The sequence below is a fragment of the Rana temporaria genome, chromosome 3 (genome assembly GCF_905171775.1).
Source record: "Rana temporaria chromosome 3, aRanTem1.1, whole genome shotgun sequence".
In the NCBI taxonomy this organism is placed as follows: domain Eukaryota; kingdom Metazoa; phylum Chordata; class Amphibia; order Anura; family Ranidae; genus Rana; species Rana temporaria.
Window position 1 is genome coordinate 397,128,405 of NC_053491.1, and position 72,089 is coordinate 397,200,493.

General features: G+C 44.5%; 3 protein-coding genes across 3 annotated transcripts in view; 2 read left to right on the forward strand and 1 right to left on the reverse strand.

Moving 5' to 3' along the window:
* The first annotated feature begins 2,005 nt into the window (after positions 1-2,005).
* On the forward strand, positions 2,006-17,837 carry PCYOX1 (prenylcysteine oxidase 1). The gene is made up of 6 exons (XM_040345872.1): positions 2,006-2,277; positions 5,084-5,290; positions 7,702-7,876; positions 12,070-12,281; positions 13,295-13,447; positions 16,847-17,837. Exons 1-6 carry the CDS (start codon positions 2,175-2,177, stop codon positions 17,506-17,508), a joined length of 1,512 nt encoding a protein of 503 aa, XP_040201806.1. The 5' UTR covers positions 2,006-2,174; the 3' UTR covers positions 17,509-17,837.
* A 9,097-nt stretch (positions 17,838-26,934) lies between these two features.
* LOC120932969 (prenylcysteine oxidase-like) lies at positions 26,935-53,279 on the forward strand. Its single transcript, XM_040345871.1, has 6 exons — positions 26,935-27,268; positions 34,874-35,080; positions 37,179-37,353; positions 48,603-48,814; positions 50,441-50,593; positions 52,309-53,279. The coding sequence occupies exons 1-6, from the start codon at positions 27,136-27,138 to the stop codon at positions 52,968-52,970; spliced, it is 1,542 nt and encodes a 513-aa protein (XP_040201805.1). The 5' UTR covers positions 26,935-27,135; the 3' UTR covers positions 52,971-53,279.
* A 14,109-nt stretch (positions 53,280-67,388) lies between these two features.
* Positions 67,389-72,089, reverse strand: part of SNRPG (small nuclear ribonucleoprotein polypeptide G) — a 7,358-nt gene continuing 2,657 nt past the window's right edge. The window contains exons 2-4 of the mRNA XM_040345874.1: positions 71,244-71,266; positions 69,125-69,246; positions 67,389-67,567 (exon numbers count right to left, since the gene is read on the reverse strand). Coding sequence (XP_040201808.1) covers positions 67,517-67,567; positions 69,125-69,246; positions 71,244-71,266 — 196 coding nt within the window. The 3' untranslated portion in view covers positions 67,389-67,516. The remainder of the gene's footprint in view (positions 67,568-69,124; positions 69,247-71,243; positions 71,267-72,089) is intronic.

The window sequence follows — 72,089 nt, forward strand, 5'->3', positions numbered from 1 at the left end:
GTGGATGTAGGAATCCATCCTGTTGAGAAATTGTGTTCTAACAGAATATACTGATCAGCAGCTGCAGAGGATTAATTGCAGTCTCTGATCGACAAAAGTTTTCCAGCATGTCACTTCAATGCAAGTCAATTAAACAATCGATTCTGCTGACCGGGGACAGCCACACACTGGTCCCTGCTGAACTTGCTGAGTTTCGATCAGCATATGGCCAGCTTATAGTTGGGCAAATAGTATTTTTTTTTGTTCATATCTATACAGCACAGATGGACGAATCTCATGCACAGATGGAGGAATCTCACACCGAGCTCAATGTATTTTGACTCCCCCCCCCCCACAACTGTGCAAATACAAAAACAGTGCCTGCATATGATTGGATGCAGCTGTTTTTTGGCCGATGGTATTCGGCTTTTTCTATTTCTCAGTCGAGGAATGTCATTTTGGTTGGTTCCCGAGAAAGGGGCTGAAATTCATAGTGTACGGCCAGCTTACAGTCCCTGCCACAGTTACAGTATCTCACAAAAGTGTGTACACCCCTCACATTTTAGTAAATATTTTATTGAATGTTTTCATGTGACAACACTGAAGAAATTACACTTTGCTACAATGTAAAGTAGTGAGTGTACAGCTTGTATAACAGTGTAAATTTGCTGTCCCCTCAAAATAACTCAACACACAGCCATTAATGTCTAAACCGCTGGCAACAAAAGTGAGTACACCCCTAAGTGAAAATGTCCAAATTGGGCCCAATTAGCCATTTTACCTCCCCAATGTCATATGGGTGCACAAAGTAGTTGTGATGACATGTACGGTTTTACTAACACATGGAAAAGTAGTGCGTAGGTATTAGTTGTGAAGGGGTTAACTACTTGCCGACCAGCTGCCGTTATACGGCGGCAGGTCGGCTCCCCTGCGCGAGAGCCCGTAGCTCTACCTCGGCTCTCGAAGCAGCTACTAGGGGCGCTTGCGCGCCGCTCGTCCCTGACTCCCGTGCGCGTGCCCGGCGGGCGCGATCGCCGCCGGGCACCCGCGATCGCTCGTTACAGAGCGGGGACCTGGAGCTGTGTGTGTAAACACACAGCTCACGGTCCTGTCAGGGGAGAAATGCCTGACCGTCTGTTCATACAATGTATGAACAGCGATCGGTCATTTCCCCTAGTGAGGCCACCCCCCTACAGTTAGAACACACCCAGGGAACATACTTAACCCCTTCCCCGCCCCCTAGTGTTAACCCCTTCCCTGCCAGTGGCATTTTTATAGTAATCCAATGCATTTTTATAGCACTGATCGCTATAAAAATGCCAATGGTCCCAAAAATGTGCCAAAAGTGTCCGCCATAATGTCGCAGTACCAAAAAAAAAAAAAACGCTGATCGCCGCCATTACTAGTAAAAAAAAATATTAATAAAAATGCCATAAAACTACCCCCTATTTTGTAAATGCTATAACTTATGCGCAAACCAATCAATAAACGTTTATTGCGATTTTTTTTTAAGAAAAATATGTAGAAGAATACGTATCGGCCTAAACTGAGGAAAAAAATCGTTTTTTTATATATTTTTGGGGGATATTTATTATAGCAAAAAGTAAAAAATATTCATTTTTTTCAAAATTGTCTCTCTATTTTTGTTTATAGCGCAAAAACTAAAAACCGCAGAGGTGATCAAATACCACCAAAAGAAAGCTCTATTTGTGGGGGGAAAAGGACGCCAAGTTTGTTTGGGAGCCACGTCGCACGACCGCGCAATTGTCAGTTAAAACGACGCAGTGCCGAATCGCAAAAAGTGCTCTGGTCTTTGACCAGCAATATGGTCCAGGGTTTAAGTGGTTAAAATGAAAAGAAAAAAAAAAAAACATGTTTACCCTCAGCTCCCCCTTTGTAGAAGAACCCTCCAGGACAGGAGTTCAGTGTGACCCGTCACCTTGGCCCACAGCCCTATCTCATGCAGTAAGTGATTAGATAACCTGTACAAAGGTCTCTAATAGGACTCCTCCCCATAGATCTCTCCTGCATTTGTTTGCGTTCAGCTCTTATTACAAATCCCAGGACAGTGTCCGGTCATCGTATATGATAACTACTATATACTCCCTCCATATACACACAGCATCAGCCTCTATGCACACGTAGGAGGATTCGGTGCATGCGCAGAGCAACTAGGAAGTGACCCGAGAAGCAGCATGTATCTCTCCGCCGCCGTCCGCTCCATGCTGACCGGACTCATACTGTGTAGCCTGAGGGTTGCAGCGACTCAGCAGCTCCGCCACCCTCCGACCAGGATAGGTGAGAACTGGAACTATGTGTGGGCAGGAGGGGGCGGGGCTGTGGGGACATCTAGATAGACAGAGGTGGGGAGACTGGTGTGTACAATAGGCGTGGGACCCGGGGTAGAGGAGGTAGTAAGAAAACCTGGGCTGGAGGAGGGCAGAGACCTGGGCTGGAGGGGGGGCAGAGTCCTTGGCTTTTAGGAGGAGGGGGCAGAGTCCTTGGCTTTTAGGAGGAGGGGGCAGAGTCCTGGGCTTTTAGGAGGAGGGGGCAGAGTCCTGGGCTTTTAGGAGGAGGGGGGCAGAGTCCTGGGCTTTTAGGAGGAGGGGGGCAGAGTCCTGGGCTTTTAGGAGGAGGGGGGCAGAGTCCTGGGCTTTTAGGAGGAGGGGGGGCAGAGTCCTGGGCTTTTAGGAGGAGGGGGGCAGAGTCCTGGGCTTTTAGGAGGAGGGGGGCAGAGTCCTGGGCTTTTAGGAGGGCAGAGCCCTGGGCTGGAGGGGGGCAGAGTCCTTGGCTTGATTCCTGGAGGGGGGCAGAGCCCTGGGCTTTTAGGAGGGCAGAGTCCTTGGCTTGATTCCTGGAGGGGGGCAAAGCCCTGGGCTTTTAGGAGGGCAGAGCCCTGGGCTGGAGGGGGACAGAGTCCTTGGCTTGATTCCAGGAGGAGGCAGAGTCCTGGGCTTCTAGGGGACAGAGTCCTGGGCTGGGGAAGGAGGCAATAATGGTAGAAAAATACATTGTTGTACCTTGGGAGGGGCCATTTGTGGCTTGCATGAGGTACCATCAATCAAGGGGCACTCGTGTGGCCCAAATGTATTTTTCTGTGACTGTAAACAAAGTGTCCCTTGATCACCGGGAACACCAGGCCAGTCCCCAGTACTGGGGGTGAGGGGGTGGAGACCAGACATTGAGCCTGCCTTCATGGGGATTCATGGAACCCCTGTGTATCTCCATGCAGGTACATACGCCCCCATATGGGGTACACTATAGTACACCCCGTGTGAATGCGGCCAAAGGGTAAAATTGATGGAAATGGCCTGCCAGAGTGAATGTCAGTGACGAAAGGTTGGGGTATAATGACTAGTCTGCCCAGTCCCTGTCCCCAGAACCCGCACATCTACAGCGATTTCACAATGCAGCCTTAAAGCTCACCAGTCATAAACCAAGTAAGCTGTCAGTGCTGGCCTCCTTCACAAAATACAAGTTCTGACACGGATCACATCCCCCTTATGGCGCAATTGGCAAGAATGTGGCAGATGAAAGAAATCTGAATGCCTCATCTCTATTCTTGTGTAATGTGTTGGCTAATGTATCATCAGGGCGCTTCATCTTGTGTGTGGTGCCAGGCAATGTCACTAGACGGGTATAGCAGGAGCAGACTTTATATTGCTCCATCAAAGGTTTCTTTCCAGGTAAAGCTTCTAAAAAAGTGGTTGTAGGTCTAGATTCACACTGAATGCGGCTTTGAAATTGCATAACTTCAAAGCTGCATGTCGGTGCTACTTTGGGTGCGACTTGGCTGACATCTGTGCGATTTCATGCACAGATGTCTATGCAGGTCGCACCTGAAAATCGCCAAAAGTAGCATGAATCTCTGCAGAACGGCTATCAGGAATTGCGCATGCATTAGAGCTGCACAATTAATCGTTAAAAAATTGTGATTTTGATTCAACCACCCTCATGATCTCTATTGCAGAGTTTGACCATTCTTTCATGTAACAAGTGGAGAGACCTCTCTGCTCACTCAGCTGTCAAAAGAAAATATCAGTCTGCCAAGTCAACATGAAACATTGTAACGCTTCCTTCTTAGATCAAAGGGATAAACCTCTGTGTGTAAATGCTGGAAGTTTAACTACCTAAAGCAGGGATATGCAATTAGCGGACCTCCAGCTGTTGCTGAACTACAATTCCCATGAGGCATAGCAAGACTCTGACAGCCACAAGCATGACACCCAGAGGCAGAGGCATGATGGGACTTGTAGTTTTGCAACAGCTGGAGGTCCGCTAATTGCATATCCCTGACCTAAAGCGTTTTTTTTTTTTTTTTTTGTTCACCTGAAAAGTAAAAGCCATAATTAGCTAGTATGCACCGCATATTAGCTCATTATGAAATACTTACCTCAAAACGAGGTGTAGGGAACTCACCTGGTCCACGCCAAGCAAGATATCATCTTGACTCGACGTGTCGTCCCGGTATCGCCTCTCCAGTGGCTGGAGTGGCGATGACGTCACTCCCGCGCATGCGCGCAGGAGATTTAAATTCGGCAAGGGCCGGCGGCTGCCGGTCCTTTAGCCGAGGATCTCCGCTGCGCATGCGCCGCTTCAATCAGCGGCGCATTGCGCGGGGAATATCTTCTAAACCGTACAGGTTTAGGAGATATTCTTTATATCTACAGGTAAGCCTTATTATAGGCTTACCTGTAGGTAAAACTTATAAAAATGAGTTTGAAAGGGTCACTAAAGGAATTTTTTTTTTTTATCTAAATAGCTTCCTTTACCGTACTGCAGTCCTGGTTTCATGTCCTCATTGTTCATTTTTGCTTTGATGTTGCTGTAATTCCTCTCTCTTCTGGACACTTCCTGGTTGTCTGTTTCCTGATCACCACAGTACTGGGAGATTTCTCACTGTGGTGACTAATCAAGGAGGTGTGATTACTGTGTGTCAGCACCAATCCAGTTTCGTTTTACAAAGCATCACTGCCCTCTATTGGCTCTTTGTCTCTGTATATCAGAGAACCAGGATACAACAGCAAAAACTAAATTAAACTGCAGGTACATTATATGATTGTTTTTTTTTGACACAAAATAATTATTTTCCTGTGTTCCTTAGCGGTTGTTGGAGCCGGAATTGGAGGAACATCGGCAGCCTATTTCTTACGTCAGAAGTTTGGGAAAGATGTCCACATTGATGTATTTGAGAAGAGTGATGTTGGTGGCCGACTGGCTACGATCGAGATGGAAGGGAACCAGTATGAGGCTGGGGGGGCAGTGATACACCCCTTGAATCTCCATATGAAAGCCTTTGTTAAAGATCTGGGTAAGTCCAATGTACAGCAATTTAAGGGGAGTTCTGCCAAAAAAAATAAAATAAAAGTCAGCAGCTACAAATACTGCAGCTGCTGACTTTAAAATATTAGGACACTTATCTGTCCAGGGCGCCCGCGATGTCCTCACCCGATCTGTCCCTCAGCTCCCGGGTGGAGGCACCGGTATCTTCCGTAAGGGAAACTGGAAGTGAAGCCTTGTGCCTTCACAGCCTGGTTCCCTACTGCGAATGCACGAGTCGCCACTGGTCCCTGCTGTCTTCTGGGACCTGTGTGTCTCACAGAAGACAGCTGGGGGGACGGAGGAGGGGTCAGACATGGTGTAGATCGCCAAAAGTTGGAGAAAATGCCTGTATTAGACGGGTATCTGCTCCCCCCCCCCACCTCTTGAAAGGTGCCAAATGTGACACCAGAGGGGGGGAGGAACTGGAAAAGCGGACGTTCCATTTTTGGGAGGGACTCCGTTTAATTACTGCATGTTATCCAGATTATTTTAATCATAATTAAAGTATAAGTTCCTTGAATTTATAGACCAAGAAAACATGATCTGCAGTTGTTCATATTTGCATTTTATCAAAGGCGCAGAGACGGTTTCCCGCGGGTACAGCAAACATAAACGAATAGGCTTCTGTGCCCCCACAAATGTGGCAAAAACACAATGGAGTGAGACTTGTCTTTAAAGTGGAGTTCCACCCATAAATATAACATTACATCAGTAGTTTTAAAAAAAATTCATTAGTCCTTTACGAAAATTTTTTTTTTTTTTTTTTTAGATGCCTTCAAAGTGTTGTTGCTAGGCAGAATAGTTAATCTTCCCACTTCCTGCACCTAGGTGCTTAATGCTTGCTAACCTACACCGCACAGACTCCTGGGAATGTAGTGGGTGTAACTTTCCAGGAGTCTGTGCACTCCCCAGTCTCGAAGAATCATGTGACTTGGACAGTACAGGTGCTAAAACCTGTTCTGAAACCAATTACACTGCTTGTGCAGCACTGAGCATGTGCGAGATCTGCAAGGCTGAAATCCAGGAAGTCATGCAGTCTGGCTTCATGATGCCCACACTTAAGATGGCCCCAGTCAATTTCTATTTTATAAAGTGTCTAAATGCTGTAACAACCTAACAAAACGGACCTTAGTTTACAGACTAACTTTACTAGAATACATTCACTTTAAAAAGTGAAATTGTGGCCGGAACTCCGCTTTAAGTGAAGAGTTTTTCAAGGACTTGGCATAATCAGCAGAATAAATGTGTGGCAGGGTTTTTTGCCCATTTTTTATTCATCCAAGCCTTAAAGTTAAGCTGGTCATACACTGATTGAAATTTGTTTGGTTCAGCCGGGACTGCCAAATTCTGAGGTATGTCGGCTCCTCCATTCAACAAAAGTTGACTTCTGTTGAAGGGATATGTTGGAAAACTTCCATCGATCTGCAGCTGCAATTCTGTATATTCTGACAGCTGCGAGTACCATTGTCAGAATATAATGTCCTGGGGGGATTTATGGTTAGTGGGGGAATTCCCCCATTACTTAATGTTTATGGAATGGGGGGGGGGGGGGGGTCCTTCAGCCTTGTGGCTGAAGGAACGGGAAAAAAAACAGTCTATAGCCAGCTTTACACAGTGTTCAGGGGTTGTTAAGCATATCAATCAATCTCAAACAGATTTCAGCCTCCTGGTCACTTTGCTGCACAGCTCTGTCTATGGCCTCATTCACATAGGTGCTGAGGCCTGTAAAAGGTGGGCGGCCATTTTTTTTCCCCAGCCTTTATAGACTTCAGGTGCTGCATACAGGCAGCCAATCCAAGTCTTAGGATACAGTGGCTGCACAGAGAATGCCTCTTGTTCTAATGTGACAGACATACGGGAGAGTGGCCCTGAACGCACACTGTCTGCTTTTGGGGGCCACTCACCAACAAGTATAAGCTGGTGGGATTAGAATGAGTGACTGTGTCCATGCGGGTGTTGCGTCCTAATAGATTTGAATGGGCTGCCTGCATACAGAACCTGGGGTTTATGCCTCGTACACACGGTCAGACTTTTGACCGTGCAAAAGTCTGCCGTAAGTCGGACGGAAAGAAAGAGAACAGGTTTTCTATCTAAGGTCCATCGGACTTCTGACAAAAAAAGTTTGATGGAAGCTACACACGGCCGTACTTTCCGAGGGGGAAAAAAGCCTATCTGACTTTTTTTCTCAGAAAGTCCAGCTGTGTGTACAAGGCATTAGAGACACTGAAAAATGGTATGCAGGCCTCAGTGCCCTTATGAACGAGGCCTATTCCTCTAAAGACCGATATCCATGCTTCGCCTCTCTGTTTCAATGGTTCCATCAGTCACCAGACTGTATGAGTTGTCTGCTCACATACAGACCTGTACTTTCTTACCTCTGACACTCTGCATTTGTTACAGGTCTGAGTCCACGCACACCTTCTGCAGATCTGCTGGGAATTTACAATGGGGATGAGTTTGTTTTTCAAGAGAGTGAATGGTTCCTTATAAACATTATAAAAATGCTGTGGAATTATGGACTGAATTTCATTCGAATGTACATGTGGGTGGAAGAGATTTTGGATAAGTTCATGAGGTACGTGGTAATAATTACGCTTTGCTAGTGCGAAGATCTGCATGCAGATTAATTATTGTTTTCTAAAGTGCTTTACAAACTGTTGGCACTCTCTAAATCTTGTATAATAATATTATATTCTGGTGTGGGTAGGAATATTGAATATTCCTGCTCTACTCTTCCATATAGATTTAGGTAGGCTTACCTATACACCTGGAAATAATATGTGAATTCTCTTTCTCTATCTATATCTAATATATTAATGTATATGTATGTACCGTATATAAGAAAAAAGGGGATTTGAGCATGTACCCACCCGCTATCTATAATGATATCACATATGTACTTAAATAGTCACTGCCCCCATTGGAGGGGTCACTGCCGTAGCCAATACAATGCATACAAAACGAAAAGGGGGTTGTCCAACAGGGGAATGAAGGAAGTACCGCTGAGGACAACCAAAGAGGGCTACTATGGCATGAACGGACACAAATATTATATAAAAATATAATTTATTGAATAATTAATTGTACAAAATAGACTGTGATATCAAGGGAATATTAATACCAATAAAGCTAATACGCTTAGTAAAGCAACCTACCAATAAGGCCGGTCAATGCCACACTTGAGAACAAAGTTCGTAGAGGTGTGACACAGGTACCACATGTAAACACAAACAATAGACAAACATAAAAACAACAATAAAGGCGATCCGGACGCCAAATGGAGCGTTTCTGCTGAGGATTCTGGCTAAAAGCAGCCAAGTGAATTACCAAAAAATGAGGTTATAATGAATGATCAGCAGAAATGGCCCTACAAGGGGGAACTAGATGAACCTAATAATGGCTGCACCATATATGAGTCCTGTCATATAAATGAGGACCCAATGGGGTCAAGTTGAAGGGAACCGTCCAGTGAGGATTACAGTCCCTATGGGTTTAACAGCCTCTGAGGAAAAAATAGGAATAACCAAAAAAAAAAAGGGGGGGGGGAGAAAACCGGTGTAGTCCCTTTTATGTTTCCCTATGATTTCCTGTATGTGGAAATAGGAGGAGGGAACTTAGGGCACTGTAGATCGTTCCTAAGATAATGCTTTTATCATCAAAATATTTACCTTGCTCGAGTACAGGGCATGAATGAGTCCCCTAGTTCCTGTTAGATATGCAAGTGTAAATAGAAAAGGAACGATCTTACCAGCTACTTGATGAGTATATGTTCATGGCTGTCCTGTGTAGGAAGATCCTCCCATTATTGCATAGTATGTTTGTAACTGCTGCTGGTGATGTCGGCGATCCTCCAGAGATGTCTGCCGACTTGAGTGCAGGAAAGATCAGCTGTTTGGAGAGCCGCCTGTTGTTTTAAGGTAAGTTGCGGTTTGACTTCTTCCACAAGGGATAGCAGATCTTTGCGGGGAGTACAGGTGCCTCGTAGCTATGTAGCTGTGATGGTTAAAATGGTGGACTCAACCATGTGTGTTGGTCCGTGCGTGCCCGTTCCTCCTCCTATATGTACCGTATATACTTGATTATAAGACGGATTTTTCAGCACTTTTTTTTTGTGCTGAAAATGCCCCCCCTTGTCTTATACTCGAGTCACCTGTTTGTGCCTGATCTCCCGGACTTTGGGGACCCGGTACCCGCCGGCCGTAGGAGCACCGATTTATTTTTTTCAAAGCCGGGCACCCCTTCCATAGACTCCCATGTTAAACGGTCATTTCTCCGGAGACTTTGGGGACTCGGTACCGGCCGGTCGTAGGTCCCCTGAACCCGGAACTTGGCACACATGTACCCCACTCTTCCTCTACAAGTGTGCAAAGTTTGTTGTCTGGGGGACCTACGTCTAAAGAGTATATATATTAAAATATATATAATATATTTATTATATTATATATTTTTTTTCAAAGCCGGGGACCCCTTTCATAAACTCCCATGTTAAATGTCAGTTTAGTCATGGGCAAAGTGAGGCATGCAGATGGACACCCTAGGCTTATACTCGAGTCAATAACTTTTCCCAGTTTTTTTGTGGTAAAATTAGGTGCCTCGGCTTATATTCGGGTCGGCTTATACTCGAGTATATACGATATATAATATGTGCTCCTAAGTTTACAGAATTTGATTTCTTGGCTATTTTTCAGAGACTATAAATGATAAAACAAAAACATTTCTCTCACTCATTGTTAGTGTTTGGTTGAAGCCAGCTTCAGCCATTCAGGTTCCTGATAACCAGAATCCGGGAACCTGATTGGCTGAAACGGCCGTCAGTCTTATACAAGGAACGCAGGGAGGGTGCGTTCCGAGTATAGACATCCGAGAGCCGGAGGGCTTTACTTGAAATCCGCTGAAGAAGTCCCGCCCCTGGGACGTAACGTTCGGTAGGGAGAGCGTGACGTCACCCGCTATCACAGTCACACACACGCCTGTTACTCTTGGCACTGGACTAAGTGCCCTGCTCTGTAAGTGCATTTTTACTTATTAAATTTTACTGCCCTGTCTCCACGGAGAAACACTATGTGCCTTTTTCTTTTATATTTGGATTGGATGCTTTACTGCTGACCTTCCTTTTGGAGACCTCTTTATCATTGCTGGATTTCCCTTGCTATTGGAGATACCCTTATGGGAATGCTGTATATGACCTAATCTAATAGAGGATCATATCTGTGAGGTGAGCGGCCATTGCTACCATTGGTGGAGGTGTTTCTGCTTTATTCCACGCTACAGCACCTGCATGATTTTCTACTCATCACCAGTCACTTTAGAAAAGATTCTTTATGGACTTTCTATTATTGGACTTTTAGCGCTGCACTACCTATTTTTTATTTCTTTACTTGAAAAGCCTATCAGAGCCAGCAGCTCTGATAGACAGTTCCCCTCAGCCAATCGGCTGCCGCTATTCAGGTAACCGGCGCCCTATGTCCGGTTATATGAATAGACCAGCGGCAGCTGGCAACAATGATATAACACACGTTCAATGCAATGCAATGAATGTGTGTTATTTGCGATAGGGGGTGGCGCTGCAGCGCCCTCTATTGACGGCCGCCAGAACTGCAAGTAAAAGTAAAAATGACATTTTAAGCTAAATAAAATGTCTTAAAGGCCCCTTTTTTTACTTCAGGAGGGGGGGGGGGGGCGCCACTGTATATGAGTGTAATTGGTTTTTACATTCTTGCACTGGCGTGTTATGAACCAACATATGGGGCACAAGTGTAATATTCTGCAGAGCTCACGGAAGCAGTAAGCTGCAGTTTTCACAATTGGATGTTTCTGTACAGAGGCTGAGGACACTGTTGTTTAATGTCACTTTATTATATGCTTAAAGGAGAAGTACAGCCAAAGCTTGTTTGGTTATACTTCTGTGGATCACAGGAGTGCAGTCTGCTCTACATTTTCAGCAGGGAGCGGGCTGAAGTCCACTCTCTGCTGACGTCACAGAGTTGGTCCAGGCACAGGCATCATCACGACCAAAGAGTGGGGACCTGCCCAAATCCCTGGACTGGCACCCGGCTCAGCCTCTCGGCGAGCCTCTGAGAGCCGGCCACTCCGCCCCCTACACAGTCCAGAGGTCCAGTCAGTGAGGTGGGGCAGAGCAGAGAGCTGTGCCCCACCTGTGCCTAGGCAAGTATGAATCTTAAAAAAATAAATACAAAATTACCCATAATTCTCTTTTCAGAACACAGAAATAACATAAACAGTATAAGTTTTATTTACACAAAATGGAAGTGCTTTGGTTTTAATGTTTATTATCACATGGTTTTAAAGGTATAGCACTGCACCTTTTTATCATACACGGGTTCACTTTAGTGTCGCCCCTGCAGCTCTCTATACTTACCTAGCTTTGCTCCCCAGATGAGGCAGACTGACATAACCTGTACTTCTGGAAATGGGAAAAATAATTGACTGGCTGTTATGCTGAAACATCAGTTTTAGTACTTTGTCATTGACCCAGAACAAGTATGCAGATTAGTGAAGTCATAGAAAAGTGAAAACTCCTCATCTGCATATTTGTTCTGGGTAAGTGGCTGTAATGAAGCAAGAGAACCAGCATGACCTTTTCAGACGGCTGGGTCAGCAGTGACAGGCCCACGTGTTTGTCATGACCTGTTACCCTTAAAAGCTGTTAAAGGTAAAATTGTCCAACTTTTTTTTCTTCAGCTCTATATGTAGAATGTGATTGGGTGCAGCATCATCTTTACTATATTTTGCTTTTGTTGTTGGCAGGATTTACCGCTATCAGACGTTCGATTATTCTTTCTCCACCACAGAATCTTTACTGCATGCCATGGGTGGCGATGACTTCATATCAAAGCTGAACATGACCATAGATGAAGCGATGCAGAAATCTGGCTTCACACAGAGGTTTATTGATGACATAGTGGTTCCAGCTATGAGGGTCAACTACGGGCAAGGAGTTAAGATCAATGGGTTTGTTGGTGAGAATCTGCTATGCTGCCGAATAATTTTTCTGATAGTTGCCTGTACAATGCTAGTGAGATGTTTCCCTTAAATGATATGGTGAAAGGTTTTGTATCAATTGTGTATATATAATTATGAATTTTAAGAGTCGGTTCACACTGGGGCGACTTGGGATCCGACTTTAGGTCGCCTCAAGTCGCGCTGTAGAGAAAAACAATGTAAGTGAATGGGAGCGGTGTTAATACACACTACTCAAGTCGCTCCAACTTCAGAAGAGGTTCCTGTACTACTTCAATCCGACTTGTAGGCGATTTGTACCCCATGATTTCAATGGAAGTCTCCTCCAAGTCTGATCACTGTCTTAACTGAAGCGACTTTCCAGGAAGATAACATACATTTCTCAGGCAAACCTCTCCCTCCCTCCCCTAGAGCGGATTGTTGTTTGATTGGCCACTGGAAAGTCTCCTGTCCTGGAGACTACTTCAAGTCGTGTTGTAAATCGCCCCAGATCGCCCTGTGGTTCATGCTCAAGTCGTGTCGGAGTCGCCTCTGAAAGTCGCGCTGGAAGTCGTGTTGCCCTAGTGTGAACCGACTCTAAATGCTTATTATTTTAACCAGTAAATCAATCTGCTATAGGCCGGGCGGGACTCTTCTCCTTCCGGGTGGACATCATATGACGTCCTCCTGGTCACACCGCTCATACATGCCCCCCGGCAGCATGGCGATCGGTGGCGCATCATCAATTAGCAGGGGTATGGAAATGTAAAAAAAATTTTGTTCAAGGACTAAATCATGGTTCCAATCTACTTGTCCCTCATGACAATCTACTTAAAAAAAAATCATTGGCTGTGGGGGAATTATTTGTTTTGTTGTTTTTGAATTCAAGGTTAATATGTCCACTTTTCTGACAATATCTGTGCATATCCATTGTTGGTAAAGATGCCTACAGGTCTGAGCCATGAGACTAGATTGGTTTTAGCCCAGTGTTGATTACTGTCATTGTTCATGTATTTTTTTTCCTTCCCCCTAGGTGCTGTTTCTCTTGCTGGAACTGACTCTGGACTGTGGGCAGTGGTGGGTGGGAATAACCTGGTTTGTAGTGGCCTCCTATATTCTGCAAAAGCCCAGCTAATTCAGGGCACTGTCACTTCTGTGCAGGAGAAAGTTCGCTCTACAAAGCCTGGTGAGTGTGACTGGCATGACTTCAGATCCAGATAAATCTGCTTTATTCCACAGTATTATCAATGTTACAGAAACCTGGCGTGAGATCATACAAGCTATAAACGTGTAATTCTGTCCCGGTGACCCTTAATCACTGGCTTGGGAGCAAAATCTGATTCTCATTTACTTTGATCATGCATATGACATTTGTCAAGTACATGTCCAGTTCTGAATTTGTGATATACTATACACTTGCTATAATTCTAAGCCAGCACAAAAATAATATTGAGTTGAAATAATTATCAGTAAAGAGGTTCTTTACCTTTACCCTGCCAGAGCAAATTGACAAAGTCTCTTGAAAGCACGAACGCCTCTGCTCCATTTCCAGAGTCCTTGAGTGATCTCCGCTTTCTGGGGTAGTTGAGCCCAGACCCTGTGTAATATAAGCTCTGCGACAAATGGCGCTGGAGCTCTAGAAAGGATTGATATTGTTTTCCTCACATGAAAGGAAAGAATACCTATGTTAATAGGCACATTTTAGCTGACTGATCTCAGGGTGGAGCTAATGGCTGTATTGGATTTTTGGGTGGTTGCCAATTTTCCAGGGGAAACCCTGAGGTGATGAACGCTGGAGGTAAGTTTGTTTTCCCACTTACCTGCATAGCAATCCTCATACTGTACATGTATGCGTGATCTAATTGTGCATGCTGTGTGACAATGTCACAAAAATGCCCCTATGTCCCCATGTCCATAACCCTCTAATGTCTGTTCAGGTAACAAGTGAATATAAACCCTATAAGCTTAAAGTAGAACTATATGCATAACTTTTTTACCTTTTGGATAGAGTAAGGGAGGGTTAGAATGACTGTAAAGTTTATTTTTGCCATCTATGGCCCATTGTGGAGATTTACCTTCACTTCCTGTCCCATAGCCAAAGAAGGAAGTGAGGAAATCTCTGCAAATGAAGGGAATCCCTTGGGGACCTCTAGGTCAGCAGAACGAATTGGAAGATGTCCCCTCTATTACTTTTCTGGTGGACAACCCAAAATTTTGAATTTTCTTTTTCTATTAATGATATTGGTAAACGGGACAAATGGAGAGGGTGAATCTCCTTAACGGGGGGCACAGACAGCAATTAAAACTGACAGGTTTTCTAATTCTTCTACTCCATCCAAAACTAAACAATTTTGCCTTTAGTTATACTTAAATTAGGTGTGGGAATGGCCTAAAACTTTCTTGGTCATATTAAACCCAAAAGCAAACATTTTGTTATATTGCAGTTTACTGATTTCTTAGATGTGGTGTTTTTTTTTTTTCACCTGGTGATTTGGCCAGTAAGTTTGTTGTTTTTCTAAATAAACTGTCCTACAAATGTATTAGTTAGGAGGGTTGAGACAAACCATTTACCCACTGTGATGTGGCCCTCAGACCCCAAACCAGTTTAGCGCATGCCTGGGGTCAGCAACCTGTTGATCATGATCTGGGCTTGCCGAGGCCATCATCCCAGAACATTAGAGTGCATCATGCCGGCGCCAGCAGCAGAGGAAGCAGGTGGCCACAAACCAGGAGCTGCATTAGCTGATGCTTCCTCTGTAGCACCAGCTTCTGTCTCAGGTGGAGTGATACCAAGTGCACTCTGCCTCCAATCCTTTCTAGCACCTGGGAGAGCAATGCCAGCAGAAGCTGGAATGGGGGGGGGGTCAGTGTATTAAACAATTAGGTGGTTACGTGCCATCGGCTGCTTGGGAGGGTGGTTGTTTGCCCCCCCCCCCCCCCCCAAAAAAAATCCTACCAGCCGCCACTGTGTGATACAGTAATGCACACTTGAGACTTTATGTGACCTCTAACCCCAGAATAGAGTCCTCCTTGGACAGTGCGCGTTAGGATAAAAAAGGGGAAAATTGAAATATTGCAAGTCTGCTAATTTATCTTGGAGACTGAATTTTAAGAGTCCTAATTTTATTTAAGCTTTTCTTTTTTACTATACCTAAAGACGCTGCCCATGCAGTGCAAAAGGACAGTGTCTCTGCAAAGGGCATCCCCTGCCTTCCTTATTTATACTTGCCTACGCTATACTCCCTCGCCATTCTCTCCTATGCAGCCAGCACTGAAATTGGCAATGCCGGTGAACTTGGAGTGATGTTGACACTTATGCCGGCCATACACGGTTCGAATTTCGAAATTGGTATCAAAGAATTTTCGTACTAATTTTGCACCGTTATTGGGCTGCAGCAACAGCCAATTTTTGTGCGGCAATTAAATTTGAGGAATCCGACATGTTGGAAATTTTTTGAAAAACAAACGATTTTCTAATCAATGATGGGAGAATCGTGCGAGAAATGTAATAGAAAAAAAAATGCGCATGTGCAAGAAAAGAATATTCCCGGCAACATGAAGGTTTGTTTGGCTGAATTTCTAAAATCAATGGTGGCGTCACCGGATCACAAAAAAAAAAAAAAATTCTGATTTTGAAAAGAAAATTTGTTCAAAATTCGTCCGTGTATGGCCAGCTTAACTCAGTAATGTGGACGTTTTTGGGCCTAGCAATTGGTTTCTAGGACCAGGCACTACTCCCCAATACCTAGAAATGTCAGGTATTCTTGCTTGCCATGGGAGGAAGAATCGGCGAGGGAGTGTGGCAAGTATATAGGTGTTGGGGAATGCCCTTTGCAGATACACTGTCACTTTTGCATTGGCAAGTTTAGTGTTGGTTACTTGATATCGCTATTAAATTTTTCAGTTCTTTTAAGTATTATACTGTAAGTGTCGACTTCCCTAATGATCAGGATGAGACAGAAAAAACAAGTCTCCGATCAGAGGGAAAGACGCGTCGGGCTGTACACACAAATGTACATACATACAAATATAACCCTTGTAAGCCAGCAAAAAAGTGCTTCAAACCTGCATGCGCTTACTTAATGATCGGAATGGGACAGAACAAACAAGCCGCGGCTCAGAGGGTAAGCCACGTGCGGCCGTGCGTGAGGACAATCTGCAACTTCGCTCTGGCGCTTGTATCCCTGGGAAGGGACTTCTTCAGAGGACCCGCTGAAGAAGTCCCCTCCCAAGGACGCAACGTATCAGAGTGGCATTATGGTGTGCCATCATTACGCACAGCCTTACCCTCTGAGCGGCGGCTTGTTTATTCTGACCCATCCTGATCATTAACTAAGCACATCCAGCTTGAAGCACTAATATTTTGCCGGCTTACAAGTGTTTTACTTGTATGTACATTTATCTTTACGAGATCTTTACAGGGAGCATTAGCTGTGAGGGATTCCCTTGCCACTATTGAGAGCAACATTTCAGTGATGTTGGTGTTCACATCTTTGGTGCCATTTAACTGCTTAAAATTAAGGTGAGCAGAATCACAAGCATGACTGTGTTTAATTTTATTAATATACTTTTTTTGTCATTGCAGGAAATATAGTGACACTGTATGAAATAAGCTATATAACGGACACAGGGCCTGGGTTGGACTTGTATGATATTGTAGTCATCGCAACACCGCTCAACGGGAATCTTGGTAACATCAAGTTTGTGGGCTTTGACCCACCAATCAAAACTTTTTCCAGACCTTACCAACAGACAGTGACCACATTTGTTCATGGACGGATCAATGCTTCCTTCTTTGGATACTCCAAATCATGTCAGTTTCCGCTATCAGAAATATTAACTACAGAAAACCCCAAACTTTTTATCCACAGTATTTCAGCCGTGTCTCCAGTTAATCCAGTACCAGAATCTGATGCATCAAAAGCTTCAGGTCTCAGAGTCTGGAAAATCTTCTCTCCGGAAGTCCTAATCGATGAACAGTTGCATCAGCTGTTTGAGTCTTACCATGCAGTTAAAGTGAGAAGTTGGTTGGCTTATCCAAAATACAGCCCACCAGAGAAAATGCCACCAATAAAACTTCACCGTGCAATTTATTACCTGAATAGCATTGAATGGGCAGCCAGTGCCATGGAGATGAGTGCCATCTCTGCCAAGAATGTGGCGCTTTTATCTTACCATCAGTGGTATAGAAAGGATGATCACATTGACCAAGAGGATTTAGCAGAACGGCTAAAGACTGAGCTATAGATTTTTTTATTTATTTTTGTCTGACATAATTATCAATGTTCTAAAACTACTGAAGACAAATCCACCTTTATTTTGAGATATTTACTTGATAGTTTTTTTTAAACCTACCTAAAACCTTCGAACTAAGTATAGGTGGGCCAGATTCTACTCCCTTGCTAGGTCCCCTCAGTCCCAACCCAGCCCAGGGAGTTAAGACCAAGGGACACAGAAGAAACGGGAGCACCACACATTAAGAAAAGTATGGTAATTTCCTTATAAAGTTAAAGGGGTTGTAAAGGTAAAAAAAAAAAATCTCTAAATAGCTTCCTTTACCTTAGTGCAGTCCTCCTTCACTTACCTCATCCTTCGATTTTTGCTTTTAAATGTCCTTATTTCTTCTGAGAAATCCTCACTTCCTGTTTCTCTGTCTGTAACTCCACACAGTAATGCGAGGCTTTCTCACTGGTGTGGAGTGTCCTGCTCGCCCCCTCCCTTGAGGGAGCGAGCAGGAGAGTCGGGACGCTCTCTACGTTGCAGATAGAGAAATAAGCTGTGTGTTAGTGGGCGTCCTGACTCTCCTGCTCGCCCCCTCAAGGGAGGGGGCAAGCACGACACTCCACACCAGGGAGAAAGCCTTGCATTACTGTGTGGAGTTAGACAGAAGAACAGGAAGTGAGGATTTCTCAGAAGAAATAAGGACATTAAAAAGCAAAATGGAAGGATGAGGTAAGTGAAGGAGGACTGCACTAAGGTAAAGGAAGCTATTTGGGGGGGGGGGGGAATTACCTTTACAACCCCTTTTTAATGCCCTTTTTTTTTCTATGAGGAAATACATTTATATTTTGCACTCCTAAAGCCAAACTCCAGGTTTACTTTCACTTTAAATTGTTTCTTTGGCCCAAGGCCAATCTGGCCTAAACTATTTCCTTTACTAATTAATTTTGAGTCTGCTGTCAGCACTGCATGTGATTCTCAGCCATTCACAGAAAGCCTCGTGTCATCCGCCTGCCTCTAAACCTCAGCCAATCAGAGGAAGCCTTGAAATTGTTCATAACAATACAAGGCTTTTTGTGAATGGTGGAGAAGCACTCAGCTTGATGTGATTTTGTTCCAACAGCAGATGGTGGTTCCTTGTACTTATGCTGGAACACAGTGCTGTATACTGTATGTAGCTGATGATGCATACAGTTTATGACAGCAGCCGCAACAGTTAGTAAAAGGAATAGTTAATGTGTGCCAGCTTGGCCCAAACAAACTATAGTAAAAGTAAACCTGGAGCTTTGCTTTAAACAATGGGTTGGTGCTCCTGTTTGTTCTGTACCCCATTTGAGGGTTGACTAGCCTAGAAAAACTGTAAAGTAAATCCTTGGATTAAGAGTAACTTGGCTTGAGAGCATTTTGCAAGACCAGCAACATTTTTTTTTTTAAATACATTTTGACCTGATAAACAAGTGATGTCTTGACATACAAGTAGTGTCATGTCAAAACTGGTTATAAAAGAGAAGAGTAACCATATTGCTACACTCTAAGTGTAGCAATATGGTTACATTTAATGAAGGTACAGCATTTACCAACTCACGTGGTTGATGATTAAAACGGGCACATCTAAGTATGCAGGCATCCAGGGTAAAGCTCTCCACATAGACCGTTTTCTGCCATTGATGTCATCCCTTTCACGAGTGCTTCAAGCCTCGCTTTCAGATCGCTCTACTGCAGGGTAGTCTTCCCAGTCACGATTGCAGACTGACAGCGGTGAGAGCCGGCAGTGCGGAGGACGGTCTATGGATAGCTTTACCCTGGATGCCTGCATACTTAGATGTGCCTCTCTTAATCATCAACCATGCAAGTTGCTAAATGTTGAACCTTCATTAAATGTGCCTCTCTTCTCTTTTATGCTCTGTAGCTCCTGCTAGATTTTCTAATCCCCTTGTGGAGGCTGCCATTTGTGGATGGACATGTTATGGTTACACAACCTATCACATTGCTATAATCTATTTATATGGACTATAAACTGAAGGACTTATGAATAAATGGTTGTGGAACGAATCATCTGAGTTTTCATTATTTCTTATGGGGAAATATATATATATTGGGGACCAGTAAAGCATTGCACCCACGGTCAGCAGATACATGTATGGTGCACAGAAAGTGCAGCAGGATATGACCCCCTTGGACTTTTAGTCAGAAAAAAAATGGAGTAAAAGCGTAACTACGTTTTAAAAGGCAACAGTTTCACTTTTCTTAGTACCAAAATGTAAATATTGGGGCAAGATAAACCCGAAAACGGTAGACATTACCAATGGTCAGCAGATGGTGGGTGTAATGCCATGGCCCTGCATATTTGGCCCTGCATATTTGTTTCCCCTTACCTTTGATACAAGCAAGCAGTTACACTTGAGACAGGAAGCTCAATGAACTACCCACAGCACTCAACAGCGCAATGGTAGTTAATTGAGAACTACAAGCTGATAGACGCAAAGGCTGTTGGACCTTATAGTTTTCCAATTCGCAGAACACTGAATGAATGATGCGGCCGGAGCCCATGATATTGTGAATGAATGATGCAGCCGGAGCCCCACATGGGCTTCTTCTTTTCTTCTTCTTTCTTTCTTTTTCTTCCAGTATTTTTTTTTAAGCCGTATCTGAGCGTTTTATTTTTTTTACCCCAAAACTTTATAATTCTGATATGTGCCTGCTGTACCATGTACTTGTATGATAGTCTACTGTTCTTTGTATGCTCCCTTTTTGTGAAATCCCTGGTGTTTCTGCCAGTCCCTTTTGCTTTCCTATTAAAAACTGACAACCCTACGCAGGAGAGCACACCGTGGTCAGTTCTCTAGCTATTCTGGGAACTCTGTGCTCTCCTCCAATGATTAGACTTGTCCTGATATGCCCCTCACACAGCCATTCACTGAGAAGCTCGGTGTGCAGCTGAGAACAGAGGGAATGTGATCCCTTATTAAAAAAAAGGGTATTTATAATGTATTTTTATATCTATACAACATGTTTTATCTTTCATTTCTTTTTTAAACTGGGTTGTTTTACAAGGTGATTGTTAATCACTTTAAATGTATTGCTTTTACAAGGGATAAACAACATCCCTTGTAATAGCATAGGCTGTGACAGGTCCTCTCTGTGAAGAGACTCTAGATCTTTTCTCTGGCCTCCAATACGGGCGATCAGACACAGATCGATCCGATTGGCTACTTTACTGGCAGACCCAAAACCAGAAGTGAATCCTCATTGCTTCCGGTTTCTAACATCGCACAGTGGGAGGAACAACATTCGTTCCATGCTATTTCCATGCCACCCCCTATATGATTAATAGATTCATGCCTTGCAAAGTATTCATACCCCTTGAATTTTTCCACATTTTGTCCTGTTTCAACCAAAAACTTAAATGTCAAGAGGCCCATGGTAACTCTGGAGGACCTGCAGAGAAAGGTGGGAGAATCTGTCCACAGGACTACTATTAGTCATGCACTCCACAAATCTGGCCTTTATGGAAGAGTAGCAAGAAGAAAGCCATTGTTGAAAGAAAGCCATAAGAAGTCCAGTTTGCGAGAAGCCATGTGGGGGACACAACAAACATGTGGAAGAAGGTGATCTGATCTGGTACATGCACTGACTATGGCACGGACATCATCAACCTCTCCAATTATGACCTCTCAGTTGATGAAAAGGCAGTACTGGCCAAAGGGCTAAGCTTCTGTCCAAATTCTCATTTAGACATGTTTGAGGTCATTAAGGATCTTCACCTATTCGCCAGAAAATTGCTATTTAAGAGTTTTTACTCTAAACAAAAACATGATGTCCCCTGTTCAATGACAAAACAGCACAATGATGATCTGGAGCTACTTGTGTCCCTTTCGGAGGACTGTGACACCTTAGATCTTATTGATACAATACATTAGATCTTGAGAATCTGCTACAGGAACCTGACACCGTCGACATATTATGTAGACCTGTGGGTCCACTTAAGAACAAATCAGACAAATTCCCCTCGTGGCAGACTAATCCCAATTTGGCTGCATTTGTAGCCCTCACATCTGCGGAAATCAAAAAATTGCATAAACCTGTGCCTCCGGGAAACTTAACTTCCAATCAATGTAAAGCTCTTGATAAATTAATTTTTTTTAATATTTTGACTATTAAACCTTCGGACAAAGGAGGGAATATAGTCATCATGACAAATGATCAGTACAAAAATATGTGCCTTAAGATATTGTCCAATAAATATTGGTATTCACCCATCTCTAGGACGAGTATCTCAAAATTTGAGGTACAATTCTATGCTTTAATTGATGGTGCCTTTGCTCAGGGCGTGATTATCAGGACAATTGGGAATCTCTGCTAAGTATCCAAGGGTACGAACTTTCTATCGTCTTCCCATGGTCCACAAGAGTTTAGTGGACCCCCTGGTAGGCCAATCGTGTCAGGGAATGGCGCTCTTACCGAAAATGTGAGCATTTATATATACGTCTTACAGACAGATATCTCACCGCTCCAGGTGAGCCCCATGAGCAATCCAGGGTTGTTGAACCACCAAGGTGCTGGCAATGCTAATGATAGCAAATAAATGGACGAGAACTGGACAGCCGCACTCCAAAATCACTTAAAGTTGTCTTTTTATTTTTCAACTGCACAAACAGTCACTGCAAACCAACAAGATACAGTATGGCCGACGCGTTTCGCACTTACAGTCAGTGCTTAGTCATGGCCATGACTAAGCACTGACTGTAAGTGCGAAACGTGTCGGCCATACTGTATCTTGTTGGTTTGCAGTGACTGTTTGTGCAGTTGAAAAATAAAAAGACAACTTTTTTAAGTGATTTTGGAGTGCGGTTGTCCAGTTCTCGTCCATTTATTTGCTATATATACGTCTTCTTTGTTGCCTTCCTACATTGACACCATTCACCTATTACAGAAACTAGAGGCTTTACATGTGTCCGAACACGCCCTACTGGTGGCAATCGATGTCGAAGCCCTTTATAGCTCTATCCCCCATCATTTTGGGGTCGCAGCTATCAGACATGTGATTGCCCCCATTTTTCGGGCAGATCACAAATTGGGCGAATTCATCATCATTGCCCTTGAGTTTGTGCTGGATCATGGTATCTTTTCTTTTGATGGCTACCACTTCCTCCAGGTGCAGGGGGTTGCGATGGGGACCTTGTGTGCCCCATCGTATGCCAACCTGTACCTGGGGGAGTGGAAGAAGTCTTTCCTGTCCAGTGAAGAGGCCAAACCTTGGTTTCATCATGTGGTGGCCTGGTTCCGCTACATTGATGATGTCCTAGTAATATGGGAAGGTTCGGCTGAGGATTTAGAGAAGTGTGTTTCCATCATGAATGTAAATTAATTCAATCTTAAATTCACTGTAGTTTCACTGTAGTGAAACCAAGATTGCGTTTTTAGACGTAACTTTGATCAAAAACAGTGATGTTAGCCTGTCGAGTGGACTGTACAGGAAACCCACCGCAGGGAACACGTGACCAGTGCACACCCTCAAGCCCTAATTTATTCAATCCCATACAGCCAGTATCTTCGTTTGAAGCGCAATTGCTCGAACCAAGATGCGTTCCTCTTGGAGGCTGGGGCCTTAAAAGATAGACTGCTACAAAGAGGCTACTCACACAAATGCCTAAAAAAAGTTTTCAGGCGAGCAGATGGACAGATAAGACAAAAATTATTATTTGGTACCAAGCAAAAGCAATGTGATGAAATAGATATGGTGAGAATCACAGCACAGCACAAAGTGGTACAAGGCATCATTAAAAAGTTTTGGCACCTCTTATCTATTGATCTGACACTGGGTCCTTTTGTGACCAAGGAACCCGCGATCACCTATCGGCGGGTGTCCTCACCGAAGGACCAGTTTGTCAAAAGTGAATTCAAAGGAGTATTTAGAAAAGATTCATGTAAGAGACCAGGTACCTTTACCTGTGGCGGTTGTCCAATCTGCCAATACATGAATACCCGGCAAGATAACATCTTACCGAATGGTCGACCATACAGACCCCGCCATTTCTCAAAGTGCAAGACTGAAGGGGTAGTTTACCTTCTCGCATGTCAATGTGACAGATTCTACGTGGGTAAAACCAAGCTGCCATTTTATAAGCGAGCATCTAGGCATATAAGCTCCATGAAAATGGCCAATCCCGATTTCCCACTAGGGAGACATGTTGTACAACAACATGAAGGAAGATTTCCTAGCGTTCAATTCCTTATCCTCGATAGGATTCATCCTAGTTCCAGAGGAGGAGATTGGAACAAAGTACTGCTCCAGCGGGAGACCCGCTGGATTGCGGATCTTGGAGCCAACATATCTCTGGGCTTAAACGAACAAATTAGCTTCAGACCATTCTTGGAGGGTTTTGCCTCGGGAGGGTGTGAAAAGGAGTAATTGGGCCATATTTATGATCTATTCTTTGTTCTGATGTCTGTCATGATTTTTTCTTCTTATTCTTTTTAATCTTCCTTTTGATTTTAATTATACCTGTTATGACCTATGTCGCATGTAATGTGTCATTAAGATATGCTATGTCCCTATGTGCCCTGAGTTGACTGTGACTGGCTGGCTTGTCATTGGCATGCATGATTGTGGGATTTGGCCCCTTTTTTTCTCCTACCCGGCGCATGTGGGCCGACCCCCAATTGTGGGGGCGGCCTACTGGTGGCCTGGAGGGCCGCCACCACTCCAGGTGGTGACCTGCCATATGGCCATACATGCGCTGGCAGGTAGGTATGGAGGGTTGATGGGGTACCTCCCTGTCCTGTTTCGGACATATTGTCATCTGGGGGATTTCACCAGTCATTCCCCCATGCCATGCCTGGGCCCATCTATGGTGCTATGTTTGATGCAACCACTGGGCACTATTCCTTTGTGCCCATATATACAGAGCCAGTGTTCCCCCTAGTTCCTATGCTGCTATCTGTGGGTTTCCCTTCAAGTAGGAGATTACCCATGGACTCAGCTAACCATTATATTTAATATAAAAAAAAACGACCAGCAGTGTACAATGTACCGTATCTGCTGTTATAAAATATTTACCCCCTAGTGTAATTATTTTCCCTGTCAGTTGTTTGATGTAGTTATTTCATATAAATATAACCATTAAATCTGGTGCTGTTCTGAGAGTGTCACCGCTGCCTATAGTGACCAGCCGTTACTGATGGTTTGGTGGAGCTGTACTCGTGTGTTAGAAATCACTTCACCTGCTTTTGCTGTGCGAGCGGACCAATGGGGTGTTCAAACGGGCTGCATCATGACGCTGCCCCGCCTCCTTTTGGAATATGCCGCCTCTATTATCCAGCGTTGGGCACACGCCTCCCTCTGTTGTCCGCGTCCATGGAGACTGGGGGGGTGCCGCGCGTTTCCATGCTGCGACGTGACGCGCCCAGCCCCGCCCCTCCCTATTTACTTCCTAGAAAAAGATCACCGCCGCTTAGCCTGTTTGTCTAGGGGTCACACGCGCGTCCCCCGCCGCGTCTCTAAGGACCCGATGCGCGTGCCTGGCACCCGCAATTGCCCGTGAACACGGCAGGACCGCGGATCTGTGTGTGTAAACGCACAGATCTACGTCCTGTCAGAGGAGAGGAGACCGATGTGTGTTCCCAGTACAGAGGAACACAGATCGGTCTCCTCCCCTTGTGAGTACTCTCCCCCTACAGTTAGAATCACTCCCTAGGATACACAGTTAACCCCTTCCTCGCCCCCTAGTGTTAACCCCTTCCCTGACAGTCACATTTATACAGTAATGAATGCATTTTTATAGCACGGATCACTGTATAAATGTGAATGGTCCCAAAATAGTGTCAAAAGTGTCCGCCGCAATATTGCAGTCACGATAAAAATCGCAGATCACCGCCTTTACTAGTAAAAAAATAAAAAAAAAAAAAAAATGCAATTTTTTTTTTTTTACCAAAAATATGTAGAAGAATATGATCGGCCTTAACTGTGGGAATTTTTTTTTTTTAATATATATTTTTGGGGGATATTTATTATAGCAAAAAGTAAAAAATATTGTTTTTTTTTTTTTCAAAATTGTCACTCTTTTTTGATTTATAGTGCAAAAAATAAAAACCGCAGAGGTGATCAAATACCACCAAAATTATCAAAATTTCATATGAGTACAGTATTGCATGACCGCGCAATTGTCATTCAAAGTGTAACAGCGCTGAAAGCTGAAAATTGGTCTGGGCAGGAAGGGGGTGAAAATGCCCTGTGTAATAATAATAATAATAATAAAAAAAAGATTAGTTAACCACTTGCTTACAAGGCACTTTCACCCTCTTACTGCCCAGGCCAATTGTCAGCTTTTAGCGCTCTCTCACTTTGAATGACAATTGCGCAGTCATGCAATGCTGTACACAAACTTTGTTTTTATAATTCTTTTGGAGAATGATAGAGCTTTCTTTTGGTGGTATTTAAAGCGGAGTTCTGCCTGGGTAATATAAGGACACTTACCTGTCCAGAGAGCCCGCAATGTTGGCACCCGAAGCCGACCCGTCCCTCGACTCTGGGTGCAGGCGCCGGCATCCTTATTTCACAGCTTGTTTCCTACTGCATATGTGCGAGTAGCGCTGCGCTTTCTGAATGGTCCCACTGTCTTCTGGGACCTGTGTGTCTCCCAATAGGCAGCGCGGGGGGATCTTTCCTAGGAAGTGGGAGCAGATACCTGGATTTGACAGTTATCCGCTCCCCGCTCAAAGGTGCCAAATGATGCACTGATGAGGTGGCACTAATAAGCAGCACTGATAAGTGACACTGACAAGCTTTGCTGATGGGCACTAAAAGGCAGCACTGATTGGCATCAAAGGTGGGCATTATCAGGCAAGTGGCTGCACTGATAATCATTGCATTGATTATCAGTGCAGATGCCCCCACTTGGGAAAGCTGGTTATCGGCTCTCTTCTCTTCACACGTTGTCAGCGCTATTTACACTGTGATCATCTGTGATTGGACCCAGCTGATCACACGGTAAAGAGCCTACGTTATAGGCTCTTTACCGAGATCGGCGGCTGCGCAATGTCCCGTTTGGCAGTCATTCCGCTATGGGCGGGAAGTTGTTAAACCTAAAAGTGCTTTTTTTTATTCCTTTATATCTTCTTTTGAAAATTACAAATGCAGCAATTTAGAAATTGGATGAAAGGTTTAGCATTGGGAAACACTTTTTGAAAGATAAAAAGTTTATTTTCTATACAACTATATAGATCAGTAAAATGAGGGACAGATAAGGAGGAACAGGGTACAGAGGCACATTGCTCCTCCAAATTAGGGACAGTCCCATGAAATGAGGGATAGATGGGAGCTATGCTCAATCTGTACATAGTTCTTGTTTTTGGAGTATCCCATGCAATTCCCACGATCCTATCCATGTTCTCTACAAATAAAGTTATTGAGGAGGAGTGTGCCAGGCTGTGGGGCCATCCATAGGGGAGGACCTGGGCACATTTCCAGCAGCTTCTACACCTGGTCAAAGGTCTCCTCTATGACTCCCTCTCTCTCTCGCAGACCATAGCACAGCGTCCGGTCCCTGTGTGTGACCAGTATATATATACCCCCCTCCCTCATACACACACAGCACCGGTCTGTGCCCGAGCACCGGAGAGACACACACTTGGGAGGGAGAGGGAAGTCGGCGCATGCGCAGAGGAAGTGAACCGAGACGCAGCATGTATCTCTCCGCCGTCTTCTGCTCTTTGCTGACCGGACTCACACTGTGCAGTCTGAGGGTCGCAGCGACTCAGCAGCTCCGTCACCCTCCGAGCAGGATAGGTGAGAACGGGCCGGGGCTGTACTGTATGGTGGGCGGGGGACGGCCGTGTGTGGTGGAGAGGGGGAATGGTATAGCCGGGACGTGATAGGGTGAGAGGGGGGGCATGGTGTGTACAATGGATACAGTAATACCTACCTCTGATGTGGGGGAGGGGCTTCCTGTGAGGTGGTGGCCATGGAGAAGCGCGTCCCATACTAGGGTAGATGTGGGCACCAGAGCTGCACCTGGGGTGGGGGTGGGTACTAGAATTGCACCTGGGGTGGTGGTCGGCCACTAGAACTGTACCTGGGGTGGGGGTGGGCACCTGAACTGTACCTGGAGTGAAGGTGGGCACTAGAACGGCACCTGGAGAGGAGATGGGTACTAGAATTGCACCTGGGGTGGGCACTAGAACTGCACCGGAGTTGCAGTGAAGGTGGGCACTAGAACTGCACCAGAGTTTCAGTGAAGGTGGGCACTAGAACTGCACCAGAGTTTCAGTGAAGGTGGGCACTAGAACTGCACCAGAGTTTCAGTGAAGGTGGGCACTAGAACTGCACCGGAGTTGCAGTGAAGGTGGGCACTAGAACTGCACCGGAGTTGCAGTGAAGGTGGGCACTAGAACTGCACCAGAGTTGAGGTGGTGGTGGGCACTAGAACTGCACCGGAGTTGAGGTGGTGGTGGGCACTAGAACTGCACTGGAGTTGCAGTGAAGGTGGGCACTAGAACTGCACTGGAGTTGCAGTGAAGGTGGGCACTAGAACTGCACCGGAGTTGCAGTGAAGGTGGGCACTAGAACTGCACCGGAGTTGCAGTGAAGGTGGGCACTAGAACTGCACCGGAGTTGCAGTGAAGGTGGGCACTAGAACTGCACCGGAGTTGAGGTGGAGGTGGGCACTAGAACTGCACCGGAGTTGAGGTGGTGGTGGGCACTAGAACTGCACCAGAGTTGCAGTGAAGGTGGGCACTAGAACTGCACCGGAGTTGAGGTGGTGGTGGGCACTAGAACTGCACCAGAGTTGCAGTGAAGGTGGGCACTAGAACTGCACCGGAGTTGAGGTGGAGGTGGGCACTAGAACTGCACCGGAGTTGAGGTGGAGGTGGGCACTAGAACTGCACCAGAGTTGAGGTGGAGGTGGGCACTAGAACTGCACCGGAGTTGCAGTGAAGGTGGGCACTAGAACTGCACCGGAGTTGCAGTGAAGGTGGGCACTAGAACTGCACCGGAGTTGAGGTGGTGGTGGGCACTAGAACTGCACCAGAGTTGCAGTGAAGGTGGGCACTAGAACTGCACCGGAGTTGAGGTGGAGGTGGGCACTAGAACTGCACCGGAGTTGAGGTGGTGGTGGGCACTAGAACTGCACCGGAGTTGAGGTGGAGGTGGGCACTAGAATTGCACCTGGGGTGGAGGTGGGCACCAGGACAGCACCAAAGCTGGGGTGTAGGAAGGCACTGGGGCAGAATAATGGCAGAAAAAGGTCAATAATGCCCATCGGGAATATTGTATGAAGTAGAACTGAGGTGACCCGTGTATTTCTGTACTAAATAAATGTGGGTCACCAATGGGGCACAGAAACAATTGTTTCCTTTGTGTGGTGATCTGCAGAACAGTGCAGCATATGTATATTGTTGCCCAGCACACTGGATGGTAGCGCCTGTCTCCGAGGCGCTGGGCAGTGACATGAATGAACTCTCACTACATGATACTGTCTGCATCCAGGGCCATGGACCTACATGAATGTTACGTGGTTGTGTAAGATAGAAAAAACTTCTGTGTGCCCGTCCCTCCAGTCCCCCTTACACTTGTGTAGCGCCTGGTTACTTCCTATTGAAATTTAGAGGGAGATCAGAGTATTAGGAAACTCTGATCCAAATTGTTATGTTCAAAACATGGTCTCTGTCTCAGCTTGGCTGTGCTGTGGGCTCATTCTGTTGTACCGGGGTGTTCTTCCCACCCCAGTGCAGTAGATGGCAGCAGTGGAGTCAAGGTTTGGGTGCTCTTCGCCAGCAGCCAATCAGGAGGGGGAGGGTATTTATGGGGCAGACGCCATTAGTTCTGGGTCTCCTTCTTCCAGTGTGGCACCCACCTTCAGGGTGACCACATCACGGCGCCCCGGTGTTATGGCCTACCTGGCCGGGGCGTGCGTGCCACGCGGTGTTCCTGTTTCTGGGACCATGTTGGTCCGGAACATTTAAGCAGCGGCTGGGAACCCAGTGATCGACTGGGTTCCCATTCTTGAAGATCCCAAGCGGTAGTGTTGTTCGGTGGGGAGTCCATCTGCGGAGAGCCAATGAGAGGCTGGCGATCCAAAGGGATTATGACAAACCACCGGGAATCAAGGTAGCCGGACACTGAAGGATTGATCACCTGTCAGTCGGTTCCTGGGCGACAATAAGAAGGAGATCCAGGCGTAATTCTTCAAGGAGGATTGTCTCCGTAATTGTAATCAGTGAGGGTCTGTGGCAGAGACTTTTCCCAGAAAAGGGTTTGAGTGATACTCCGGCTGCCAAGTCAGTGAAAGAGGCCTGTCTGGATACACTAAACCCACTCAGGCGGGAGTGGTGCAGAAAGTGTTACATACGAGAACAGGATTGTTTCCAAATACTACGCCTGAATCTGCTGTTCTCCTTCTTCCTTCAACTCTATCCTTTCACCACCAGTTTATTGTTTTTACCCGGCTGGGGTATTAACTACTTGCCGACCTGCCGCGGTCGTTTTACGGCGGCAGGTTGGCTCCCCTGCGCGAGAGCCCGTAGCTCTACGTCGGCTCTCTCGCAGGCTACTAGGGGCGTGCGCGCCCCCGAGTCCCGTGCGCGTGCCCGGCGGGCGCGATCGCCGCCGGGCACCCGCGATTGCTCGTTATAGCTCTGATCGCTATAAAAATGCCACTGGTCCCAAAAATGTGTCAAAAGTGTCCGCCATAATGTCGCAGTACCGAAAAAAATCGCTGATCGCCACCATTACTAGTAAAAAAAAAAAATATATATATAAAAATGCCAAAAAAATACCCCCTATTTTGTAAACGCTATAACTTTTGCACAAACCAATCAATAAACGCTTATTGCGATTTTTTTTTTAACGAAAAATATGTAGAAGAATACGTATCGGCCTAAACTGAGGGAAAAAAAACGTTTTTTTATATATTTTTGGGGGATATTTATTTTAGCAAAAAGTAAAAAATATTTATTTTTTTCAAAATTGTCGCTCTATTTTTGTTTATAGCGCAAAAACCGCAGAGGTGATCAAATACCACCAAAAGAAAGCTCTATTTGTGGGAAAAAAAGGACGCCAATTTTGTTTGGGAGCCACGTCGCATGACCGCGCAATTGTCAGTTAAAGCGACGCAGTCCTGAATCGCAAAAAGTGCTCTGGTCTTTGGGCAGCAATATGGTCCGGGGCTTAAGTGGTTAAAGCGGTGGTTCCCCTAAAAATAAAATGTTGACATCGCATTTAGCAAATAAATTACAGTTAGAATCGGGTTGTTTTATTTAAAAAATACCTCCGTACGTATCGTTTCCATTATTCGTTCCCACCGCCACTTCCGGGTACGATGCAGGCGGTGGGCGTTCCTAATTGATTGGCAGGCATCCGAACGACGCATCCATCGCGTCACGAGATGCCGGAAAAAGCCGAACGTCGGTGCGCATGCGCCGTATAGAGCCGCATCGACGTTCGGCTTTTTTCGGCATCTCGTGACGCGATGGATGCGTCGTTCGGATGCCTGTCAATCAATTAGGAACGCCCACCACCTGCATCGTACCCGGAAGTGGCGGTGGGACCGAATAATGGAAACGATACGTACGGAGGTATTTTTTAAATAAAACAACCCGATTCTAACTGTAATTTATTTGCTAAATGCGATGTCAACATTTTATTTTTAGGGGAACCACCGCTTTAAAGAGCACAGCAAAGACACCTGTTGCGGACATTCCTTTACTTCTGCTATATGCACCATTCACCCCTAGGAATTCGGAGAGCCACAAGGTAAATGTGCCACCCAAAACAAACCAGCAGCTCCTCCTGGGGTAGTGCTACACTTACCTGACCCCCATCTCGATCCAGCGATGTGCATGAGAGCCGCGGATCTCTCTCTATTCATTGGCTCACACAGTATGTCAGTAGTTGTGAAGCAGGGATGAGATCAGATGTTTTGTGATCCTAGTCTGTACTGTGCCAATCACGGGGTATGCCCCAGCCGCAGATGATTGGCCCAGTACAGGTGATGGCTTCATTGTGGGGTCACTCAGGTGGGCTCAGACTCTGATCTCAACACTCCTGGGCTTGTCCTTATTCTAAAGCAATGAGCGTAAAAAGAACAACAATGTAGCAGATGAAAGAAATCAGAATGTGTGATCTCTATTCTTGTTTTGGCTGCTGTATCATCAGGCAGCTTGTGTGGACTAGTGACAGTATACTTCTTTCATCCCAGGTTGCCTTGAATTGAAGCACCAGTCAAACATCTAAATACACAGTTGAAATGCAGATGTTTATCAATATATAACATTCAGCCTACCCCAGATTTGCATGCATTGAGGTGCACCTGAGCTCGTAGAATGGGCTGTTTAAAGTGCTCCGTGTTCTGGTGTGAAAGGGGTTAAAGTCTGTAATAAAAAAAAAAAATTGCTGTGCAAGTGTTTATTTTTGCACAACTGTTGCAACTGATCCCTGTAATGTTTCAAATGTCATTTTCTATTTATAATCCTATTTTTGTTAGTGCCATCTAGTGGCCATAATGCAGCATTTTCCTGATAGCAATATTCAACCACTTTAGTACTGGCACTTTCACCACCTTCCTGCCATGCCAATTTTCTGATTTTTCAGTAACACATTCAATGACAATTGTCTAGTCATGCAACCCTGTGCCCAGTTTACAATTTTATCATTTTGTTCACACAAATAGAGCTTTCTTTTGGTATTATTTTATTAGTTTCTGTTAGATTATTTTTTCCAAAATGTTATTTCTTTTATAAATGTATACCAAAATGTATTCTGCTACATTTCTTTGGTAAAAATAACTTAAATCCGTGTATATTATTTAGTCTGTAGGAAAGTTATAGAGTCTGCAAACTATGGTATATACAGTTAGGTCCGTCTATATTTGGACACGGGCACAATTTTAGATTTTTTTACCACAACCTATTCAAGCTATAGTTCTTTAACCACTTCCATACCAGGCACTTACGCACCTTCCCGCCCAAGCCAATTTTCAGCTTTCATCGCTGTCGCACTTTGAATGACAATTGCGCGGTCATGCTACACTGTACCCAAACAAAATTGGCGTCCTTTTTTCCCCACAAATAGAGCTTTCTTTTGGTGGTATTTGATCACCTCTTCGATTTTTTTTTTGTTGCGCAACAACTAAAAAAAGACTGAAAATGTTAAAAAAAAATATGTTTTTATTTTTTTCTGTTAATTGTTTTGTAAATAAGTAAGTTTTCTCTTTCAATTACGGGCACTGATGAGGTGGCACTGATGGGCACCGATGAGGTGGCACTGATGGGCACTGATAGGCGGCGCTGGTATGCGGCACTGATGGGCACTCATAGGTGGCACTGATGGGTACTCATAGGTGGCACTGATGGGCACTCATGGGCTGCACTGATGGGCACTCATAGGCGGCACTGGGCACTCATAGGCGGCACTGATGGGTACTTATGGGTGGCACAGATGGGCACTAATAGGTGGGCACTGGGCATGGATAGGCACTGAAGGGTGGCACTGATGGACACTGTGGAGTGGCACTGATGGACACTGAGGGGTGGCACTGATGGATCCATTTGTGGGCACTGATTGGCATCTTTTTTTTTTTTACTTCCCTTTTTTTACTGACTTTTTTTCCCCCCCTTATTTTTTATTTTTTTTGCCCTTCCCTGGTGGTCCATTGTGGGCTTCCCTGGTGGTCCAGTGTGGGCATCCGAGGGGGGGCTGTGCTGATAAACAATCAGCGCGAACCCCCCTGTCAGGAGAGACGCTGATCGACTCTCCTGTACTCGCGTCTGTCAGACGCGAGTGAGGAAGAGCCATCAACGGCTCTGCCTGTTTACATCGTGATCAGCCGTGATTGGACACGGCTGATCACGTGGTAAAGAGCCTCCGCCAGAGGCGCTTTACCGAGATCGGAGATGCAGGGTGTCAGACTGACACCCCGCATCACCGATCGCCGCGCTGCGCGTCCCCACGGGCGCGCGCCGGCATGAAATCCTGCAGGACGTCAATAGACGTCCAGTCAGGATTTCAAAACCACTTCCCGGACGTCAGTCTGCTATTGACCGGGCAGGAAGTGGATAATGGATATAGGTGCTGGAAGTGCACACTCTCAGGTTTAATTTGAGGGTATGTACATCCAAATCAAAGGAAGGGTTTAGGAATTATAGCTCTAATAGCCAATCACCCTTTTTCAGAGGACCAAAAGTAATTGGACAGTTGAATCAAAAGTTGGTACAAGGCCAGGTATAGTCTACTCCTTCATTATTTCTTCATCAATTAAGCAGGTAAAAAGTCCGGAGTTGATTCTAAGGGCACTTTCATACTGGGATGGGGAGCATCAACGGTAAAGTGCCACGGCACTTTTCGGCTGCTAGCGGGGCCCTTTTAACCCCTGCCAATGGCTGAAAAAGAGTTAAAAGCACCCGCAAAGCGCCGCTGCTTTGGCAGCACTGGCCATTTATTTCAATGGCAGGGGCGCTCCTAATACAGATGGTTCACCACAAGGTGCAAACCTTTCATAAACCTGAAGAATAGAAAAGCCAGATTAGACTTGGCCAAAAAAATCCAGACCAGTTCTGGAAAAGCATCCTTTGAATGGATGAAACTAAGGTCAATCAACAAATAAAATGCTGTGCTATATTAAGATTACCAATGTGATATGATACAATGATAGCAAGCTGCTGTGGGGGCGGCCAGGATTGCCGGCGGGGAAGCTGAGAAAAGGCGGATCGGGGCTGCTCTATGCAGAACCACTACACAGAGCGAGTAAGCATAGAGATGGTTGTTATTTTTTTTTTTTCATCTATAATCTTTTTATTATATCAAATAAGGTTGTACAATCATATAACAAAAGCATAAAGGACAGAGTTGCAGTTCAAACAATATAGCAATTTTATATAAAGAACTGTAAAGGCCTTGCTTATAGACTTGGTACGGGCCTTGATGACCCAGACCAGCCTACCCCAACTGGGTTCTAACTGCAGGACTGGTAGGGCATCACGATAAACAATGATACAGCCTGTACTAACTTTAATTAGGATGATAAAGTCAAACTGAAATGTAAAAAAAGAGTAACAATATAAATAAATAAATAAATAAAAATAAACATAAACAAAATAACCACACGGAACTAGTAGAATAATCATTGTTCTACATCTGCATACTACTTAATACTAAGCATAGATGTTTTTAAACAATCAAGTGAAAATGAAATTTTACAATCTTTTAAATAAGCGGAGGCTCTATGGTGAGATGGTTGTTATTTTTAAACAAAAAAATAATGAAATTTTAGTATCACTTTAAAGAAAATGGCCACTAGATGGAGTGGGAAAAATGATATATTTAGACCCCCTAGTTGAATGTATGTGTGAAATTATCTTTTTTGAAGCAAAATCATTATTTTCCCATGTTCCTTAGCGGTTGTTGGAGCCGGAATTGGAGGAACATCGGCAGCCTATTTCTTACGTCAGAAGTTTGGGAAAGATGTCCACATTGATGTATTTGAGAAGGGCGATGTGGGCGGCCGACTTGCTACGATCGAGATCGAAGGGAACCAGTATGAGGCTGGGGGGTCCGTGATACACCCCTTGAATCTCCATATGAAAAGTTTTGTTAAAGATCTGGGTAAGTCCAGTGCGCAGCTAATGACTAATTACTGCATGTTATCCAGATTATTTTACATTCAAAAGTTTTTATTTGTTATATATATAAAAAAAAAAGGTGTACATCCAAAAAGCCAATATTCATGTCAACAAAGTTGCTCAGAGTTTTACAGGATACGAAGAGGGTGCAGGATAATGAGGGCACCGGTTAGTAAGTGTGAAATACATTATTAACCAATAAACCGTACAATCCAAGTAAGTTATGGTTGCTATGCACACAGTCAATAGCACTATCCAAAGGGTCCTATTGCAGACCAAACATATTCAGTATGTATTCGACCCTCAAAAATTCAGAAGAGCCCCAAATTATATAAGGACTTGGCAGGACTCATAGTGTCCTAATACCACATAAAGAGGATCAAATAAGGTATAGTCCTAATACGTACCATAGTAAAGAATCAAAGATAGAGAGAAAAGGTCTGAAAGGAGAGGTAAGCGGAGACCTACAACTCACAGAAGACACAAGTTTCATAAGTTACACCAGTGTGGAGGAGAGGGATATCTGCACAAAGGGTGGCGCTAAAGAGCTAAAAAAAACACATAGTTTTGTGTTTGTTGGCCGACAATTATTTGCCGTTTGTATACAATACAAGTTCATGGACAATGCCCTTCGGACAAATGTCAGAGGCTTTGTCCGCAGAAAGTCAGATTGTGTGTACGAGGCTTTAGGGTGATTTCCACGCTCCTGCTAAGACAGCATAAAATAAATCAGCCTTTTCATAGGACAAGGTCATTTAACAAGGCTATAGAAGGACATTAGTCTATTGCTATTGGTCTGTTGCTAACTATGTGATTTTTACGAATGAATGATCCAGATTATTTTAACCATAATTGCATGTACTAATCGAATGCTGGTTTTCCAGCAGGACTGTTCAGCAGAAGCCAATCTGCTCTGGTGAACAGTCTTTCCTACCTTCCTCATGCACTTTTTACCTGTGAATCAAGAAAACATGATCTGCAATTTGTCCTATTTGGAGAGTTTCTTGATTTAGGATAGGTTTGCAGTGTTGCAGGTGTAGGACAGCGTGTAAATCGCACGTGTTGATACACTCGCAATGAAAACGTGCTGCCCTTTTGCAGATGTGCAAGGGTGCCGTTCATTTTTAATGGCACCCCCGTGCATTGGAAAAAGCAGTGCATTTTCTGATGCATGAAACTGCAGGGTGCAAAAGCTCCATGTGGTTTACTTGAGGATGCATTTTAGAAAAGGTGCAAAGACTTTTTTTCCGCAGGTACAGCAGCCCAATCAAATTAATGGGCTGCTGTTAAACTGTGAGTACGGCGCAAAAAAATAAAATAAAGGCATACTGTAGCTCGCGCTAGTATGCAGGATGGCATGGTAGAATTTTTTTTTTTTTTTTTAGGGTGAACCCCCGCTTTAAATCATGATTTAAATCTCTAGTAAAAAGGCTTGATTTAAATCATAACTTTTAATGAGCAACTGTCATCTCTGTACCACAGCTGCTCCCCCTCTGACCCGCTGTTGACTCACCGACAGTCCCATTCACTTTAATGGGACGGCTGGTGATGCGGCAGTGACACAACGAGGTGAGGGATGTGGCGGCAACAGATGAGTGGATGTCCGCTAACAGGCGATGCCAGGATGGATTTGAAATGACAGGCACTCTTTAAATGTAAAGACTCATTTTTGCTGGTAGGTAGAATCTTTAACCACCTCAATACTGGGCACTTTCCCCCCTTGCTGCCCAGGACATTTTTCATCTTTCAGTGCTGTCACACTTTGACAATTTTTTATAATTGTCTTCCCACAAATAGAGCTTTCTTTTGGTGGTATTTGATCACTTCCGGGGTTTTTATTTTTTGCTAAACAAACTAAAAAGACCAACATTTTTGAAAAAAATGATTTGTGTTATATATATATATATATATATATATATATATATATATATATAAAATATAATTTTTTTTTTCTTAAATCATCGATTTTTATCCACCCTGGTCTCAGCCTTTCTACTTAAATCAGTCACCAGACTGTATGAGTTGTCTGCTCACATACAGACCTGTACTTTCTTAGCTCTGACACTCTGCATTTGTTACAGGTCTGAGTACATGCACGTTACCTGCAAATCTGCTGGGAATCTACAATGGGGATGAGTTTGTTTTTCAAGAGAGTGAATGGTTCCTTATAAATTTTATTAAAAGGCTGTGGAATTATGGACTGAATTTCCTACGAAGGTACATGTGGGTGGAAGATCTTTTGGATAAGTTCATGAGGTACGTGGTAATAATTTCACTTTGCCAAGTTCAATATCTGCATACAGATTTATTATTATTTTGTAAAGTGCTACACAAACTGTTGGCACTATATACATCTTGTATAATAATAATAATAATAATATTATAGTCTGGTGTCAGGAGTCAGTAAGAATATTGAATATTCCTGCTCTACTCCTCCATACAGACTTTGGTAGGCTCACCTATACACCTGCTTAGATCCTGTAACTGCATTGCACCTCATCATATTAGTGAGTTTAATTTTACATTAAAATTAAGTGGAACAAAACAAAAGTGGAACTTCCGCCTAATCCACTCCTTGCCCCCTTACATGCCACATTTGGCATGTAATTTTTTTTGGGGGGGGGAGTGGGGCTTCAGGAGGAGTGGGACTTCCTGTCCCACTTCCTCCTTCCGCCCAGGGACCACCTAGGCGATAAGTCATATCGCCTACAGCGGCCCCTCCCTGTAGGCGATCGATTGAGACACGTGGCAATCGCCTGACCAATCACAGTGCGCAGTGCTGCTCCGCATGCGCAGTGAGTGCCCGGCCGTGAAGTTAGAAGCTGTCACGGTCGGGTGCCCACACTAACAATGAAAACGCCGGGGGGAGAGGAGCGGAGCTCCGGCCGTCGCGTCGCGTCGCTGGACAGTGGAGCAGGTATGTGCATGTTTATTTTTTTTCTTTTGTAGCTGCTGACTTTTAGTAAATATTAAAAAAGCCTGGAACTCCCCTTTAAATACTTTAGACCTTTGATAAATCATGGCAGTGAGAGTAGGATTTTCTGGTGTTGAAGACTTGTCCTATCTGTGGGGTAGCAGTTAAGGCAAGAATTTGGTGGGACATGCCACGTAAAACTTGTGTAAAACAAGCTTCAGTTGTAAGGGCTCATTCTCACAGCCGATTACTTCTATTCCATCGGCTATGTGAACAAAGCCTAAATTATCCCTGGCCTAAATATTAACCCTTAGCAATCTATTTAGAGAATGCAGTATCAATTGTATAGTTTATACTGCTTATAAGTGTAAAATGCCATAGAAATACATGTGAACTGTCACAAAATTGTAATTCTGTTCTGGCAAATTTCAGGCACGCCTGCCAGACACTCTACATGGTTCTGACCGTTTATTTTTGTGAACTGCAGCCAAAATAGTAGAGCTTGGTTACAGAATATGTGAACCCAGGCGCATGCGCGGAGGCACCCGTGATGGCTGCTTAAGCCGGGAGCTCCGCACTGACCCGGTCATCTAGCCGCCCTAGCCCGGAACGAGAGGCAGCCGACGGCCCGAATTTTGGCCACACACCTGGGGGAACCTAAGTACAGCTTGCCCATGTACAGCAGTGCGGTCCGGAGGGACCCGAAGACCCGTTATTCGCCGGTGGAGACACCGAGCGATTCCAAGATGGCGACCGCGCCTCAGGTAACAGACACCAGCGCTGGGGGAAAGCAGGAGGACAAACAAAGTATGGCACAAAAACCCATCTCCTATGCAGACATGACTGCTCATGGCGCCCCCGCTCTCCTGTCTATCCCATCTACAGCCATAACTCCTAATATGGAGAACTCCTCACAGCAGCACTCAGCCTCTCCTGTCTCCCTCACAGGAGCTGCACTATCCCCCTCAGGCGCCATTTTCCCCTCAGGCATCCCTGACCCCATTATGCCTCAAAATGCAGGGGAACTTTTTCTAAAACTCTCTGAATTACTGGAGAAAGGCCTAGCCAACACTGCCAACAAAATAACTAATGACATTAGAAACGATTTCCAAAACCTTGGCTCCAGAATGGAGGTGATAGAACAGAAATTGGATATCACTGTTTCTAGGGCTAATCAGAACACTGACCATATACATGATTTGCAAGAACAACTTGACAATGCTTTGAACAGAATTGACGACCTCGAAAATCGTTCAAGGAGAGAGAATTTTAGGGTCAGGGGGATCCCAGAATCCATTTTGGACGTTTCTACAGCTGTGCAGGACCTTATAAAGCACCTGTTACCGTCAATAAACGCTCATAAATTAGAATTGGACAGGGCACACAGATCTCTTGGCCCTCTCAGAAAGGACGGTTCACCTAGAGACATTGTGGTAAAGCCACATTACTACACAGTTAAAGAGGAAGTAATGAAAGCCTCTCGTCAACATCCCTCCATCCTGTTCCAAGGAGTCAATGTACAAATATTTGCGGACATTTCACCTCTAACTATCCAAAGGCGCAGGGCCCTGAAACCTTTGCTATCCATTCTGATGCAGAAAGAAATTCGATACTGGTGGGCCTTCCCATTTGCCCTGAAGTTTTCACTTAAGGGAAAAACTTATTCCTTCACATCTCTACATGAGGGGGAAAAAATTCTACTCTCCCTGAAGCTTATTGCGCTGGATCCAGCAATGGACACCTCCACCCCACAAGCAGGATCATCCAAACGACCTACTCCTACCAGCCCTATCTCACCGCCATGGAAATCCAATAAGAGCAGACGTCTTAAGGACTCAGTCACAACCTGATTTTTTTTTTTCCTTTTTTTTTTTGTGTTATTAGATAGGTTTTCTCTTTAGGGTTCCTGTAATGCCCGTGACGGGCATTTTTTTCCCGGGGTTTTCCAACAACTTTGGGAGATCCCTGGTCCATTTGGTTCCCTACTTTTTCAACCACCTTGAGTTGTCCTTTTATCCTTCATAGGATTGACTTTTGCGAGACTTATATTATATTTTATATGCTACTGATGCCACCGGTTTTGATCCGGGACCCTTCTCAGTTAGGCGGGAGGGACCGGGATCAAAGCTTCTTTGGGGTTTTATTACTGACACCCAAATTTATTTTTGAACCACTCAGGCTTCCATACATATAGCCAATGTCTCACGGTCACTTGACCTAGTCTTAACCTTAGTAGTATTTTTGTTCTGTTACATTGCATTCTGATAGATATTAATCAGATCCCTTATTCTTTGATCTATGGGCTTCGGCTGCCCTTGTTCTACTTGTTCTAAAATGTTACAGTTTTTGGTATTATATATTACTAATAATTTTATGTGCCTTATTCCTCTCAGGGATGGCTATGACCGGGGCAGATGCCTTGTGCCCCCGTCCAACCCTCGACTGTGGATCACCCGCGGTCGGGAGTTGGACTGGTAACCCTTGATTTGGGTTACATGTATGTTTTGTTTGGCGGGAGGGGGGTGGGACTTCTTCCCCCCCACTCTTGCCGGTTTCATTTATTTAGCTTAATTTTATGCTCCTTTCTTCTTTTCTCCTGCTTTTCTAGTCTTTTCTCTAAGGTTGCCAAGCTACGGACAGAGCTCCTCATTAGCCCTTCTTCGGGTCCAGGCTCCACATATGCCGTCTGCTCTCGGATCCCACGCCTCCTATCCTCTGGGGTAAGTACACATAGCTACCATATGCTCCTACTATTTATTGGTCATGTCACGTAACTCCACTCCATCTCCAATTCTTCGAATGGTATCCCACAATGTCCAAGGTCTAAATTCCCCTGTCAAGAGGAGGAAAGTGTTCCAATCCTATCGCTCCCAAAAACTAGAGGTACTCCTCCTTCAAGAAACCCACTTTCCAACAAGTTATTCCCCTTCATTCATCCATACTCACTATCCTCAATTCTTCCTGGCAAATGCAGAGGACAAGACAAGAGGGGTTGCAGTGCTCTTCGCCAGATCTTGCAAATTTAAATCTTTATTAGTGCACAGGGACCCTGAAGGGAGATTTATTTTAGTGAAAGGGTGGATAGATGAGCAACTTTTTTCTTTTGTGTCTTATTACGCTCCTAATAGAGGGCAACTTAAATTTTTCCAATCAATGTTCAATGCCTTAGAAACACTCTTGGAAGGGATTGTCATATTGGGGGGGGATTCCAATGTGGCGTTCGACCAGAGCCTTGATAAATCCAGACCTTTGTCCTCACAATTGACCCGTCCTACTAGGACTAGTTCACAAATAGCTAAACTGATTTTTCAGCGAAATTTAGTGGATGTTTGGAGGGAATTTAACCCCTCCAAAAGGGATTATACCCATTTCTCCAACCCTCACCGCTCTTACTCGAGAATAGACCACATCCTTGTCTCCTCGAGACATGTCCCTCTGATCACAAAAGCACGCATAAAAGAGACAGCTCTTTCTGATCATTCAATGGTGATCTGTTCCCTTAAAGGAAGGACAGGTGTCTTCCGCCAGTTTCACTGGAAGCTTAACGAGACCCTCCTTAAAGACCCTATGGTTGTCTTGGAAATCGAGAAAGCACTGCAGGAATACTTTAGCTTAAACGATGTGGAAGGGATCTCGGCTGAAACTTTGTGGGCTGCGCATAAGGCTACGATCCGTGGTAAGATCATACAAATTGCTGCTAAAATAAAAAAGGATAAAGCTTTGGAAATTGAAAAATTAGATAGGGAATTTACAGATTTGTGCAAACAGCACAAGAAAGATCAAGCTATGATCCGGACCTCTCAGTTGGATGCCGCTAGACTAGCTCTTAACTTAGCATTTACTGTTAGGGCTGAGAGGTCTCTGGGATGGAGCGGAGCAAAATTTTACCAACATAAGGATCGAATGAGTACTATGCTTGCCACCAAACTTTCACCGACTTACCGCACATTCTCTCTCCCAAAAATCAAAACTCGCGAGGGGACTGCTACCCTTAACCCCGAAATCATTCTCAAAACTTTCCAAGGATTTTATTCTGAACTTTACCAAGCCGGCGACTCAGCTGAGATTCCTAAGATTCAATCCTACTTGGACAAACTGCCTATCCCTAACCTTCACACTGATCATGTGGAGCTTATGGAGGCCCCTATATCTGTGACGGAAACCTTTGAGGTGATTAAAAACTTGAAGGGAGGCTCAGCTCCGGGGCCAGATGGCTTTTCGACCCCTTATTATAAAAACTTTGCGGATATTCTTGCCCCTCACCTTACAAAATTTTTCAACTCTAAAAGAACGGGGGAGGACCTGCATCCCCAGCTGAATGAGGCATATATATCTGTTATCCCCAAACCTGATAAGGATCCGGAACAGGTAGAAAATTATAGGCCCATCTCGTTGATCAATAACGACATGAAAATTCTCACGAAAATCTTAGCCAACAGAATAAACTCATTTATTACTCATTATATACATAAAGATCAAGTAGGTTTCATACCAGGGAGACAGGGTCCGGACCAGATCAGGCGGGCGATAGATATTGTTTCGTTACTACAGTCGGGGTGGGATGGAGGTCCTCCCCAGGAAGGATTGCTTCTGTCTTTGGACCTTCAGAAGGCCTTCGATTCCATATCATGGCCTTACCTATTTGAGGTCCTGAAACGGTGGGGGTTTGGGGAGAATTTCCTGGGAACATTGCGTTCCTTGTATTCAGGACCGCAGGCAAGGGTCAAATTGCAGGGATATTTCTCAGATCCTATACTGATCAAAAGAGGGACCAGACAGGGATGTCCCTTGTCTCCTATCATTTTTGCTGTGGCAATAGAAACCTTAGCTATTGTCATCAGGTCCAATCAAGATATTACTGGAGTTTCCTGCGGTCAGCAAACTCACAAATGCGCTTTGTTTGCGGACGACTGCCTCTTATTTGTTACCTCCCCGGGAACCTCATTGGCTGCTATCTGTGAAGTGCTTGATTCTTTTGGACATGTCTCAGGATTAAGGGTCAACATGAAAAAATCAATGGCATTGAACATTAATATTCAACCTGCTCTAGTAGAGCGACTGAAGACTTTGTTTAGATTTCAGTGGGGTGACTCCTCTATTCGTTACTTGGGGATAAATCTGACTAATAAGTTTGAAAACCTTTATCAGGCTAACTTCCCGCCTATGTTCCGTAAACTCGAAACTGATCTACAAACATGGGCCACTCACAAAATATCCTGGCTAGGAAGGATCAATTCGGTTAAAATGACTCTCCTACCTAGATTGCTATATTTATTCAGATCTCTCCCAATCGCAATTAGGAAAGATCAACTTAAAAAATTCCAGGGCAAAGTGTTGAAGTTTATTTGGAATGGTAGAGGATATAGGCTGCCCCAAAATGTCTTATATGGTCCCATGACTAAGGGAGGGTTGGGTTTACCACTCCTTTATCGTTACTATCAGGCAGCTAGATTGTCCCAACTGTCTTCCATCTACTCCAACCGAGAGAAACCAGATTGGATTGAGATGGAGGGTCAGGCAGTTCCTAATGATCCTTTGGACGATCTGCTCTGGTGCTCCCAAAAACTAAGACCGGCCTTAATGGCCCCAACTCTCTCTCAGGCATTTAAGCTTTGGGATGACTTAAGGAAATCTCCTGCGCTAATCTCCGATATGCAACCTTTAGCTAATCTGTTCCAGATTTCTCACTTTAACCCGAATAGAGACTCTACGATTTTTCGATGGTGGATGGATAAGGGACTTTATAGGATTGGACACTTTCTTTCCCCAGTGGGCTTGATCTCATTGGCACACTGTGTGGGATCCTTGGGTATGCCCGACTCTGAAAATGATAGATATTCCAGGATATCCCATTTTCTTACATCAATTTGGAAAAATAAACCAAATCCCCCTGAGTTCACCCTTTACGAAAGATGGTGCATTAGCAATAATGAACAGAGAGGTGGCATTTCTATTGTATATAACTCACTTTCGGAACCTACTTCCAAATTCTCTTACATGGAGGCGTGGGAGAAAGATCTACGGATATCCTGGACTCTGGAGAAGTGGCATGAGGTAGGATCGAGATCTTCTAAAGGTCTTATTAATATCTCTTTGATTGAAGCTAACCTTAAAGTATTAATGAGGTGGTACTTGGTCCCTTCCAGACTAGCAGCTATGTTTCCAACCACTTCTTCACTGTGTTTCCGAGGTTGTCAAGCCCAGGGTTCCATGTTGCACATCTGGTGGGAATGCCCTAAAATTAGGGGATTCTGGAACAAAATGTTTTATCTCATCAGGAAGGTAACCGGTATACCGGTTGAAAAATCTCCCCTAATAGCATTACTAGGGGTCGGCGTGCCCCATACATCTAAATATACTCAAAGATTAGTAGCCTTCATGCTCACAGGTGCCAAAATTACGTTAGCGGGTGCTTGGAAACAACCTTCTGTCTCTGTCATGTTGGCCAAGAGGAAAATCTCTTGGATCATGCACCAGGAGAAGATGGTAAGTTCAATACTCAATTCTTCCAAAACCTTTGAGGCGGTTTGGGAACCCTGGGCTAGATATATAGGTTTACCTATGATATAAGGATAAGAGAGGGTGGAGATCCTCCATTTTATCCTTGGTCTTCCTACCTTATTATTTCCAGGGTCTGTGGCCCGGTCAGCATAGTCCGTAGCTGGCAACATCAATCTATTCTCTTTCTTTCTTTTTCTTTCTAGGTCTCTTTGACCCTTTATCTTTCTTTCCTTTTTCCTCCTTTCAGGTACATCTTCATATAGAGTTGAAGATAGAGTAGTCAGTTTAACTTTAATGATTACATCAGAGCGTTTTTGGCCTCCTTATGTACATTTTTTCTCTTTTTTCCTTTTTATTGCCATAAAGTATCACTGGAGAGTATTACTCATTTACTATGCTTCCTTTTGTAATCTCCAGCCCTCACTGAAAAAGTGATTACGCGATAGCATATTCCTTACTCTGGGATTTGCCCACGACTCCGGAAACTTCAGTTATTCCGGGACCGGGGGTTCCTTTTTACTTTTATTTAGTATTTCTAATGTGTTTGACGTATTAACTGATTCTTAGGCACAGTGTGAACCCATTGAGGGTGCCAGGAATACAGTCATTCTCAGGAGCTATTTTCTTTTAATTTTATATATATTAAAGCGGTCCTCCACCCTAAAGTGGAGTCCCGCTGATCGGAACCCTCCCCCCCTCCGGTGTCACATTTGACACCTTTCAGGGGGGAGGGGGGTGCAGACACCTGTCTAAAGACAGGTATTTGCACCCACTTCCGGCCACACGCTACGGGCGAAAGACGGGCATTCCGTCACATCCCGTCTGTCGCCCGTTGTGTGCTGGGAACACTCGGCTCCCAGCACACAGCGTGTGAGCCAATCGGCGGGCGCAGCGCGACTCGCGCATGCGCCGTAGGGAACCGGGCAGTGAAGCCGCAGCGCTTCACTTCCTGGTTCCCTCACCGTGGATGGAGGGGGGAGCAGCAGGGTGACGAGCGATCGGCTCATCCTCTGCTGCGATCACCGCTGGACTCCAGGACAGGTAAGTGTCCTTATATTAAAAGTCAGCAGCTGCAGTATTTGTAGCTGCTAGCTTTTAATATATTGTTTTAGTGGCACATCCGCTTTAACTTATTTCCTTATTTATTTATTTGTCGTTTCCCGTTTCCCCTTTTTTCTTCCCTTTGAGCATTGCATGCTCGAGGGTGGGGGAAAGAGGAAAAAAGGAAAGGAGAAGATATGGGGTGGGGGAAAAGTCACTTTGCTCTACACATAGTGATGCCTTTGCTCTAAAATGTTTTGTAAATTTTACCTCTGTATTGTATGTATAACAATCGGCCCCAGGCTATTCTGGCGGCTCTTGCAATGTACTGCACTGCTTTCCAATAAATATCTTAAACTTGAAAAAAAAAAAAAAAAAAAAAAAAAAGAATATGTGAACCCTAACAATTAACATATTTGTTCCCTTTTGTTCTGTTTAAAATACCATTAAATGCATTTTGTTTTAACTACTTTTAAAGTTCAAAAATATCTGTTGATCCTTCCTGACATCCAGTGAAATAAAACCCTGTGCTCTCTGTTTCAGTCGCATTAACGGTTAGCATTGATCTGAGTTCTCTCTGAACTACAGAGCACCTTTTCCTGTGCTGTGGAGATTGGAGAGGGGGTAATGCTCTGTAGTCCTAACATACTTCCTGTTCTAGAGACCACATAGATACAGAGCCATGAAGAGAGCGTTATCACACTAGGACAGGAAATATGTTACTGGCAGAATCACCAGGGGAAAATAAAAAAAAGAATGAAAAGAGAAAAACGAATGCAGACACATACACAAACACAACACTGTTTTGTTTGTGTATTTTTTTTTTTTTTTCCCCGGCTTTAGTATACCAAAAGACCGTGATGGGGTAATGAAGGCACAGAAACTCCTTAGTAGGGGTGCTCTGAAATTTCGGCGGCCGAAAAATATCGGCCGAAAATTGTGAAGAAAAAAAGGGACGATAATAGCGCATGCGCAGGATGCGGTGGACGCGCCCCAGGGTGCCACCCATTGCAGGGTGTCATCCTGGCGGCTCAAGGTCCTGCCCTCTTTTCCTTTCAGAGCGGCGATCTCCCTGTGTCAGTGAGCTGAATTGTAGTAACAATGTTCCGCCTCCTGTGATAGACGGCACACTGATCCTATGCCGGGACATTGAATTAGTGTGACATGATCACAGGAGGCGTGACATTACTGCGGCCCAGTCAATTCAAATCCAGCTTCGTGACACAGCGAAAGATCGCCGCTCTGATCCGGGCACAGGCAGCCTGCATCCACAGGTACTGGTGAAACTGCATCCTATGGGCACAGGAAGGCTGCATTCACAGGCACTGGCGGGGCTGCATCTTATGGGCACAGGCAGGCTGAAGCCACAGGCAATTTAAATTTAGAGAGAATTTATTTTCACAGACATCACCCTAAAACCATTGTACAACTGTTGGCATTTAGCTTTTTAAAGACAAACATAATTGGTGTATGTCTCCTAATATTTGGAATATAATTATTTCATACTGCAGTTAAAAATAATATAACCCAAATTGCTTAACCAGATACATTTAAATGGTTTCAGTTATGTGTATGTAAAAACATTCATTGCCAAAAGGTAAATAAACAAAATTATACATTACCAGTATTTTAGAGTTCTTTCTGTTTGAGACACAAGGTCCCCTATGAGGGAACTTTTTCACCCCCTACATCATTGCGTTCAATCCCTCCTTCCAAAGATAGAGAGATAGCCTTCAGAGATAGAGTGAGAGCTCTCCCATCAGCGACTTTCCAAGATCTCCCCAAAGATTCCTACAAAGATCCTCTCGTGTCTTCTGCAACACCTTTTTAACACACCCAAGAAGTGGGTGTGTATCTCACTTTACTACATCACTGACGATGTCATATGATGCTATGTTAGGTAGGCTGCCATAGCAACCAAGGATGCAGCCATTTTAAATAATGCCACTTTTAACCTATAGGGGCGGTGGTGTATAAGGAATCATTCCTAATGATGGGTCATCCAGGGTTAATCATAATTTATGACCCCCTTTGACCTGAGCCTAGAAAAAACGCAATAAATTGTCCTATATGTCAAACAATTATCAGACATCCTGGCATTTCTAGTCAATTTGTGGACTGGTAATGTTTACCATTTGTTGAATTCCTAGGAAAGTGAGATCATTTGAAAAGTAACCCTAATGCCGCGTACACACAGTCGTTTTTCGGCATGAAAAAAAACGTTGTTTTTCAGCATGTCCAAAAAACAAAGTTTTTCCAACTTCATCATTAAAAACGATGTTGCCCACACACCATCGTTTTAAAAAAATGATGAACAAAGCGTGGTGACGTACAACACGTACGACGGCACTCTGAAGGGGAAGTTCTATTCGCCTTCGGGCTGCTTTTAGCCGATTTCTTGTTAGTAAAAGACGATTCACGCTTTTTTGTCTGTTACAGCGTGATGAATGTGCTTACTCCATTATGAATGGTAGTTTTACCAGAACGAGCGCTCCCGTCTCATAACTCGCTTCTGGGCATGCGTGGGTTTAAAACGTCGTTTTAGCCCACACACGATCATTTTTAACAACACGAAAAACGACATTTTAAAAAACTACGTTAAAAATGCAGCATGTTCGAATTTTTTTTTGTTGTTTTTCAGAAGCCCAAAAACAATGTGAAATCAGTGAAATTTCTGGAGGCATGCGCAGTTCATTTGGCGCAGGGACGCGCTTCATTTAAATGAAACCCGCCCCCTACCCGCCGATTTGAATTCCGTCGCCAGAAATACACTACGCCGCCGTAAATTACGGCGCAAAATCTTTGTGGATTTGAAATTCCGCCATGTAAGGTACGGCGGCGTAGCGTATCTCTGATATGCTGCGCCTAACTAAATGTATGTGAATCTGGCCCAATGTGTCCATCAAACTCAGAGAAAGGAATTTTACAGTGAGTAACAAAAAATCCCAGGTTTTCTCCAGCTCTATAGAGTAGCTCTATATAAGTAAAATGTGATTGGGTGCAGAATCACCTTTTACTAAGTTTTTATTTTTGCTTTTGTTATTGGCAGGATTTACCGCTATCAGACGTTCGATTATTCTTTCTCCACCACAGAATCCTTACTGCATGCCATGGCTGGGGATGACTTTGTATCAAAGCTGAACATGACCATAGAGGAAGAGATGCAGGAATATGGCTTCACACAGAGGTTTATTGATGAAATGGTGGTTCCAGCTATGAGATTCAACTATGGGCAAGGAGTTAAGATTAATGCCTTTGTTGGTGAGAATCTGTTATAATGCTGAATGATTTTTCTGATTGCTGTCTGTACAAAGAGAGATGTGAAGAAGGAACAGTTTACTGTAATGTTTCCCTTGACTGATATGGTGAAAGAGAAATTCTAATGGTTTTGTATATACTGTACGGTCATTTTATATTTGAAAAGCTTATCATTTTTTAACTATTTATACTTTCCAATTTTTTTTTTAGTAAATGTTGGGTTTTGTAAGGGGAGCACAGAGCAGAAGCTGTTTGTTTTCAGATATTGTCATGAAAGGGGGTTGTGCCATTTCCTTGAATAAATTAGCGTTTTTTTAATACTGTTATAACTAATATTTTATTAAAATAACAAGAATGTTATACTTGCCTGCTCTATGCAATGGTTTTGCAGAGCAGCCCCGATCCTCTTCTTCTGAGGTCCCCCGCCGGCACTTCAGGCCCCTCTTGAGCGTGTTCCCCCACTAAAGGCCCCTTTCCATGGGGGCACATGTGCGTGCCTGCTGCTGAGTCCATTGACACAGGCAACGGGACTTGGCCCTGCTCCCGTGTCACAACATTCAATTGACAATTATCAGTCTACCCAATGAGGAGGGAGACGGCGACTGGAGCCGCTGCTCTTGTGCACATCGCTGGATCGGATCGGGCTCAGATAAAAAAAGAAGAGGGGTCTGGGAGGGAGCTGCCTTACAGAAGGTTTTTCACCTTAATGCATAGATTGCAATAAGGTAAAAATAAAACATGGCTTTAGAACCACTTTAACCACCACCAAATTATTTTCTGTATGTGTTTTGTTATTGTGCTACTTGGAAGTAAGTGAGAGTAGTGGCTGGTTGCACAGTGCTAATAAATCACTGCTCCCTGCAGCTGTAAGATTACACCCAGGATAAAGTAATTGACCTGGGATGATGAGTATGCATGTTCATTCTGACATCACCCTGATATTCATTTAATTGTTGTAGGCCTATTCTAGGTCAATAAATGAAAGTCTGAAATCGGAGACAGACAGGCAAAATTATAGGAGGAGGATACCGTTGGCTAGGGGTACTAGTCTAGTTTGGTTTTCTTTGCATACTAGGTAATATGTCCACCTATCTGACAATATCTGTTAGGGTTGCACCGATAGCGTGCTTTTTTTTTACCAGCAAGTACGAGTACCGCAAGTACTCGCCGATTCCAAGTACTGATACCTTTGCAGTGCAGTTTGAGTCCATACAAATTGAATGGGCTCAAATCACACTGCAAAGAATCGCATGTGATTTGAACAGGAATGCTGTGCAATTCCTGTCCTGCACCACTCCTGTGTGAACCCAGACTGAAGTCACTATGACAAGTCTGGGTTCACACATGAGCAGTGGAGGAAACTGCATGTGATGCAGACAGGAATTCCACTGCGTTCCTGTTCAAATCACATGTGTTTCTATGCAGTGCGATTTGAGCCTGTTCAGCGCAAAGGTATCGATTTCAGGTATCGGAGTACTTGTGCAGATTTTTGGTATTAGCACTGATAACTATATGTACATATCCATTGTTAGTAAAGATGCCTACAGGTCTGAGCCATGAGACTAGATTGTGTTTAGCGCAATGTTAATTTCTGTCACAGTGCATAGTTCATCATTGTTTTTTTCCTAGGTGCTATCTCTTATGCTTGGACTGAACCTGGAGTGTGGGCAGTGGCAGGTGGGAATAAACTGGTTTGTAATGGCCTTCTAAATGCTGCAAAAGCCCAGCTAATTCAGGGCTCTGTCACTTCTGTACAGGAGAGAGTTCACTCTACAAAGTCTGGTGAGTGTGACTGGCATGACTTCAGATTGGTAGAGTCCAGATAACACTGTTCATCTGCTTTATACGTCCGTTTTTTCCATGTTACAGCAAGCTGGCATGAGATCAGAAATGCTACAAATGTGTAATTCTGTCCCAGTGACCCCCTAATCACTGGCTCGGGAATAGGGATGAGCTTTATGTTCGGGTCGAATAGCGAATAATTTGGGGTGTTCGCGGCAAATTCTGTGGAACACCCTTTAAAAGTCTATGGGAGAAATCAAAAGTGCTAATTTTAAAGGTTAATATGCAAGTTATTGTCAGAAAAAGTGTTTGGGGACCTGGGTCCTGCCCCAGGGGACATGTTTCAATGCAAAAAAATAGTTTTTTTCGAGAGCAGTGATTTTTTAATAATGCTTAAAGTGAAACGATAAAAGTGAAATATTTCTTTAAATTTCGTACCTGGGGGGGTGTCTATAGTATGCCTGTAATTTAGCGCATGTTTCCCATGTTTATAATAGTCCCTGCATAGAATGACATTTCTAAAGGAAAAAAGGCCATTTAAAACTATAATGAATTGTCGGGTCCCAGCAATACAGATATAAATAATTGAAAAAAAAAACAAAAAACGGCATGGATCCCCCCCCCCCCCCCAGTCCATTAACAGGCCATTTTAAGGCTGGTATAAATATTAATGGAAACTCCGAACCAACAAGAAAAATGTGTGGGGGTCCCCCCAAATTCCATTACCAGGCCATTCAGGTCTGGTATGGATTTTAATGGAAACCCAGCGCCAAAATAAAAAAAATGGCTTGGGGTTCCCCCTAAAAATCCATACCAGACCCTTATCCGGGCACACAACCTGGCAGGCCGCAGGAAAAGAGGGGGGGGGCGAGAGAGCGCTCCCCTCCTGAACCATACCAAACTTATGTGACATTATTAGTCTTAGCTATATCATCTCTTATGTCTTAAAAGTATGTTCTATGCATTGTTACCACTAGCTTTTCACACCGCAATTGTTATACTTGTAGTATACAATGTACCCCTTATATTTTTGTGAAAATTCCTCAATAAAAATATATTGAATTAAAATTGCATTGAGACACTGGGCAGGGCACTAGTATAAGAAGCTCCATGATGGTGTTCAATAATTCTGACCTGCATAAAGCACACCGTACTGCCCACATATTGCAGTCTGCATGATGTGCATGCTACAGCATAGATGACATTAGAGGTGCTGCAATTAATATAATCACGGATAGTGGATTTTTTTTAGGTGGCAAAAGCAGTTATGGTCTTATGATTATTACTGTTTGTTGCAAAAACAGCAAGTGCTCAAGCCACATATATATATATATATATATATATATATATATATATATATATACGAGCCATAGACATGTAACCATGTCTTATACTGACCACAGCAAGGGTCCCAACACTAAACCTTGGGGTAAACCACTAACAACCCTAGACCATTCAGAGAAAGAATCATTTAATACTATACTCTGTCTTTTAGCCATCTATTTCTTCAGTCAAAAAAATGAGAACTTGCACAATTGTATTGGAAATTGAACTTTTTCACCATATCACTTTTTTTCATGGATTTTGGTGGAAATTCTATCGATTTACCCTACAAAATGTTTTGATCATTTGTATATCACATTAAGGTTTAGCACTGCACAATCCGATATATTTAATTAATTATTAATATAGATATATTTTTTTGTTCATTGCAGGAAATACAGTGAAGATGTATGAAATAAGCTATGTAACAGACACAGGACCTGGGTTGGACTTGTATGACATTGTAGTCATCGCAACACCACTCAACAAGAAACTTAGTAACATAGCGTTTGTGGGCTTTGACCCACCAATCGAAACCTTGCCCGAACCTTACCAGCAGATGGTGACCACATTTGTTCATGGACGGATCAATGCTTCCTTCTTTGGATGCTCCAAACCATGTCAGTTTCCATTATCAGATATATTGACTACGGAAAACCCCAAACTTTTTATCCACAGCATTTCAGCCGCGTCTCCAGTCAGCCCAGTACCAGAATCTGATGCATCAAAAGCTTCAGGTCTCAGAGTCTGGAAAATCTTCTCTCCGGAAGTCCTAATCGATGAACAGTTGCATCAGCTGTTTGAGTCTTACCATGCAGTTAAAGTGAGAAGTTGGTTAGCTTATCCGAGATACAGCCCACCAGAGAAAATACCACCAATAAAACTTCACCGTGCAATTTATTACCTGAATGGCATTGAATGGGCAGCCAGTGCCATGGAGCTGTGTGCCATCTCTGCCAAGAATGTGGCTCTTTTATCTTACCATCAGTGGTATAGAAAGGATGATCACATTGACCAAGAGGATTTAGCAGAACGTCTAAAGTCTGAGCTATAGATTTATTTTATTTTTTAATGTCTGACATAATTATCAATGTTATAAGACTACTAACGACAAATCCACCTTTATTTTGAGATATTTACTTTAATGTGCTCTTTTTTTTTTTTTTTTTTAACTTACCTAAAACTTTATCACTGAGTGTAGTGGAGCCAGATTCTACTCTCTTGCTGGGTCCCCTCAGAGAGTTGAAGGGCTAGGGGATACAGAAATAACAGGAGCACCACACATCCAGAAAGGTATGTTTATTTCCTTATAAAGCCAATGTTTCTTTTTTTTTCTTTTGAGGAAATAAACAAATTTTTGGGCTCCAGGTTTACTTTTACTTTAAATAGTTTCTGTTGGGGCAATTTGGCTGAAACGATTTCCTTTACTACTTAATGCATCTGCTGTCAGCATTGTATGAACTGTATTGCAGCATCAGTCACATACAATATAGAGCGTTGTGTTCCGGTGACTTGTCGGTATGGTTCCCCTATCGAGATGGTTCCAGGCGCAATCCTTGCCGACGGAAATCTCCGATCCTCGGCCGGCATCCAGGCTCATTCCACAACATCCCCGTGGATTGGAGGATGTTAAAAAAAATAGCCAGGAGGCCGAGCGAGCGTAGCGATGTGAGGCCGACTGGCCACTTACCTCAAATTCCACATCGCCCTGGAGGTTCAGTCCTTACAGAAATCATCTCAAGCCGGAACCATATGGTCAGATCACCGGCAGAAGTACAGGGACTTCCAGTCTGCTGCTGGAACAAAACTGGGTTGAGTGTATCTCAGCCACTCACAGAAAGCCTTGTATTTTTAGCAGTGAATACAAGGCTTCTTCTGGTTGGCTGAGATGGAGATCATAATGTCATCTGCCTGCCTCTCCTCCTCGGCCTACCAGAGGAAAACTTGAAATTAGTCCACAAAATACAAGGCTTTTTGTGAATGGCTGAGAGACACTCACCCTGACTTGATTTTGTTCTGACAGCAGATGGGAATTCTCTGTACTGCTGGAACACAGCGCTGTATACTGTATATAGCTGATGCTACATACAGTTTAGGCAGCACTAACAGCCGCAACAGTTAGTAAAATAAATACCGTATTTTTCGGGGTATTGCGCGCTCCGGCGTATAGCGCGCACCCCTAAAGTGGACCCGCATTCCTGTGGAAAAAAGATTTTTGTACTTACAGTTTTGGTGTCTTGCGTGGCGTCCGTCTGCGGCTTCGGGTGTCCTGCCCGTCGGGTCCGGCGTCCTTCTGCGGCGTCCTCCCCGCCGAGTTTGAATACTGCGCCGGCATATACCGAGCGCAGTACACTTGTGTATAGTCGGGCAGGCTCGGCTACTCTCGCGCTCACGTCCTGGACGTACAGGACGTGAGCGCGAGAGGAGCCGAGCCTGCCCGACTATACACGAGTGTACTGCGCTTGGTATATGCCGGCGCATTATTCAAACTCGGCGCGGGGATCGGCGTATATCGCGCACCCACGATTTTGCCCTGATTTTCAGGGCAAAAAAGTGCACGGTATACGCCGATAAATACGGTTGATCATTTATGCCAACTTGGCCTAAACAATTTAAACAATGCTTTGGCGCTCCTGTTTGTTCTGTACCCCCGAATGAGAGTTGCCTAGCCTAGAAAAAATGTATTCTACATCATACACTTTCCTTTTTACTGTAAGATCTAACATATTTTGGATACTGTGCCTCCATTCTATACCTAAAAACATTTAGGGGTAATATATTCAAAATGTTAGCACTGGCAGCTAGTTGGGATGGCTAATAAGAGCATTCACCTGCTACTACAGCAGCTCTATCTCACTTGTTCAAATCCAGCAGAGTTTTGCTTACAAGTGTCCTCTATTAGATCCTGTGATTTAAGTGTGTGCTTGCTGCAGGTCCATCTTGATGCTATGATGGTGAGTTGGGGGAAATCTTGGTTGCAGTCTGTTGTAAAAGACAGCAGCCTATGTCTTGCCCTTCTTGTAACTGAAACAGAAGGAGACTTCAAGCAGCATTATATATATATATATATATATATATATATATATATCCCAGGTATGAAATACATTTTACATCATAATTGGGCATTGCGGTAGCTACAGAGCGGCTTTAGGCTGCCCCCTCCTCAACAAAGCCTACGTTTTCCACCAGTGTACCATGTGACTTGGGGTAAGTTATGGGAATAGGTGGCATGTGAGTTTTTGTTGAGCTTTTAAAGCCGTGCAAGGGCAGGATTGTGGATGATTTGAATTCAAGCCTTGAAGGTCCTTTACTAACACTGCTGATAGTCGCATATGTAAACCAAATGTTGCAACGTAATCAAACATTTCCCTGCTCACAGTAATGTAACTATTTATAAAAAAAAATGGGTTTTATTATTTAGGCCACTTTCACACTGAGGTGCTGGCCACGTTGATGGTAAAGCACCGCTAGTTTTGGTGGCGCTTTACAAGCGGAAACGGTGTTACATATTAGTCAGGTTGAAAAAAGACACAAGTTCATCCAGTCCAACCACAAAAAAATAAAAGCACATGCAAAGCGCCGCTGCCGAAACGCTTTAGCAGCGCTGGCCAATGATTTCAGTGTGTACATCGCTCCCGTAAAGCTCCAAATACTTTTTTTTCCTGTCCTGCAAGCACACTGCCCCAGTGTGAAAGCACTCAGGCTTTCACACTGGGGCTGCAGAAGAGGAAGTTTACAGGTGCTTTTCAGGCACTATTTTTAGTGCAAAAACGCCTGTAAAAATGCCTCAGTGTGAAAGTGGCCTTATTTGTAGAAGAATCTAAATATTTTGGGCTGGTAATGTATTTGAGGGGAAAATAAATAAATAAAAAAAATAATACTTTAACACCCCAGTCACACCGATTGTGAAATGCTACTTCACCTGAAGAAGCACGATTTCAAAGTAGTGCCACTTCATACACAGATGTCTATGCAAGTCGCACTTAAACTTGCAAAAAGAAGTGCAGGAACATGAAACTGTCAAATCGCATGACAAGTCTTACCGGTGTGACGTATGATCCTGTGGGAAGATACTTTTCTGCACGGTTTGTGTTCTTCACACAATTGAGGGTTTGCGATAAGATGGTGTTTTTGTCTTCATAAAAACTGCTTAAATTTAAAGGGGTTGAAAGGGTACAATTATTTTTTCCTAAATAGCTTACTTTACCTTAGTGCACTCGCCCCCTCCCTTGGACTACAGGAGAGTCAGGACGCTCTACGTTGCAGATAGAGAAAGGAGCTGTGTGTTAGTGGGCGTCCTGACTCTCCTGTATTCCCAGGAAGGGGGCGGGCACGACACTCCACACAAGGGAGAAAGCCTCGCATTACTGTGTGTAGTTACAGACAGAAGAACAGGAAGTGAGGATTTCTCAGAAGAAATAAGGACATTTAAAAGCAAAATGGAAGGATGAGGTAAGTGAAGGACTGCACTAAGGTAAAGGAAGCTATTTAGAAGAAAAAAAAATAAAAAAAATAAATGTACCTTTACAACCCCTTTAATCAAAGCTTTTTTGGGTATCACTTTTTTGGTCACGGGAGTGCACTTACTTTTGCACCTCTGTGACCCAGTTTCAGCTGACAGCAGGCCAAAGCCATGTTAGAAAAAACACAAATCACCTCCTGCATTTGAGTGTGGTGGTCTTGTACTCAATCTTTGCAGTCCTCCACTTTTTTTTTCGATATTATTGATTTGTTTTCAAAAAAGATAAACAGATATACGTTAAGGGCATTCACAATAATCACATCTTGTTATACCATCAACCATTTGATTTATCAAGAAAGTGAAACAAGAAAATGAACAACCGAGAGACGGGAAATCTCCCACTGGAGATTCTGTTTAGACTTACCCCTCTCGGGGGTCTCTACCCCTCTAATCGTCTACCGGGTATCCTATCATCAACTACTCCTCAACATGTATCGACTACCAATTATCTAATCCCTCCTAATTCCCCCTACTCCCCCCCAAAAAAAAAAATACCCCCCCCCGTCCAAATCCCTTCCCTAGTCCTCCACTTTTTGATGGGAACCAAAGAGGTGCCTCACCTTTCTGCCTTCTCAGGGCTGGGGATGCCTCTAATAGCTTACTAGAAAAACACAGAGATAGAGGGGGGTACCAGCCTAGCACATTATCCCAATAAACCATTTATTAAAAAACAAGATAAATTCTACTCTGTGATATACAATGCTCATCTGAGTAAACATCAGCATCATAATGGTTCGATCCACCATGCATGCTCCTGGAAGGATACCACCTGGATCCTAACTGGCCTGCGTATATCAAAAATAGTACCCTATAGAGCCAAATAGTTCAGATCCCTAAACATTACCCTTTATTACAAACTAAAGATGAAATGAGAGCAACGTGGGTTGATTGAGGCCATCAAACAAAAGTCATTTGTGTCACATCGAGTCAGCCCCTGTAGGGGGGAAAGCTATGGGTCTCATGTAATCTTTAGTTTGCTATCAAAGGTAATGTGTAGGTATCTGAACTGGTTGGCTCTGAGGAAGGGGTTGTACTACCCTCAAAATGCTTAAACCAACTCGTTGCTCAGGCACTATTCTTTTTCTGATTTTTTCTCTTTCAGTTGAATGTTGCTGAATCAGCTGTTGTCATGTTTCTACTTTTGTCAATACCTATTGTATTACTAATTCTCATAACAAATTGATCACCATTACTTGCTAAACTAATTTGAGTGTTTTTATTAAGACTAGAAGATTTGAAAAAACAGTGATGTGTAAAATTAATCCTAGGTTTCAATACATTTACGTTTAAAAAAAAAAAGTGTCCGCCTTCTGCATTCCCCACTACAGCAGCAATTGGACTAGGGAGGGGCAGGGAATATGCTTACAGAAAATAGGACTTCATTGTCCAATCACAGGGTAGGGTGAATAATGGGCCTGGTTGTATGGTGTAGCAGCTCTATAATCTGCAGGGTCATTCAGGAACCTGGCAGTGCCATGGAACAGGTGTCTGGATCACAAGACCTCTGCAAAGTAGGGATTTGCAAATCTGCACAGGTTCATTTTGCAAGGAGGTGTTGTCAGATCCTGCTTAAAATCCGTGAAACTCAAACATGGCAGGGAACCCCCCATTGAAAGCCAACATGGCAGGGAACCCCCCATTGAAATCCAACATGGCAGGGAACCCCCCATTGAAATCCAACATGGCAGGGAACCCCCCATTGAAATCCAACATGGCAGGGAACCCCCCATTGAAATCCAACATGGCAGGGAACCCCCCATTGAAATCCAACATGGCAGGGAACCCCCCATTGAAATCCAACATGGCAGGGAACCCCCCATTGAAATCCAACATGGCAGGGAACCCCCCATTGAAATCCAACATGGCAGGGAACCCCCCATTGAAATCCAACATGGCAGGGAACCCCATTGAAATCTATGAGGGGGGTGCTAATTGTAATGCTAAATTCTAGCCATTTTAAAGGCTAATAGGCAAGTTATTGTAAAAAAAAAAAAAAAAACATTTGGAGCTGGACACTACCATTGGGGACATTTAACATAGCAAAAAAAAACAAAAAAAAAAAAAAAACCTTAGTTAGACTTACCGGTAACGGTATTTCTATGAGTCTTTCAGGACAGCACCTGGAGAGAGCGCAGCTCCACCCACTTCCCAGGAAACACTGCAGTCAATGCTATAACTTCCGCCCTCTTCCACCATGGCCTCAGTTGTTCACGAGTACCTCCGGCCACGCTGAAATTAGATAAGCAGAACATAGAAACTACACACATTAGCATATATATATATTATCTTTAATAATAAAAGGGCGGGTTATCGGTGCTGTCCTGAAAGACTCATAGAAATACCGTTACCGGTAAGTCTAACTAAGGTTTTCTCACCTCGTCTTTCAGGACAGCACCTGGAGATGATAACCGAGTACTTACTCTAGGGTGGGACCACCGCTTGCAGGACCTTCCTGCCAAAAGACTGCTCTGACACAGAGAGCAAATCCATCCTATAATGACGAGCAAAGGTGGAAAAGCTCGTCCACGTTGCCGCTTTACAGATGTGTTCTGGTGAAGCTCCAGCCCGTTCTGCCCAGGAAGTTGCCACCGCCCTAGTAGAATGGGCCATTACTCCCGGAGGGGGATCCAAACCTTTAGCTTTGTATGCCTCATGGATAGCCATGCGTAACCATCTAGCCAGAGTACTTTTGGAAGCCCCATGCCCCTTGCGGGATCCTGAAAACAGAACGAAAAGCGAATTCGCCTTTCTGTACTCGCTAGAGACCTCTAGATAGCGTCTAATGCATCTCCTGACATCTAAGGAATGGAATTCCCTCTCCTTCGGACAAGAAGGAGTTGGACAAAAGGTAGGTAACACTATTTCCTGTGTCCTATGAAAAACTGACACTACCTTCGGAAGAAAACTCGGATCAGTTCTTAATACTACCCTATCAGGGAAGATTGACAAAAAAGGCTCCAAAACGGAAAGCGCCTGAAGCTCGCTAATCCTCCTCGCTGAGGTGACCGCCACCAAAAGCACCAATTTTAAAGTTAGAAACTTTACAGAGGCGTCTACCAGTGGTTCGAAGGGTTTTCGAGTCAAACCCCCCAGGACCACTGATAAATCCCACTTGGGGAAAAATTTAAACGGGGAAGGCCTAGCCCTGGCTAAGGCCTTAAAAAATCTGATGACATAGGGCTCTAGAGATAAACGTCTCTCTAGAAACACTGACAAAGCCGCCACCTGTGCCTTCAAGGTGCTGGCTGCCAGACCCTTATCCATACCGTCTTGTAAAAACTCCAAGACGGAACAAGTATTCAAAGGAGAATAATTTCTACCTTCACACCAAGAATTGAAAACCTTCCAAGTCTTGAAATAGATGGCCCTTGTGACCTCTTTTCTGCTACTAAGTAGCGTATCTACCAAACGTTTGGACAAACCCTTTCGGCTAAGAATTAACTCTTCAGTAACCAGGCCGTGAGTCTTAACCGACTCACGTCTGGATGAAGTAGAGGACCCTGAAAAAGTAAATCTCTTCTGACTGGTAAAACCCAGGGATCTTCTACTGTCAGTTCCAACAGACTCGAAAACCAAGGCCTCTTGGGCCAGTACGGGGCTATCAGGATCAGAGTAGTCTTCTCCTCCTGAAGCTTCCGTAACACTAAGGGAATGATCTGAACCGGGGGGAAGGCATAGCACAGGCGGAAGGGCCAGCGTTGAACTAACGCATCTAGACCCTCTGCCTGGTCCATTCTGTTTAGAGAGAAATAAGCCGGAACCTTGGCATTGGACTGGGCCGCGAACAGGTCTATCTGAGGAGTTCCCCACTTGTTTACTAGCTCTTGGAAGACCTCCGGGCATAAACACCACTCCGATTCCAGAACCCTCGTCCGACTTAAAAAGTCTGCCAGCAGGTTTAGGCTGCCTTTTAGGTGTACTGCCGATAGGGAAGCCAAGTTCACCTCTGCCCAGGACAGAGTCTGTAAGGCCAGACTGAGGAGTACTTTGCTTCTCGTGCCCCCCTGTCTGGAAACATACGCCACTGCTGTGGCGTTGTCTGACAGAATCTGGACATGTTGGTCCAGAATCAGCTCCTGGAAGGCCCTTAGCCCTAACCAAATGGCCCTGAGTTCCCTCCAATTGGAGGACCTTCTGGACTCTTCCCTCGTCCAGGATCACTGTGCCATCTGCCCGTTCAGGTGAGCACCCCATCCCCACGAACTCGCGTCCGTAGTTAGGACCCTTGTAGTGAGGAAGGACCAAGACAGACCTAGGCGCAGATTTGCCTGGCCTCTCCACCACCAAAGTTTCCTCTTCACTGAAGACGGAACCCTGAATCTCTTCTCTAGGGATTCCCCATGGGTCCAATTCTGAAGGATCACCTGTTGTAGGCCCCTTGAATGGAGACGAGCCCACTGCACCGCCGGAATGGCGGCCGTGAGTAAGCCCATTGTGGACATGGCTGAGCGCACAGAAATCGGCACATTCGTCTGAATTGTCTTCACCGCAGCCAGAACTTTCTCTATCTTTTCTTCTGGTAGAAAGATTTTCCCCATAACAGAGTCTATAACGTATCCTAGAAAGACTATCCTCTGGGAGGGCACTAGATTTGACTTTTCTTTGTTCAGGATCCAACCGAGCCCTTCCAAATGAGCCTGGGTCCTCCTCAGGTCCAGGAGAAGCTGCTCCTCCGACTTGGCGAACAGCAGGAGGTCGTCCAAGTATGGAATTATAGAAATCCCCCTGAGCCTTAGGGGTGCCAAGGCCTCTGCCACCACCTTTGAAAAGACTCTGGGAGAGGAGGAAAGGCCGAATGGGAGGGCTCTGAATTGAAAATGTCTCACTCCGCTCTCTGTTCTGATGGCTAGACGCAGATAGCGCTGGGAGGAAGTCCTGATCGGGACGTGTAAATAAGCATCCCTTAAATCTATTGATGCTAGAAAGCACCCCAGGGGAAGAAGCTTTCTCACCGAGTATATAGAGTCCATGCGGAATCTCTTGTACCGGATAGCTAGATTCAGGACCTTCAGGTTTAAAATTAACCTGAATTTGCCCGACGGCTTCTTTACAAGAAATATATGGGAATAACAGCCCTCCCCCTGTTCTCTCTGGGGAACTGGCGTAATCACCCTCTGTTGGAGAAAATCCTCCACTAATGTCAGCATAGCCCGAGACTTCTCTTGCTCCCTGGGCAATTGGGTCACATAAAACCGCGACGGTGGTTTTCCCGAAAACTCCAGTGCGTATCCCTCTGCAATCAGCTTGAGTACATACGGACTGGACGTCGCCTCTGCCCACTGTGGAAGGAAGGCTTGGAGCCGACCACCCACAGCTGGGAGACCGTCACTGGGGCTTAGCAGGTTGGCTGGGGGAGCGAAACAACACCCCAGGCTTCCCGCGGCCCCTCTGGGACCGCCAGGGTCTACCACCCTGACCTCTTTGTGCCTCCTTAGGACCCTTGGCTTGGAAAAAAGGACGAAAAATTTTCTTGGGCCCCGAATCTACCTTTTTTAAAGGAAGAGCCTTCTTTCTATCCGCTGTCCTATCCAGGACGGTGTCTAGTCCTGTGCCAAAAACCAAGTCTCCTTCAAAAGGTAACCCACACAGTTTCAGCTTAGAGGCTGTGTCCCCCTGCCAGGTCTTAACCCATAAGGCCCTTCTGGTTGAATTTATCAACGCCGAGGATCTGGCGGAGAGCTTCACGGATTCAGCCGAAGCATCCGCTATATAGCCTACCGCTTTCATAAGGACTGGAAAGGACTCCAAAAGCTCTCTACGAGAGGTACCGGCCTCGATGTGACCTTTAAGCTGATCCAGCCAATGCTCAAGGTTTCTGGCCACCACAGTGGATGCCATAGCTGGTTTAAGATTAATCAAGGAGGTATCCCAGGCTTTTTTGAGCAGGCTATCTGCTCTTTTATCCAGGGGATCCTTAAGGGCACCTGTATCCTCAAAAGCTAGGTCCGTATTGCGAGAAACTTTTGAGAATGCTGCATCCAGTTTAGGCCTTTTATTCCAGGCCTGCGTTGGATCCTCATCGAAAGGAAATCTCCTTTTCAGAGATTTAGAAAAGAAGGGTGCCTTCTCTGGGTCCTTCCATTCTCTTTTAATTGTCTCAGACAATACTTTATGTACCGGGAAGGTACGATGTTTTACCTCATCCAAACCCTGGTACATCCTGTCATGCAAGGACAGCTGAGTCGCATCTTCCTTAATGTTTAAGGTAGAATGAATTGTCCTTAATAGGTCATCAACCTCCTCTAAGGACAGTTTATAGCGTGAGGAAGAAGTATCCCTTTCTTCTTCATCCTCCGCCTCTGATCCTGAAACCACATTTTCAGGTTCCTCCTCCTCGGACTCACTGTCTAACCTTCTAGATGTGGAGGGGGTACTGGCCCTGGCCTTAGATCCTTTAGTCGGACCCTTGTCCAGGAAGGAGCGAAAAGACTGGAAAGTCTGGTGCAACTCCTCCCTAAATGAAGAGAGCAACTCCCCCGCTCCTTTAACGGTGGGCTGCTCAGAGGCCGAACTAGTAGAGGCTTCCCCCCTGACAATCTCCGCAATACAAGTTTTGCATAAAGGTTTGGTCCAGTTCCCTTTAAGGGAAGCTTTACAAGTAGCACACCGCTTCTTGGAAGGAGGAGGTTCTACCACTTTAAGTTTTTCTTTAACTTTCTGAAACGACACAAAGGACAACAACGCTATGTTTAACCTTTGTACGCCAGCCAACAAATCACACAAGTGCACACAGCTAGTGAACAAATAAAAACCAGAACCCATCACCGCTGTACCAGAAAACTACACGCACCCACAGAAGTGACTAGGGTGAGTGAGGCAGGCTTCCCTCCCCCGAAGGGGCAGAAAAGAGGGACATAACAACAACCTGGTACATTGACCCTCGCTGGGTCTCCTACCTGGGCCGGGCTGGTGCTTGTGGCTCCTGTTCCCGCCACCTCCGCTGCGTCTTCTGGCTCCATGGTCCCAGAACGCTGCGGGCGTGCGACAGCTTTTTTAAATCTCCCGGGTTCCTCTCGCCGCTGCGAGACCCGGAAATAGCACCGCCGAGGCTCACTCCTCCTCCTGCGTTGCAGGCGGCCGGAACCGGAAGCCGCCACGCGCCGCCGGAAGTCCCGCCTCCACCCGGAAAGGACGCCACTACGCCCTCCGCTCCGGAGCCTCGTACGCCGGAAGAACGGCACCTGACCGCCCCCCCCGCAAGCTACGATGCCCGGACTAAGGGAGCGGGACCCTCCAGCAGCCTCTGTCCTCGCCGGACCGAAGAGGAGAAGCACCCGACCTTCACCCGCGCGTCAGGGGAGAAGTCGAGTCCGCCTCCTGGAGGATCACCTCCTAACACCTAAAACACCGGTATGCTCAAACAAAATCCACCTTCCCCGCCTGGGGAGAGAACAGCACACCCCTGGTTCCCTGCAGCGCTTCCACCATGGCCGGAGGAAACACTACAACTGAGGCCATGGTGGAAGAGGGCGGAAGTTATAGCATTGACTGCAGTGTTTCCTGGGAAGTGGGTGGAGCTGCGCTCTCTCCAGGTGCTGTCCTGAAAGACGAGGTGAGAAAAAGTATTTAAATACCATACAGTCAGGGCCGGACTTACCATTGGGCTTGACTGGGCTCAAGCCCAGGGGCCCCCTTTAAATAAACAATTTTTTAGGGGTCCGGAGGCCCCCAGGGCCCCGGACGGCAACCCCCCTTTTTTTTATTTATTTTTTGTATGTATATATATATATATATATATATATATATATATATATATATATATATATATATATATATATATATGTATATATATATTTAAAGGGCCCAGGGGTCTCCAGGGCCCCGGATGGCAACCCACCTTTTTTATTTTTTTATAAAAAAAATTTACATTTTTTTTTTATTAAAGGGCTCAGAGGTCCCCAGGGCCCCATGTGGCAACCCCCCCTTTTATTTTTTTTATAAATGTTTATTTTTGTTTATGTTTTATTAAAAGGCCCAGAGGTCCCCAGGGCCCCGAATGGCAACCTCCCTTTTTTTATGTATTTTTTATAAATGTTTTTTTTTATTATTAAAGGGCCCAGAGGTTTATTTTTCTTTTTATTAAAAGGCCCAGAGGTCCCCAGGGCCCCGGATGGCTACCCCCTTTCTATCCATCTATCTATATTTGTTTTCTTTATTTCTTCTTTTTGTTGTAAAGGCCCCCCGCTTCTCAATTTGCGGCAGCCCCCACGCTTCTCAATTTCAGGCGGCAGCACCCCCACCCCCCCTAGGTTCTCTGCTTCAGGGGGCCCATGCCTTAAGCTGTGCAAGGGGCCCCAAAATTCCTGATGGCGGCCCTGCGCATACCTCCCAGCACGCACGGATTCTGTGGGACTTTCCCGCACAGACAGCTTCTTCCCGCAGTCCCGCAAAAGGGTTAATTTTCCCGCACTGCAAGAGGAGGCAGCACGGAAGCAGGAGGAACCGGAGTGGTGTGTGGAGGACTGTGGCTGCTGAAGGGAAGAAAGCCGACAGCCGGGCTAATGACAGTCTGTGGCCCCGGCTGTTGGCACAGGTGAGAGGCACTCCCCCCCTCAACAACTGCAAAATCCCCCCCCGCTCAACAACTTTAATGCGCTCCCCCCCGCTCAACAACTTCAATCCCCCCCAATTCTCGGCTCCAGGGGGCCCCTTCAACACTCAAGCCCAGGGGCCCCCACCACCCTAAGTCCTGCCCTGCATACAGTGGAGAGGGTGGCCTTTTTTTAATGTGACTTTTAGCCTCTATCAGGTGGTTGGGGAGAGGTAAAAATCAAATGGTTGAGCTCCCTCCTATTAAAGCCTACCATACAACTGGAGGTGGCTGCTCACATGCTGGCAAATTTAAACCCACATTAGTCCTTTTAAAAAAATTACCATTCAGCAAAAACAAAAAGCAGGCATTCAGGATGCAGCATGATCACCTCCTCATTGCATAACATAAGCTGCTTATCCCCACCCTGAAAAAGGGATCTGTCGTGGATCCCTTTTCAGCAAATGTGAACTTAGTCTAAGTGCAACAGGAAAAACACCAGTCCTTTAAAATGACATGATTGGGAGACACCTTTCAACTGTATGTGGTGCCAACGTAACAGTCCAATTTTCAGTGACCCATATGCTGGCATCACATGTTATGGATGTGCAATTGGTTCTTTTTTACTTTTACCATGGCACAAATACTGTAGCAACACTCCAATCTGGAGTAAACTCTCTTTACTGGACTTTTACCCTATTGGCAAGCCTATAATGAGGCTATAGGTAGTGCAAATATCTTCTAAACCGTTTAGGAGATTGTCACCAGTGGCATTACTACATTGTACAGTATTCATTCACTGGATTAGTGTCACTAGTGATTTCAGATAGCATCAGAGTCGGTTAGCCCCCATCCAGCAAGGGTTACCTAGTGCCACACTGCCCGGCGCATCTCAATCACACTATAAGTCACTGAACAGATCAATGTCTTGATGACGAGTGAACTATACCAGTGTTCCCAAAAATTCATTGTTCGCAGGATTAGCCCCGATAACTGCCAGCACTTGCATTTAATATCCGTGTCAGTAAAATTGTTCTGATCACTGCCACCTTCAATACATTGTCTGCAAAGTCAGCTAGATCAAGCCATACACTTAAAGAGGAACTGCAGTCTGCTCACATAGTTTGTAATAACGTCTTTGCCATTCTGAAGCTTCCCTCCAACCACTTTGCATGTCAATTTTATATATACACACCGATTCTGTACTTCCCAAATATGCTGCAGAAACCTCCCTCCTCTGAGTCTGGCTGCAACCATTTTAACTGTGGGCAGCTGAAGCTGCTGCCTGTTCACTTCCTGGATTTACAGATGCACACCTCCCAGCTCTGCAGCTTTCATTAGCCCTCTTATGACTCATCATGCCCTACCTTCCTGGCAAACTCACAAGAGTGAGCTGTGCATGAGGTCATAAGCCTAGGTTTTTTTTTTTTACCAGGGAAGAAACAGGAAGTGGGTTGTATAAGGTATTTACTGGCAGAATAAAAAATGTTTTACTATCCAAAGATAAAACAAGGGCAGAAGATTTAATTGATGTAGGTTGGGGGGAAAAAAAAAAGACTGAATGTGCTTTTTTTTGAGGCCCTAAAATGTCAGGACAGTTCGAACACCCCGCCCCCCCCCCCCCCCCCCCATGGGTAAATGTGGCATTATACCCCAAAACACATTCTGCTACTTCTCCTGGGTCTGAGAATTTTTAGGAGCCTAGCTTCATACAAAGGCCCAAAATTCAAAGCGCAGCTTCAGGCTTTCAAAGGGCATAACTTTTCAACATTTGATGGACTACGTATCTCCATTTCAGAGGCACCAACATGCCAGGAAAATACAAACATCCCCCCAAATAACCCCTTTTCGGAATGTAGACACACCAAGGTATTTACCAAGAGGCATGGTGAGTGTTCCTGCAGATCTCATTTGTTGCCACAAGTTTTTGGAAAAAAAAAAAATTGTTTTCTTTCATTATCCAAAATCTTGTGCCAACAAATGATTTGCAAAATACTCACCATGCCTCTTCACTACTCCAGCTCCGGAAGGTTTCACCCCCTTCCTGACCATAGCATTTTTGCAATTGGGCACTGTGCTACTTTAAAATGGAAATTGTGCCGGCATGCAATGCTGTACCCAAACAAAATGTCCCCCCCACCCCCCAAATAAAAGCATTTTTTGCGCTATAAATGAAAAAAAATAAAAAATACAAATATTTGTAAAAAATAGTACTGCCAAGGATGAAGAATGCGACTCATCACCCCCCCCCCCCCCCCACCCCCTACCAATACAAGGGTGCTTTTGCTTGACAACTGCTCAGGCAGAAAACTAATATGGGGAGGGAGAGTCCCCTGCGCTGCTGAATTTTCAAGCTGCGATTTGAAGCTTATAAAGGACTTCAATAAAGCACAGGCTCACTTTAAGGAACAGACAAACCGTGTCAGTGAAAAACCTTTTAATACAAAAAAAAATTAACAGCACAACAAATGTAAAGCGTATGACTACAGTAGGAGGACTTAATTGAGGGTTGACACCATGGGCAGGTTAGGCTCATCATATCCTAATACTATACTCGTTCCAAAGCTTCCAACATGATTATGCTGTTCCCTCGTATGACCTTGGGGAAAAAATAAATAAAAATACAATTATATTATTAGGTACACTTTATAGTTCTTTATAGTTGTTCATAGTATTGTAATTTTGCACTCTGTGCAAAAATGTCCAGTAAATTGGGAGGCTGCCACATACAATACTATGATACAAGAGGGGGGGGGGGGTGGATTGTCAATGCATTTTTATTACTTACATTTTTATGAAACAGAGAAAAGAGACAGAGAAAGGGACTAAGGATACAGATTCCCCAGTCCCTTTCTCTGCAGCCTCAGCTAAAATATATGGAGAGAAGCTCCTCTCCATTCATAAACTGAAGCATAAACACAGGTTACGATGCTCAGTTATGTGAATGGACACAGTCAGTGATCACTGACTGTTCATTCAGAAAAGGTAGGAGCCAGATTTAGGGGCTCCTATCTCCGCTCTCCATCCTGACAGGTTGAGGGGATGGAGGACAACATTGAGGGGGGGAGAGCAGCATGGAGGGTGGGGGACAGTCAGCGGTGAGGCTTTGGGGTAGTTACAAGTACCGATCACCGCTGTATGACCAACTAAAGCAGTTGAAAAGGGGGCAGATCAGTGCTTGCAAGTCCCCTGCCACACCGATCACCCTGACTGCCCAGGTATCGGGTGAAGCATCGGAGCATTTCCCTGAGTACAAGTACTCAGGGAAATGCTCGGTACCGATACCAGTATCTGTACATCCCTACATCAGACATTGGGGTCGATTTACTAAAACAGCTGTACAAGGTAGCCAATCAGCTTTTGAACTCAGCTTGTTCAATAAAACCTGGAAGCTGATTGATAAGATCATATCAGGCCTAAAGTCTGATATAAGCAAATGCTCCCGAGTGTCCATTATTGATAACATGTATTTCCCCTACATGACCCATCTAAAAGCACTGCCAAAACTCCAGAGAAGACAAAAGTTAACTGATAATCAATGTAAAAACTTTTACATATTCGGCTTAGAAGCCAATATCAGAAAGCGTCTCCCTACATCTTCATTTGCCAAAAAAGCTTCTTCTGTGCCCCTCTCTGAAGTAGTTTCACGACAAGGACCCGACCACAATCCTCTTGTCCAATGAGACTGTCCCAGTAGCAGCACTCAATCAACAGGGAGAATGAGAACTTAGAAGATTGTGGTTATGAATTCAGGACAGGAACAAGGGTAGACTAAATCAGAGAGGGGCACAATAGAGCCTTTTCTTGCCAGCATGAGCGGGGCATATCAAGGGGTCTGCCCTCAGCAAGAATTTAGAAAACCTGAAATAAAGTACATTTGCTTTAAGCCAATCTCATTCATAGCCGCTTATACTAGTCTAAACATAGCCTTGTATTGTGGTAAAAGCAAGGATCAAAGTCATGTATTCTTGCCATGCAGAGTAGATTCTCATTGGTTATCTAGGAAGGAAACAAGTACATCTATAAAGAAGTCACTGAGGAAAAATAATGCACCTGGCCACCTCATTTACATAAATAGGTGGATCTAATTCTGTCGGATAAAATGGTTATTTGTGAGTTTCAAAATAGACTGTGCACTCATGGTCGGCATACTTACCACCATGCCAATAGTTTGTTGCCCACTTGGTGCTACTTCTGAGCATTCATCTAGCACAAGATTCATGAATGGGTCAAATCCTCGAAGTATTCCCTGAACATGTCTACCTCCATTTAACTTTACTAAAAACACATAAAGAAAATTTAGATATTAAAGTGAAAGAAACACAGACTTATGCCAGATAACTCTGCTACAAGATAAAGGCGCCTTTCTGCTCAACTAACCACTTAAAGATCAGACCCATTCTGACACTGCTTTCCATGGAAACACACACACACACACACACACACACACACACTTTATTTAATTTGCTAGAAATTACTTGGAACTCCCAAACAATTTAATTTATTTTTTTTGCTGCAGAGGCCCTAAAGAATAAAATGGTGGTTGTTGCAATTGTTATGTCACATGGTCTCTCTGGAGAAGAGACGCTTGAGAGGGGATATGATTTCAATGTACAAATACCATACTGGTGACCGCTACGGTTTAGGGCGATACGTATTCTTCTACATATTTTTTTTAACCAAAAATCGCGATAAGCGTATATTGATTGGTTTGCGCAAAAGTTATAGCGCCTACAAAATAGGGGATAGATTTTTTATTTTTACTACTAGTAATGGCAGCGATCTGCGATTTTTGGCAGGCCTGCAATATTGCGGCGGACTCATCGGACACTTTTGACACTATTTTGGGACCATTCACATTTATACAGCAAACCGTGCTATAAATATGCACCGATTACTGTATAAATGTGACTGGCAGGGAAGGGTTTAACACTAGGGGCGAGAAAGGGGTTAAATGTATTCCCTGGGAGTAATTCTTACTGTGGGGGGGGGGGGGGACACTGACTGGGGGAGGTGACCGACCTGTGTCCCTATGTACAAGGGACACAGCATCGGTCTCTCTCCCTGACAGGACGTGGTGCTCTGTGTTTACACACTGCCGATCGCGGGCACCTGGTAGACATCACGGCCGCGAGGCACGCGCATCGCATCACTTGACACGCCGGGCACAGTTTTTCCCTGCTGCGCGGGGAATGTAAATAGAGTTGAGAGCCGCGTTGTGGACGTGTTTCGTCTACAGCACGGGTCTCAAGTTGATAAAAAGACACGCAGCCATTCACTAAAATTAGAAGAAAAGCAGATTGGCTCAGCGATTTTCCCAGAAAGCTACACTGAGATACAATTCCCATTTCAGGCATCCCCCGCGACAAATGTCATTTTTGGTGAGATACTTTTAATAGGAAATCAAGGCTAAAGGGATGCAGACCCAGTAGTTGTCCTCATTCGAGCCCTACAGGTTCAGCAGCCGATTATTAAGAAGCCAGCCCCATTAGACTCACGTTCTCACATGGATACAGACACACAGGGATTTCTTCAGGAATAACAAAGTTACAAATCTGCAACAAAGTTTGTTAACCACTTCAATACAGGGCAGTCGCATTTTGAATGACATTTGTGCAGTCATGCAACACTGTACTCAAACTTATTCCCCCCCCCCCCCCCCCCCCCAAATAGCTTTCATTTGATTCACCACTTGGTATTTTTATTTTTTGCTATGAATAAAACTTTGTACATTTTCTCCTTCACTGATGAGGCTGCTCTGACAGACACTGATAGGCACAGATTGGCATCCCTGGTGAGCTCCCCCAATGGATCTGTACTGATAATCCCCCCGTCAGGAGGGCAGCCAATCAGCTTGGCTCTACTCATGCCTTGTCAGCCTGAGTAGAGGAAAAGCCGATGAACGGCACTTACTGGTTACCATGTGATGAACTGTGATTGGACACAGCTGATCACATGGTAAAGAGCCTAGGTCATAGGCTCTTTACAGGGATCGGAGATGCAGCGGGTCAGACTGGCACCACCGATTGCCACGCTGCGCGTCTTATCCTGCTGGGCGCCATATGCAATACTCTGGGGTTTTGTGAAACAAATACAGTATAAGAATCCTTGGTGAAAAATGGAAATTACAGTTCTTGGTAGTAAACCATAGGCGCTACATCTTTCACATCACCACGGCTCTCTTCACATGCCAGAAAACACATTCAATTAAAATCACCCATCTTATTACTCTATATTTATAACCATCCTCCTCAGTATTGCAGCTATATACTTACAAGATAATTTTTTGTCCATGAATCTAAAAGGAAAAAAAAAAAAGGGGGGAATGTTAAACCAGTATTCACAACATTACCACAATCAATGTCTTTCTTGGCTAGCAATGCAGCTCATTTATTGACTACTGTAGACATAAGAAATAAATGATACTTGGCATCTTAAAGAGGAACTGCAGTCTGCTCATATAATTTGTAAAAAAAACATCTTTGCCATTCTGAAGCTTCCCTCCAGCCACTTTGCATATTTTATATATACTGCGATTCTGTACTTGCCAAATATGCTGCAGAAATCTCCCTTCACTGAGTCTGGTTGCATCCATTTTAACTGTGGGCAGCTGAAGCTGCTGCCTTTTCACTTCCTGGATTTACACAGAGGCACACCTCCAGCTCTCATTGGCCCTTGTATGACTCACCCCCCCCTCTCTTCCTGCCAAACTCTCACAAGAGTAAGAGAGCTGTACATGTCATAAGCCTAGGCTTTTTTAGACAAGAAAGAGGAAGTGGGTTGTATAAGGTATTTACGGTCAGAAAAAATAAAAAAAATTAAAAGTTTTACTATCCAAAGTTAAAACAATGGCAGAAGATTTAATAGATGGAAAGTTGGAAAAAAATAAATAAAAAAAAAAAAAGGACTGAAGTTCTGCTTTAAAGAAGTTGTAAACCTCCAATAAAAAAACTGCAAGACAAAGGCATAATGAGCTAGTATGCATAGCATACTAGCTCATTATGAAATAGTTACCTTAGAATGTAACCCTGCAGTTACTTCCGGGTTCATGGGCTCTGGCACTGCGATTGGTCTGAGTTGCGATTACATAACTACCGCACATGCACGCGAGAGCCACCGGT

What these genes read in the sequence shown, in the direction of transcription:
- LOC120932969 (XM_040345871.1), top strand. Translation starts at nt 27,136, where the DNA reads ATGCGCAGAGGAAGTGAACCGAGACGCAGCATGTATCTCTCCGCCGTC. An exon ending in TCACCCTCCGAGCAGGATAG is followed by an intron (nt 27,269 to 34,873) that starts GTGAGAACGGGC and finishes CATGTTCCTTAG; the next exon opens with CGGTTGTTGGAGCCGGAATT. An exon ending in CTTTTGGATAAGTTCATGAG is followed by an intron (nt 37,354 to 48,602) that starts GTACGTGGTAAT and finishes TGTTATTGGCAG; the next exon opens with GATTTACCGCTATCAGACGT.
- PCYOX1 (XM_040345872.1), top strand. Translation starts at nt 2,175, where the DNA reads ATGTATCTCTCCGCCGCCGTCCGCTCCATGCTGACCGGACTCATACTG. An exon ending in AGCCTTTGTTAAAGATCTGG is followed by an intron (nt 5,291 to 7,701) that starts GTAAGTCCAATG and finishes CATTTGTTACAG; the next exon opens with GTCTGAGTCCACGCACACCT. An exon ending in ATTTTGGATAAGTTCATGAG is followed by an intron (nt 7,877 to 12,069) that starts GTACGTGGTAAT and finishes TGTTGTTGGCAG; the next exon opens with GATTTACCGCTATCAGACGT.